Source organism: Haliotis cracherodii, unplaced genomic scaffold, assembly GCF_022045235.1.
Source record: "Haliotis cracherodii isolate W230 unplaced genomic scaffold, xgHalCrac1.p SCAF_20, whole genome shotgun sequence".
In the NCBI taxonomy this organism is placed as follows: domain Eukaryota; kingdom Metazoa; phylum Mollusca; class Gastropoda; order Lepetellida; family Haliotidae; genus Haliotis; species Haliotis cracherodii.
Genome location: NW_027266276.1, coordinates 11,225,500 through 11,297,588, shown reverse-complemented (window position 1 = coordinate 11,297,588; position 72,089 = coordinate 11,225,500). Strand labels below are relative to the sequence as shown.

At 40.5% G+C, this 72,089-nt stretch overlaps 4 protein-coding genes across 4 annotated transcripts in view; 1 reads left to right on the top strand and 3 right to left on the bottom strand.

Moving 5' to 3' along the window:
• Nucleotides 1–105, bottom strand: part of LOC139470493 (toll-like receptor 4) — a 5,285-nt gene extending 5,180 nt beyond the window's left edge. Inside the window, exon 1 of the mRNA XM_071252899.1 lies at nucleotides 44–105. Coding sequence (XP_071109000.1) covers nucleotides 44–67 — 24 coding nt within the window. The 5' untranslated portion in view covers nucleotides 68–105. The remainder of the gene's footprint in view (nucleotides 1–43) is intronic.
• Nucleotides 106–8,003: 7,898 nt separating this feature from the next.
• Nucleotides 8,004–23,803, bottom strand: LOC139470492 (toll-like receptor 4). The gene is made up of 5 exons (XM_071252898.1): nucleotides 23,551–23,803; nucleotides 23,086–23,238; nucleotides 21,941–21,957; nucleotides 9,986–10,301; nucleotides 8,004–8,905 (listed from the first exon to the last, which is right to left on the bottom strand). The coding sequence occupies exons 1-5, from the start codon at nucleotides 23,801–23,803 to the stop codon at nucleotides 8,004–8,006; spliced, it is 1,641 nt and encodes a 546-aa protein (XP_071108999.1).
• A 36,873-nt stretch (nucleotides 23,804–60,676) lies between these two features.
• On the bottom strand, nucleotides 60,677–62,656 carry LOC139470491 (uncharacterized). The gene is made up of 2 exons (XM_071252896.1): nucleotides 61,636–62,656; nucleotides 60,677–60,756 (listed from the first exon to the last, which is right to left on the bottom strand). Exons 1-2 carry the CDS (start codon nucleotides 62,654–62,656, stop codon nucleotides 60,677–60,679), a joined length of 1,101 nt encoding a protein of 366 aa, XP_071108997.1.
• A 25-nt stretch (nucleotides 62,657–62,681) lies between these two features.
• On the top strand, nucleotides 62,682–64,913 carry LOC139470490 (uncharacterized). Its single transcript, XM_071252895.1, has one exon. It carries the CDS (start codon nucleotides 62,682–62,684, stop codon nucleotides 64,911–64,913), a length of 2,232 nt encoding a protein of 743 aa, XP_071108996.1.
• The last annotated feature ends 7,176 nt before the right edge of the window (nucleotides 64,914–72,089 follow it).

The window sequence follows — 72,089 nt, the reverse complement described above, 5'->3', positions numbered from 1 at the left end:
AATTATGCAAATCAAAATCAACCATAAACCACTATATACTGACCGAAATAAGGCCGCCAAACATCATCTGTTCCTGTGCTTTCCCCCGCTGTCTCTCCTTGCCCCTGGTTAGATCAGAATGGCTGCGAACTCAATTACTTGTACCTATTTAACTACAAACCTTTGTAAACCTGAAAGTGTGCAAAACACTTCAGTGCACGTAACTCCCTGTAATTAAATTGATTCGATGAGGATGCTTGCTTGCTAGGCAAATAAAAACTTCCTGAATTGTACAACGGCGGTAAGAGCAGATATGAGCAGAGAGGGAGATCGAGCGCAAGTTGTTATTGTCTGAAATATAGTTTGTGTCAATAGTCAGACTATTTGGTGTGTGTTTACTCACATTGTTGTGTACTTTATGCCACTCACTCAAAAAGGAATTGCCATTACAGGGAGGAAAGGAAAGTTTGGTATATTTGATCTACGTTGAATATTTTCCTAACCTTCCTCATCATAAAGTTCAACTGAGTCTGTGTCCCATGTTAACAGGCGATGATATGAGTCCCCTACCACCAGCTCTTTCCAACACGTGAAATAAGTTTGTAGACCCATTCTAACCGGGGTTCCACAATGTTACAAACCCTTAATTTTTTTTTTAATCGCCGTGAAGATCCGGGGTAGAATAGGTCTTCAGCAACCCATGCTTGCTGTAAGAGGCGACTATGCTTGTCATGAGAGGCCTCTGGCGGGATCGGGTGGTCAGGCTCGCTGACTTGGTTGATGCATGTCATCGATCCCAATTGCGTGTATTGATGCTCATGGTTAAATCACTGGATTGCCTGGTCCAGACTCGATTATTTACAGACTGCCCTGATATAGCTGGAATATTGCTGAGTGCGGCATCAAACAACCAACCAACCAACCTTATGTTTTGTGAAAATTGTGTGATTGACGATTGCAACCGGTAGAGCAGGACATGCTTACCCTTTTAGCAAACTCATGGTGTTAACAGTGATTTTCAGTGATCCATTCATATAATTTAACATGAGAAACTTCTCGAATGATCAATCCTGCCATGTGTATTTCCAACAACCAAGGGATGTAACTCTAAATTTCACTCACTGAAACAACACTACTCATCATTTTTCCAGGGCTTCATACATATCGCCGTCACTGACTTATAGCAATTTGAATTCCCACATGACAAGAGATATAATATACCTTGCTTTGCACTCTCGAGGAATACTGGCTCTTTGATTCAAGTACTATATGAAAAGTTAATACAATGTTTTGCCCTCGGCTCTCAGTGAAGACACAGGTGACAAAATCGGTGCCTGGACCCTTCTCATTACTGTATTCATAAAAGTCGAGAAGACTTCCACAGACAGAATGTGGATACTAAAATGGCTAGATTTCCCCGAGGAATAATGCTTACACGACGCTTACACGAATGACTCTTGTACAAACCCGCGTGTTCATGTTCAGTCAAATCTCGTTAATCCGGGTACCTCTGTCCTAAAGAACGACCTTGTTATGGGTAGTATTTTAAAACGACAATTAACGTTAATCTGGACATTTGGTTACCTGGGAGATTTCACTGGAAACTGTACTGCCCAGATTAAAGAGATTTCATGTAATGATGTTTTGAGAAAAGTTGACATGGACACCATTCTGACTCATATTTTCAAATTAATGTTTTAGAGACACTGTTATACCTACAACTATGAGCTAGTTGAGTTTACAATACAAAAATAAATACAAAGAGGCAAAATCCAGTAATTCCAACCCAACGAACGAAAAAGTCCTAGATAGAAACAGACAATAGATCCATGAATGTGTATATTCATAATCAGGAAAAATAGATAAATGCTGAAGGGCGCCCAATTGTGCAAGTTGCCACATTTTTCTCGTCAGAATTGTGTCCCTTGGTCGTGTCAGGATCTTTTGGTTTAGTTGTTTAGAAGGTCAAATAAATGTTGGAGCTATTTGACAAAAAGCGACTGTGCAGAGTTGCGTTCCGTAGCGAGCAATGGTGTCTCCCGCCCCCGTCTTCATATTGACAAAAGCGGCGTAATACCGTATTCATTCATTCATTCATTCATTCAGTGAGTGAGTTAGGTTTAACGCCACTTCTTAAAGCATGACAACTTAATGTGAAAGTGCGCCCGAAGTGATACAGGTCGTGAAAATACGGGGTAGAATAGGTCTTCAGCAAACCATGCTTGCTGTAAGAGGCGACTATGCTTGTTGTAAGAGGCGACTAACGGGATCGGGTGGTCAGGCTCGCTGACTTGGTTGATGCATGTCATCGATCCCAATTGCATTGATCGATGCTCATGGTATTAATCACTGGATTGCCTGGTCCACACTCGATTATTTACAGACTGCCCTCATATAGCTGGAATATTGCTGAGTGCGGCGTCAAACAACCAATCAACCAACCTTATTTTCGTTGAGGATGTCCAGGTGTGCTAATAGATAAGCCTTTGTCTATGCGTCTAGGTATTTATTGTAATTAGCTACTCGTATTAGTTGCAATAAAAATTTGTTGTAGGCAAAGAATAAATATGCGAAAATGAAGAGGAATTACTGACATAAAATGTAGCCACAGGTAATTACTGATATTAACCATTAAATAAGGAAATAATTGTACGCACTGGAATCAACGCACAGCAGCTAAAACTAGCATAGTACAACAGGGAAGTAACAACTTGAAAACCCAGAGTACATAGAGGCGTTCACCCTTTCTTCAGTTGTCATGTCTGATAAAAGTTCCTGTAACCACATACCTACAAATGTACATGGGGAAGTAACACGCAACAGCATTCCTGAAGCGAAATTTACTAATATGGCGCCACTTTTGCGCCACCTGTACCAACTTTTGTGGCACTATCGCGATACTTTCAGGGCACTTTCGCGCCACTTTTGCGCCATTTCTGAGTCACTTTTGCGATACTTTCAGGGCACTATCGCGCCACTTTCATGCCACTATTGCGCCATTTCTGAGTCACTTTCGCGCCACTTTCACGCCACTATTGCACCATTTCTGAGTCACTTTCGCGATACTTTCAGCGCATTATCGCGTCACTTTTGCGCCATTTCTGAGTCACTTTCGCGATACTTTCAGGGCACTATCGCACCATTTCTGAGTCACTTTTGCGATACTTTCATGCCACTATCGCGCCACTTTCATGCCACTATTGCGCCATTTCTGAGTCACTTTCGCGCCACTTTCACGCCACTATTGCACCATTTCTGAGTCACTTTCGCGCCACTATTGCGCCATTTCTGAGTCACTTTCGCGATACTTTCAGGGCACTTTCACGCCACTTTCACGCTACTATTGCACCATTTCTGAGTCACTTTCGCGATACTTTCAGGGCACTTTCGCGTCACTTTTGCGCCATTTCTGAGTCACTTTCGCGATACTTTCAGGGCACTATGTCGAAACTATGTCGCGATAGAGGGGTAGGAACTTTGGAAATGTAGTGTACTTCCAGTTAAAGTGGAACCCTGAAACATATGTTTCTCTTCGTCTCAGCGTTTGGAACTTAGCGTTTGATTTGTCATACAAATGGACTAATATTCAAAAGATTAGTTTTTTTGTAGTCCCATATAGTAATCAACTGTCAGCCTCAAAGTCACCAAGATGTCTATGGGCCCATGGGCATGCCACTTTTGCTGTCACCATTTCATGGCAGTCTTTTAGGTATAATAGGCCGGATGTAATTATTCCGATACCCAAAAGAGTGGATTCATGTCAGTGTAAGGGGATTCTTATAGTCTTTCATTTTCTCTTTTCTTTTATCTTTATCAGTGTCGTATGTTGTTGCATTTTTATATAATGCTACGTGTCGACCTCCCAACTGAAACGATAAGTTAACCCAAAATATGCATGTAAAAGAATTCAGCGTGAAACCAACAAACAACAAAGAAATGGTGTACAATTAATACTTGTATTATACAATCACCAAGGTTTACAAATCAATGCAAATTACTGCTCAGCAGTTACAATGGCAGTACACAATAGAGCGGAAGTACAAACTTCAATGGCAGTATAACTATATAATAGCAGTGCTAATAATATTCACCTAACAGAAACAGTGGTCAAGCTTCCCAAAGGGGCCTTAGATGAATATCCAGGTTCAAAAGTATGGTCTTCACACAACCGCTGGTCTTGATGTAATGCGAGATGTAATGTGATATGAGAGAGGTACATGTATGCACTTGCCATCTTTTATATATACTCAACAAAAAAAGTTCCTGTGACACCAATATTTTAGTGTATTTTTCAAACAAGTAAAGTTTGGTTTTCAATATGTACATGTATGGAATAAAGTCACAAAAACTGCTACAGAAAAGCATGCAATCCATGCAAAAGTCTTTTATGGAAGCCCCATGCATTTCACTACCCAAGAATGGGTATATAAACATGTGCGTTAACGGGATTCCATATGCATTGTTTAGCATCGTGCTGACAACCACTCAACAACAAAATTACGCAATTATTCAACATTACGAAATGCTACGCCTGTCCGAAAATGAGCGTCTGTCACGCGTAACCAATAATCGAAAAGACAACTGGATTCGAACAACACACCTACGAAATCGATTCCAGCCAGCAACAGTGACTGCAAGAAGCATCCCTGGCATTCGACGAATATCTTGTCAAACCGTACGTCGTCGCTTCAGATATGCAGGGACTGTCGCCAGAAGACCCGCCAGATGTCCCATTTTGACAGGAAACCACCGTCAAGCACGTCTACAGTTGTGCAGACAGCGTCTACGCTGGACTGCCATGCAGTGGGGAAAAGTTCTATTCATTGACGAGTCTCATTTCCACCTCAGCCACAGCGATGGACGGATTCGAGTGTACCGCCGGTAAATTAAACCATTTGAAGGCTAACAAGAGTCTTTTATCTGTTGCAAACCGAAATTGTTTCAGATTTCGTAAAAAAACATAACTCTGCATCAAATCTTATTCATTGTCACAGGAACTTTTGTTGTTCAGTATATTACAAATCACTTCTGGAAGATTCTATACAGTGCTCGATTAGCTTAGCCATACTAAAACATTCTAGATTACACTCGACTCCAAAAGGCATCTAAATATACAAATGTAGTAACACCACTGCTTACATTAGATAGTAATACATTCCTGTCAACTAGGTATTGTTAAAACACAGTGCAATGAATCTCAGCAGAGACAATATGATACACTTACAACATTGTTTGAGAATACATTCCACTATCATATAGAAATGATACTAATATAAGTACTTTTTTATAGTGTCTGCCTAATAGCGATACAACATTTTAACCCACGTCAATGGGTCAGTGTACACTCGAATGTTAATCTTAACTCCGTGGGGACTACAAATATATTGCTATATACACCACTGCCTAATGTTAAAAGCGATATACGAGTATACCTGCCTCATTGCGAATAAGAAAGCCCAATTGTTACAAGATAAGCAAGGAACATCCGGGCACGTGGAAACACGGACCTACTCCTTTCCTTATTGTTGGGAGAAACAAACAGCACAATAAGAAAATAAAGTTTCCTTTTCAGATATTGAATAGATGAATACAATTATAAACCACATGCAAACCAATGCGAAAAGAACACACAGGCATTTAATGTTTAAGAAAGCAATAACGTTGTCGTGCAGTATATAACCGCAATGAAAGTGGTACTCATTATTTACAAAATGAATGGATTCGGGTTAAATTGATAACATAATGTTTTTACCGATAGGAGTGAGTGAGTGAGTGAGTCGGGTTTCAGAAGTTTATCCCTTTAATGAAACTCACGAGGAAAGATAACGGGGATTCAACCCCGAGATTGCCTAATGAACGTAGCACTACACAGCAAATATAGGCGCTTTCGACGAGTGGGCCGCCTGTGAATTTATAGTTATCAGTAGTCAATCACACACGTGTAACTTAAAGGTATACAGTTTTACTTACTTACAAACATGAACAAGATCTTGATAAACTTACAGGATTAAGAGTTAGTGCGATGATTTTAAAACACCTTTGCACAATATTTCTGTTGTGTCATGGTCGTTCACACCAATATCATGTTTATGGAGGTAACAGATCAAGGATTGGGACAAATCTGTGATTATAAGTACTTACATATAGTGCCTACCTCACAGCTCGACAACATTATGACCCTGCACTGGGCAGCGTACACTCGAATTTCATTCTCAACTCCCCGGGACAGCCTGTGAGCTAATGCAAGATGGCCGGGATTTAAACGCCTGCAACACCCACACATAAACCTGATCATTGGAATATTAGTTAAAAGATACTTACTAAATACTGTTCATACAAAAAGTCTGATAAAGGACAAATTTTATTTACAATGTCCGGCCTCGTTAGCCCATAATACTAAATACAATAAGACTAATAATAATGTGCGCAGCAACATTCCTTTAAAAATAGAACGTAGCAACATTTGTTACATACATATGTATCTTTTTTTGTTATATGTTTCTTTTTAAATACGTTCCTAGCCCTTCAATATGTTTGACATGTTCCGAAGATATTAACTGACAGTGGGATAGATATAGAAGTATGTTTCAATAAACTTTTTCGAGTAACTGCAATAAAAGGACAATCACGAAGGAAGTGATATTTATCTTCTACAAGTTGCAAATTGCACCTTCTACAAATGAATGAATTGATATCCAATGAAGGAAGATAGCGACATTGTTGAAGTTTCTATTTGTGTGACAAACAGCGAAAGTTACATATCATTCGGTTAAGATTCTTCCCATCACTAAGATGGAATACATGTTTCAGGTTCAAGAATTGTTCTATAACAGTAGCATTTAGATACGTTGAGTTAGTAGAAACTTTAATTTGGCATGGCAAAATTGGAACTGTACAAACATTACAAACAAAATGATGAATATAACGTATAATAAACTCAGTGTGAAATTGTAACTTTCTGATTTTGGATACACAAGTTATTTTACTATATTCATCAAATACTTTCAGCATGTCATAACACGCACGTGGATATCGTTTTCGATCAATAGATACAAATCTACACCACTACTTGATGCAACGTGTAAAATAGTTTACACACAAATAATGCTTTCCAACCTCTCCAAGCACAGTAGTATTTGAAACTGTTTTAGATACACAAAAATAACATTTAAAAAACGTCTAAACTCGAGACCTCAGAATTTGGAGCCGTACAATAAAATAGGAACTACATGTACCTTAGTATGAAAGATATTGACAACTGTGTGGAATAGTAATGATTGATATCTTTTAAGTAGAGAATACATCCTGCCTTTCTTGTATGTATAGATCATGTTAATTTCCAACATTATCTTTCGATCTTCTTTTTTTCAACAAATTCAACATGTGACCACACTGATTAGGTTTTGGGTGATCTGGCAACCTTAAATCACACCAAACAGAAAGGTGATCAGCTTCTGCCTCGAAAGTACAAGTAAATTTTTAACCATATTAAACATGATAGTAAACGCTGTAACATAGTCAACTATATTCGTGTCCCCATTACTGATACAAGAAAACATCCATTCTAAAAGCCTGGGGGGCCGAACGTAACACGTGGCCTTAATACCTTACAATGCAATTCCCCGCGCCGTGAAGATCCGGGTTAGAATAGGCCTTCAGCAACCCATGCTTCTTGGAAGAGGGGACTATCAGGAACAGACGGTCAGGCTCGCTGACTTAGTTGATGCATGTCATCGTATCCCAGTTGATTGCATGGATCGATGATCATGACATCAGTCACTGAATCGTTTGATCAAGACTCGATTATTTACAGACCGTCGTCATATAGCTGGAGTATTGCTGAGTGCGGCGTTAAACAACAAACAAACAAACAATGGAATTCCCTTTCTGCAAACATCAGCAAGATAATATTTTTAATTAGGTTCTCGCATAACAAACAATTTATTCAAACATTATTCTGAGCTGTGTTTTTGTAACCCTAGACGTTATGAATTGGATGTTCGATGGCTGCAACCTTTCAGTTCTCATTCCAACGGTTGAGCTGTTTTGACAGATTCCACAAGGTTCTGCCAAAACGCATCTCTTCCATACACATCTGTATTGTATTCCAGATAGGAGTTGTTGGAGAGAAGCACAGCCATTTCTCTAGGCATGTCTTTCACGGGAACATGTTGATACATCAGAATCAACAGATTGTCCTGTCTACGGTTCACTCTTGACTGTAAGGCAATATGATACTCAAAGACACACCAGTCACTTTTCAGGAAGGCTGGAGAAAGAACAATCAAGGTCTTCCTACTCTTGTCAATGGCGTTGACTATGTTGGAAGCAATGGCCTCCCCTGGTAGAAAGTCACGGTGGTGGATACACATTCGTAGTCCTGCCTTGGTTTCAAGTTCAGGAATCATTTCCTGAATGACAATGTGTCTGTCAGATTCAGCATAGGAGACAAAGACATCATATTGATACTGGAGCACTTCCTCAACTGGATGTTGTCTCCAGAACCTTCTTCTACCAATGTAGTACATGTACCTAATACTCCAGCGGTGACGATAACCTAGGGCAATGCAAATGATCAAGACAATACATACACAAGAGGATGCCGTGACAATTCCCAAAGCAGCATTAGCACGACTACATTCAGATGTAAGTTCCTCCACAATCTGATGAAGTTTTGTCATTGAGATACTGGAACCATTATCATACTCGCAGGCCATTTCTGACAGTCCACTAAACTTGTTTTGATTGGCGTTCATCCACCTAAGGAAGTCCAGTGCTCTGCAAGAACACTGTATCGGGTTGCCACGAAGACTTACAGTCACATTTGGAAACTTGTCAAGTTCGTTGGTGGTATCCGTCGATAATCGCTGCAGCTTGTTATTTGAGAGGTCAAGATAGTAAAGGAATGGCATTGGTTTCAGTGTAGCTTCAAAATGTTGGAGAAAATTACTGTGGATTTTTAAGATTTCAACACTCTTTAACCCGTTAAAGGTATTTTTTTGTAGGAAAGTGATTACATTTTCAGAAATGTCCAACTGTTTTACATGATGGAGACGGTGAAACATGTTTCCCTTACTGTCACTTTGAATTCTATTACTTAGGAAATTGTTTGACAAGTTAAGATGCATAATCGAGTTGTTGACAGGGAACACGTCAGAGCCAATGTCTTTAAGAATGTTGTATGAAAGGTCAAGGTACTCAAGATCCTCTACCCCTTCCAGATGACTTATTAATACCGCCATCAAATTGTTCCTCAGAACGACCCGTTTTAAATTGTTCTTTGACAGGCTAATATCTTGCCATTGCCCTGAAACATAGCAGTTCTCTGCTATGATAGTGTGTAATTTGGGCGGCATTGGTATAGGTACTGAAATGGAATTATCAAGTAGGAAACGTGTTAGAGGCCAAAGGTTCATTAGTGAGACATCTATTATCTCCAGAGATTTAAGGTTTTTAATCTCCAAAAGCTGGAAACTAAAAACAAATCGGTTTGCTCTTGCAGAGACAAGTTTCAATGTTTGGGGCAAAGAAGAAATTGATTCAGGTTCAAACGTCATGATGCCATTACCATCTATAAAAAGTTCTTCTAGGTTCGTGGTATTGAGGTACTGAAAGTCAAGTCTCTGCACTTTGTGACATCCCAAGAATGGATATAAGTAATTGAGCTTCAACACCTTTATTGCCGAACCTCCAAGTCCAAAGAAAGCCTTAGAAAAGTTTCTAAATCCCAGATTTTGGTTCTGTGAAACATCAAGAGTGTGAAGACCCTTCACTGGACTAAAAGTCAGATGTTCAGCGTCAACTATTCCACAGCTAGATAAGTTAACATATATCAGGAAGGGGACACTTGAGAAAGTAGAATTTCGTAGTATTTGCATGTTACAAAATCCATTGCTACCAGAAAGTGTTAGGTTACTAAGATTCTTAAGTTTACGAAATCCTTGTCCAAAATCATAATGCGAACCATCCATGTGTAATGACTGAAGTGAAGTTAAACTGGACAGACTGGCGTCCGGGTAAGGGGATCCTTTGCTGTTGTTATTAATGCTGAGCTTCAACAAGCTGCTCAGAGGATTAAAGAGTGTTGGTGGTAAGGTGTCATTGTCGTAGTTTAAATAATTTGATTCAAGATTGAGACTTTCAAGCTCAGACAACTCATAGAAGGAATTTGCATTGAGATACTTTAGGTCGTTGAAAGATAGATCCAGCACCTTCAAAAAAGAGACATTTACAAAGGCTTGGTTGGGTAGTTTGAGTTTGTTGTGACTCAGCAAGAGGGTTGTGGTGTTCCTTGGTAGGCATGTTGGTACGTTTTGCAAGCCCTGGTGTGTGCAATTAGCTAGGGTACCACCATGATTAGGATCAGTGGATAGAATGCAGCATCCCCTTCCTGGTGATGTCACGTTCAGAATAGTGTTGTGTGACAAGGAAGCTGACACCGTGAGGCAAATCTGAAATTACAGGTTTCAAGAAGGTTTAAAACAATGTGCATGTATCGCTGAAAAATGACAGTGAACAGAACTATGTCATAATTAAATGCATAGCTGCACCCTAGTTACGTGCAGCTTTTTTCAATGCACGAGCGGCGTATATTGGTCAAGTTAACAATTTATTTCTTTATAATTCGATAAAGCCGTACGCCCCAGGCAATGCCGCCCTCGTGGAACTCATAGCTAAAGAGCATTCCACTGTTCTCGAAAATGAAGTAGTTATGCCTTTCCCCCTCTCATTGGAACACAAAACTATTGCCTTTTCATTTGGACTCCATCACAAAAATGGCAGTGTGTGTGTGGTGTTTTGGGGGAACATATATCTCAAGTTTTACATTTTCATTAACAAGATATTTCAGGCAACAGCCCATACAACTTTCTTGGGACTGTGTGCTCGTGGCACTGTGAGATTATCTTTCATCTATTTATTTTTGGGATACAGTCTGATATACTAGTGTGATAAGTTATAAAATATGTTTTGAATCATATATAAACTGACGGCCAAAAGAAACGTTACCAACGATATTTCTAGGATAAAATATGACCAACACAATTTGGAGCAGCAATAACAATAATTGTATTGTAGAAATTCATCATTCAGAACAGTAGAATGCGAATTTACTAATTCAACAACAAAGTCCTTGACCTCCAACAGGGACATTTCTTTACAAGGGGCCATTCGTCCAGTATTCGATCAACAACATTGGTTACAACTTTAAGGTGACGACGGTCCAGACCGTTCAATACGGGATATGACCTCCATGAGCGGCAATGCATCTTCGAATGCGGCGTCTAACTTAGTAGACAAGCGTCCTCACATCGACTGCAGGTATCCATTCCTCACGGAGGGGAACGATCAATGCTTGTCTCATGAAGGGAGGATGTTGACGTTTCCGAAGACGACGCCCCAGCTGGTCCCAGAGATGTTCTATGGGTGACAGATCTGGTGATCGAGCTGGCCACGGCAGGACAGTCACGTTGTTGGCGTTGAGGAAGTCTCTAGTAATACGGGCTTTATGGGGTGTGACGTTATCTTGTTGGAACACCGTCTGTTGTTGACGCTGGATAATGTAAGATATTGTCAATGTAGCCGTTGTGCTGGCAGATTGCCTTCGATGATGACAAGTTCCGTCTTCTCGTCCCCGCAAATGCCGCCCCAGACCATCACACTTCCGCCCCCGTAAGGTTCTACCTCCAGGACACAACAAGGAGCCGTACGTACACCACGTCGTCGATTCGCGTACGCCCATCAGGTTTGAAGAGTTGGAACCTGCTCTCGTCACCATTCCCTTTGTCGCCGCCATTCCCTTTGTTGCCATCGCTGAGTTTGCCTGCACCACGTCAATCTGGCACGTCGATGTTGGCAGCTGATGACGTCACAGTAAGAAATCTGTTCCTCAGATGAAGTACCCGTAAAAAGCGGTCATCCTGCGGGGTCGTGACCTTTGGTCTGCCACTCAGTGGTCTGTCTGCGGTTCTGCCAGTCTGTCGGAGACGTGCGACCAGTCTGGTAATGGTCATCTTGGAGCAGTTGATGCTGTCAACCGCTCTCTGTGTCGGTCCCATCTGCAGCATACCTATGGCTCTCTCCCTCTGGACAGCGGTCAGTCTTGGCATGTTCGTTGGTGTTAATCATCGCAACCAATGATAGGGAACAGATCCGTGCGTAATTTATACCCGGAAATTGCACGATAATTTGGAAAAGAATGTTTTAAAAAATTGCTGAAAAGCACTAATATCTCCCAAAATCCGCAAAGCACGTGCAAAGAACGACAGAGAACACGAAGGCTGTATTCGTGAGATGTGTTCTTTACTGTTTTTGAACAGGTTGGCATCTTTGTTTCAAAGTGGCAAATCAGTTAATGTTGGTAACGTTTCTTTTGGCCCTCAGTTTATATAAATATGATGCTAAGAAAGAATTGTATTCAGCGAGGATTCATATAATGCGGAATTGAACGACAGACATGCAGACCACATGGGAATATTGTTTTAAGGCACCAAAATTCAAATCAACATTTTATCCTAGCACGTGACAATGTTAATTCGCTCAAGTGAGCTATTATGTTGTATCAGGCTCAAAGTGGAACGGCCAATAGGCACACCAGTGTGCTGGGAATAAAAGTACAAACACGTTCCCTTTATGTTGAACAATATTCTGACATGCATGTCATACATGTACAGATCCTGAAAACGTTCAAAATTTCTCTCATTTCAAGTCTTAATAGTATCAGCATGTCGATGCTTTGCAAATCAAATCAGAATAATCTGAAATGCAATTAAGTTCATGTTCTAATTCTAAATTTTTCTTATCTTCACTTTCATGTATTTTCCTAAAATACCAAAAAAAAGCGACAAACCCCATTCCATATGCATAAGAAATCTCTGCTGAAAGCATAGTCGATTATATGAGTGAGTGAGTTAAAATTAAAGGTCGCATCGGCCTTTTTTCAGCCTTGTAGCGACGAGACGAAGTTCATATAGTCACAGTTGAGTTATTTATGCAAAGTTATATTTTAAAACAATTTATGAAACATATTTGATCATACTATATTTGGAAACAATTTATGAAACATATTTGAGCATAACAATATAATATATACAGTTATAAAACATGGGCTATGCCAAAGCTAGGCCACCTCGCTGGGGATTATGGGGAGTTACAGGACCTCTGCTTCCTGCATGATACCCCATGATTACATGGTTACATGATTCAATATTGATCTTTATGTGCAGGATGGTGTCACTACCCCCAGAACACAGTACATTCACTATGCGGGGCATTCAAACGAAGCCACTTTTCGTTCTTACTATATCATGAACATGTGTTTATATATCAATATATTATTTTCAATATTTTCAATACATTTTAACATTCCAACGTCCACGTCATCAACGCTTGGGTATTTTCAACTCGGGTACCTTCGGTAGGGCAGGGCATGCTTATCTTTCTCGCGAATTCCTGGTGTCATCAAGTCCACTTGTTTTCTGTGGTTCATTCATATAATTTTCACAGCTATCTGGACCTTTGCACCTGTTTAAGTGGATAATCTGGCTCTGTTAGTATTTTGCATTGACAATTTATGTACACTTCAAATATAGAGGTCAACCTCATCATGATATTGACATCTTGACGATGTGACTAAAATACTGCCGATGTGAAATTAAATTTTAACTCACTCACTCAGATTAATTGAAAAATGTAATACAACAGGACACTGTTAAACGCTTCCTGTACTTTTCCTCAAACGAACACACACACGTACATGCACGTCGCTATATAAGTGCAATAATCTTGGACGCGACGTTAAACCCCATTTCACCTCACCTCTCCTATATACGGTGCCTATTTAACATACAGAAAACTACGGTTATAACAAACTAAAAGTAGTAGTCCCTTTGAGTTCGTTATAACCGTAATTCGTTATAAGCATATATACAGCATAACTACAGCAAATAGTCGGGACTAAAAAGTTAGTTCGTTATATACCTCAGTTCGTTATAAACGTGTTCGTTATAACCGTAGTTTATTGTATACCACACGACTGTTTATGTACACATAAGTCGCTGAAAGAAGTGGTTTAACTTGCTAATTATCAATAGGTATTTACCTATGATCATCATTTTCAACTAGACGATCGTAATGGTAAATGGAATATAAATGTACAATGTCCAGATCTCGAGATTTGTACACAACGTTAAGGTGACATCCAGTGATATACAGTAAATTACGGTTATAACGAACTCAAGGGGACTCCTAATTTTAGTTCGTTATAACCGTAGTTCGTTATAAGCATATATACAGCATAACTATAGCAAATAGTCGGGACCAAAAAAGTAACTTCGTTATATCCGTCAGTTTGTTATAAGCGTGTTCGTTTTAACCGTACTTTACTGTAAGTCATCCCTCTTGTCATACAGTCATGTGGAGAGTGTTTTGTCACACTGAATCTTTATGCATAGATCTACAATGTAAATATGAAACAGATTAGGTTTCATACCACTCGCCTCTGGCAACTTGTTGTGCTAGGAAGCCGGGAGGATTGCAAAGCTCCGTGAATGTAATCCGATAGTATATTTCTGATGCAACAGGACACCAGCAAGTAAGTATGCACCCCAAACAACCCAGGTCACCATGCCCCGACGATCTCGAAACAAATATCTATCGTGTGACGGGACACACACTATAAGACCTTTTGTTATTTTCTATGTACGTTGGAAAGCACAGCTAGACAGATAAGTTAAAATCTGTTTTGAAACCAACTGTCTGGTAATGGTCATCTTGGAGCAGTTGATGCTGTTGTCAACCGCTCTCTGCGTCGGTCCCATCTGCAGCATACCTATGGCTCTCTCCCTCTGGACAGCGGTCAGTCTTGGCATGTTCGTTGGTGTTAATCATCGCAACCAATGATAGGGAACAGATCCGTGCGTAATTTATACCCGGAAATTGCACGATAATTTGGGAAAGAATGTTTTAGAAAATTGCTGAAAAACACCAATATCTCCCAAAATCCGTAAAGCACGTGCAAAGAACGACAGAGAACACGAAGGCTGTATTCGTGAGATGTGTTCTTTACTGTTTTTGAACAGGTTGGCATCTTTGTTTCAAAGTGGCAAATCAGTTAATGTTGGTGCTGGGAACAAAAGTACAAACACGTTCCCTTTATGTTGAACAATATTCTGACATGCATGTCATACATGTACAGATCCTGAAAACGTTCAAAACATCTCTCATTTCAAGTCTTAATAGTATCAGCATGTCGATGTTTTGCAAATCAAATCAGAATAATCTGAAATGCAATTAAGTTCATGTTCTAATTCTAAATTTTCCTTATCTTCAGTTTCATTTATTTTCCTAAAATACCAAAAAAGCGACAAACCCCATTCCATATGCATAAGAAATCTCTGCTGAAAGCATAGTCGATTATATGAGTGAGTGAGTTAAAATTTAACGTCGCATCGGCATTATTTCACCCATATAGCGACGAGACGAAGTTCATATAGTCACAGTTGAGTTATTTATGCAAAGTTATATTTTAAAACAATTTATGAAACATATTTGATCATACTATATTTGGAAACAATTTATGAAACATATTTGAGCATAACAATATAATATATACAGTTTTAAAACATGGGCTATAGGCCACCAGTGACCAAAGCTAGGCACCTCGCTGGGGATCATGGGGAGTTACAGTGCCTCTGCTTCCTGCATGATACCCCATGATTACATGGTTACATGATTCAATATTGATCTTTATGTGCAGGATGGTGTCACTACCCCCAGAACACAGTACATTCACATTTATAGAACTGAAGTCCCCGAGCTGAGAAGCATTGATCAATTATACCGAGACAACTACAGGAGACATGTCTGATCAGAAATATTAAAACTGCACCCCACCCCCATCCCCATCCTCACCCCCACCCCCACCCCCACCCCCACCCCCTCTGGTAAACATATACATATTTCTTAAACGTTTCTTTCTTTACTTAAAAGCAGGAGAATATCTGCACTCGTAGCAGCAGACGTAAAACAAGGACTGGTCGGCTCGGAGTCAGTATACTGTGCCTGAGTGGGATATGCATGTATCTGCGGCATGGTATCTCAGTGAGCTAAAACAAGGACTGGTCGGCTCGGAGTCAGTATACTGTGCCTGAGTGGGATATGCATGTATCTGCGGCATGGTATCTCAGTGAGCTAGCACTTTAAATCGGCATCAGTCCGGACTAGTACAAGCGGCCACACAAACACACGTACATGCACCCATTTCATAATAAAAAACCCATTTCACCTCACCTCTCCTATATACGGTGCCTATTTAACATACAGTAAAACGAACTAAAATTAGTAGTCCCTTTGAGTTCGTTATAACCGTAATTCGTTAGAAGCATATATACAGCATAACTAGAGCAAATAGTTGGGACTAAAAAGTTAGTTCGTTATATCCGTCAGTTCCTTATAAACGTGTTCGTTATAACCGTAGTTTATTGTATACCACACGACTGTTTATGTACACGTGAATGTAATCCGATATTTTATTTCTGATGCAACAGGACACCAGCAAGTAAGTACAGTAAAGTACGGTTATAACGAACTCAAGGGGACTCCTAATTTTAGTTCGTTATAACCGTAGTTCGTTATAAGCATATATACAGCATAACTACAGCAAATAGAATGGACCAAAAAAGTAAGTTCGTTATATCCGCCAGTTCGTTATAAGCGTGTTCGTTATAACCGTACTTTACTGTATGCACCCAAAACAACCCAGGTCACCATGCCCCGACGATCTCGAAACAAATATCTATCGAGTGACAGGACACACACTATAAGATCTTAGGTTACTTTCTATGTACGTTGGAAAGCACAGCTACACACAAAATAAGTTAAAATCTGTTTTGAAACCAACTGCATAGTGTGCATATATGTGCATGCTGATGATAAATAGGTTGGGTGCATGTACTTACTGTGATTGCGGAGATGATGTAGATATTCAGAGACATCATTATCAGTGTGCCTTGCTGGGATCGCGAGGAGAAGGTACAGCTATCCGTACAGCAGCCCCAACCAGGCAACCTCAATACACAAATACCCAGTTTAACAATGACGTCGTTGAAGAGAGATTGTAGAGAGAAAGGTGAGACTACTTGACCTTGTGGCATGAGAGGGTATGAGAAAATGTATAAAAGAGTGGAAAAACGCTATGAAGTAGAACCGCATGCTTTGAAATCATTTGCATTGCATATCAAGCGTGAAACATACATGCAGATAAAAAATCAAATTTCATCTGTCTAGACAGCAAAGTTGCTTCAAACACTATGTAGCTTGCGTGAGACTTCCCTTCATGATCTGCGTTTGTGATGTGGTAGTCATACCAACTATCGTCGTATCTTGAAAACACAATTCCGCTGGTATGCAGACGAGGACGCGAGGTTACATATATCACATATCATACAATTATATAACAATGGTGTAAGACGCATCTGTCGAAAAAGGCATGGGACACGGGTGGCTCAGTTTTCTATGGCGCCACAATCACTTGTGCAGGGCACGCCAGAAACCTATGATTGTGGGTTCGAATCCCGATTCGCCCCGACTTGTTTCTATGTTTATCAGCACCATGCCCATCCTCGTGGGTTTCACCAAAGTGGTAAACGTCTAGTTATTTTTTCCATCACATGAAAAGGGGCGGTCCGGTAGCCTAGTGGTTAAAGCGTTCGCTCGTCACGCCGCAGGCCCGGGTTCGATTCCCGACATAGGTGCAATGTATACTGAGTCAAATTAAAAACTTCACAGTTTTAAAAGTACAGTAAACTACGGTTATAACAGCTCAAGGGTACGCCTAATTTTAGCTCGTTATAACCGTAGTTCGTTATAAGCATATATACAGCATAACTACAGAAAATAGACGGGACCAAAAAAAGTAAGTTCGTTATATCCGTCAGTTCGTTATAAGCGTGTTCGTTATAACCGTACTTTACTGTAATCCCATATATGATAAACAACGGACAAATGTATCAGAGAAGGTATTTTTTAATCATTAATGTCCAAAGAAGGATTTTAATTAACGGTGGTAACCATAATTTGTTCCAACCACCAACGGTATTCGGTAATAACGTCAACAGTTTAAATCATAAGTCCCAAGCACGAGAATCTGATGGCACGCAAGTTCAGTAGCGTGTATGGCCACCATGTGCGTTGACAACTGCCACACAACGCTTCCGCATGGACCTTGTGATGCTTGTGAACACATGATTGGGAAGACGACGCCATTGTTGCTGCAAAATGGTGTCAAGATCTTGCAAATTCTGTGGTTGGTTCTGGAGAGTGCGCAGATTTCTGCCAAGAGCATCCCAGACGTGTTCGATGGGATTGAGTTCGGGAGACCTTGACGGCCAGTCCATGACGTTGACTCCCGCATTCTGAAGGAAATTGCTTGTCAAAATTGCTGTGTGGGGTCTGGCATTGTCGTTTTAGAAGATCAAACCGGGTCCATGTGCTGCCATAAAAGGCAGAAGTTCTGGTGCCAGTACCTGGTCGCGATAAGCAGCAGCGTTGAGGTCGCAACGGATGACAAGAAGCCTGGAACGTGCATTGCCACAGAAAGCACCCCACACCATGACACTTCCGCCTCGAAACCTGTCAACATCCTGCACACAACACTGGGCGTAACGTTCATGACGGCGCCTCCACACCCTCGCCCTACCAACAGCAAATCGAAGATTAAATCGGGATTCATCACTGAAGACGACTTGATTCCAATTCCTCTGAGTCCATTTCCTCTAAATGTCGCTGTGCCCACAATTGACGTTGACGTCTGTGTAATTGAGTCAGAATCGGCCCGCAGTATGGCCGCTGTGCTTGAAGGTGAGCAGTTCTCAGACGGTTTCGAACAGTTTGCGCACTCAGTCTACCCCTAAACAGTTCATTTCTGGTTGATGTAGCCGTCAAAAATCGGTTACGGAGGTGACGTAAGACAATCTGACGATCCTCTGCATGTGACGTCACACGTTGTCGACCTGGCCGAGGGCGATCAGCGGTGGTACCCGTTTGCTGTAGACGCGTCTGTAAATCATAAACAGTCCGTCGACTACAACCCATCGTCCTTGCGACTTCAGCTACGGACGTTCCCGTCTGCAACATGCCGATGGCACGTTCACGTTGCACATTTGAAAGGCGTGGCATGACAAATGGCCGTAAAGACTTTTGTTTTATTGTGTTTTTCTCTTTTTGTTAATGACTGCTAACAAGTATGGCTCAAAACACGTGCGGTATTATGGCCACGCGACCAGTTGAACGTAAAAAAACACTTTTGCCACTATAGTGCACATGATTTTGATCGATTCACCTGCTCAAGAACGGGTGTTATCTGAAGACAATACGTGGCCATTACTGTTTAAATACACAATAGATTTTTTTCAAGATTCTTTATTTCAGTATTGGAGGCCTCGTGGCCCAGAGTACAATACATTTATATCTAACTTATTAGTGGATCTCACACAGTTGATTTACAATGTTTCCATAATATGTGACGTAATACATACTACATAATTATGTTTGTTTGTTTCTTGTGTTTTTCAAATTTCTCTTTAGGTACAAAGCAAGACCTTTGATTGTTGAATGTGTTGTAGAGGACATTAATTCAATTAATTTTTGACGAGAAGGATGTTTATGGTAATACTGTGGAATAAATGTGTTTCTACTTTGCTTATAGTATGAACAGACTAGTACAAAATGGTACTCGTCCTCTACAACTAATTCATCACACTGGTCACAGTATAGCATCAGCTGATCAACATTTGTTTTCGCATTATTTTTACTATAACGCAGTTTTTGTATTTTCAAACTATGCGAAAGAGTGCGGAACTTAGCTAATACACAGATCAAGTCTTTATCTAAAACACCCGATGTGATATACATCTCTGGCGCTAGTAATGACTTGTATGAATTATAATGTGACAGGAAATGTGAGCTGGTAATCTTTTGAAACCATTTCTGTATCTCCATATCTACACATCTCTGTTTAAACATAGTTATGAAACCCTTCGTGTTTCCACAATCCTGAGCAATCCAGACATAACCAAAACCTGTTTGAAATAACAACATCCTGACATGTGAAACCCAGTTCAAAGCCCCAATCGCATCGTGTGACTGTAACATTTTATAACAGGCATAGGGGTAACGCTTCGGATTCATACGAATAAGTCTACACGAATATTTTAGACACCTGCTAAAATAATTTATACATAAGTTATAACGGCCAACTTCGCCCAAAACGGCACTTGAAGACGCTTGTTTTCCCAGTTTCAAAAATCTTTTAAAATATAAACTTTGTACTCTTTCTATAGATCCTCTGTATGTATATCCCCAAATTTCACTGCCATAATATAGAATGGGTGCAATTTTTGAATCAAACAAAGCAACAATTGTCTTCAAAGATATATCTGGATAAGTTTTCATAAGTTGAAATAACGGAAAACATGACTTTCTAGCTTGTAATGAAATAGTCTCACAAGCTTTAGACCAGATTAACCTGGAAGAAAATATAATGCCCAGGTATTTATAATGTGAAGTTGCTTGCATTTCCATAGATTTATAAAACCATTTTTCCACTTTTTTTAGATACCCCCCGTTTCTGAAAACAATAATATTTGATTTTTCCATATTTACCTCCATTGCCCATTTTTTGCAAAATAATTCTAATATATCTAATTTTCTTTGCAATTCTATCACGGAGTCTGCAAGTAGGACAACATCATCTGCAAAGAGCAGCAGCTTAATTGTTTCAATAACTTCATTTACAAAAATGCCCCGGCATTCACTTGCCTCAATTTCAGACACTAATTGATTAATAAAAAGGATAAACAATAATGGGCTCAACATACAGCCCTGTCTTACACCACAAGAGGTGTTAAAAACATCCGATCTGCTATTACTTATCTTCACACATGCACAAACATTTTTATACATATTTTCAATAACTTTATACATTTTACCATGAACGCCTTTTTGGAGAAGTACAAACAATAGTTTCTTTCTATCAACAAAATCGAACGCCTTTCTAAAATCTATAAAGGCGGCATAAAAGCGATGTTTTGGTTTTCTTAAATACTTTTGACACAACGCCTGCAAAACAAAAATATTATCAGTTGTTGAATGATCCTCTCTAAATCCAGCTTGGGATTCCGATAACATCTCATTGATTTCAGCCCAGTATCTAAGTCTATGTTCAACAACAGAAGTAAATATTTTACCCATTATATTTAAGAGGGATATTCCTCTATAATTGTTAGGATTTGTTGACTCACCAGATTTATACAAAGGAATTATAAGGCCAATATTCCAGGCACAAGGGAAAGTCCCTGTCTTTAAAATGGCATTGAAAAGTATATTTAAGTATGGGACGATATTCATGCAATATTTATAAAACTCGGGTGGTATTCCATCCGATCCAGGCGCCTTACCTAATTTTAAAGTTTTCAATACTTGTTTTATTTCCTCATCTGTTATCATATCTGAAAGCACCTCAGTATCGTTACATTTCTCACAATTCAGAGGATCATGATGTCTGATAAAATCTGCCACAGATTTATCAAACTCATTATCAGAAACTTGTTCAGGATTTAAAAGTTCATGAAAGTAAGTAACCCATACAGACGGTGGCACCCCAGATTTTCGACTGCGGTACTGTAATAAACGTTTAACACTACTCCAGAAAGTTTGGCAGTTTTTATTTAGTAGGGCGGAATTTATGGACTCAATCGTTTTTTGCTTAAAACACTCTTGTTTTTCATGACATAATTTTCTAAAATTTCTTTTAGACTCAAGGTACAACCTCAAATTTAGGGGACTTTTTGTTGTTCGAAGAAGGTGCAAACGGTTGTATTTCAACTTCTTTAATACATTAACATTCATTATCGAACCACTGAGGTTGATTATGAACCTGAAATGCATCTGATTGTACTTTCCTTACTTTCTCAAAATGAGATCCTGCAACATAAAATAGATTTGTTAATTCATCTGCAGCTTCATCTATGTTCTCATTTACTAAGTTAGATAATTTCTGAATAATTGATTGTACTTTATCCGAAGAGAAATTGGCGTTAAATTGTTGTTTTCCACCTTCTTCCCAAATATATCTTGGGATACTTGTTGTGTGTACATTATCTTTGGGATACTGAGGGATTTGATTTGGACAATAACTAAAATGGCATGATATTGGTAAGTGATCACTCTCTGTACGACTATGCACAAACATGTGGGTAATATGATCAAATATAGTAGTTGATGCTATAAAATAGTCTATCAAGCTCATTCCATTAAAGCCGATAAACGTAAAACACCCCTCACTATCCCAAAGCTTTCTTCCATTAACTATATGGATACCCCAAAGTTTACAGATGTAAAGAAGTGATAAACCAAACTTCTTTATTTTTTCATCCTGAGAAGTTCTAGGCATACAGAATACATCAGAGCTATACATTTCCCCTAGATTCAGCAAATCTACATCTTCTTCACTTTCAATAATAAAATCATCCTGCTGTGCAACTCGAGCGTTCAAATCCCCAAATAGGAGTAGGTCTATGTCACTATCATGTTCGGACTTAATGGCAGCTATTTTATCATCAAGCTCTTCAATACCATTACCTTTAGGATTTTCATACAATGGGGAATTTTCTGGCAGTATATATATTCCTCCTAAAATAACTGGTTCTCTACAGCCTAATAAGCTTACAAACACACAGTTTTCCCATTCTGGGTGAATTCTCTTGAAGTAGTGAGCATATGTCTTTCTTATGTACAGTGCTACGCCACCAGAAAATCTACCAAATGTACTTATACGTTTTGCTGGGACAGGGAGACAGATATAATCATTAAACAGATAACGGATTTTATCAACGTTGTACACCATTGTTTCAATTAGGCAAAATATATCGAACCCTTCAAGAAAACTTTTAAAATTAGTATCATTTATTTTTGTTAGCAGTCCTTGAACGTTCCATGAACATATATGTAGGCAAGTTGACATATCTATGTGGCAACTACCAAAGCGGGAATCAGTGTCCACTATGGGTTTGTGGTCCAGACCACTGCCGAGTCCCTAAGTTTCCTGCTCACCCCCGGAGTGTCCCACCTTGTGGCTCATGGGTTGGTTCTCAAGCACCTCATGAAGCTCGTGGACTCCCTGTGCAGCTCTATATGTGCCAGCATTACGACCAGGGTGAGGAACTCGCCTGGTGGTACCCACTGGTTTCAGTGAACTGCCATCATCTGCCAGAACATATACTTGATCAGATATAACCAATTTGTCATATGTTAAGTATGCCCTTTTACCATCATTTCGGGCTTGAACCATGAACGGTATCAGCTCTGATCGAACATTTCTTATCCTCTCAGTGAGATCATTTACAACTCTCAACGATTTATCATCTCGGAGTTTGGTTTTGGCTGCATCCAAAACGCAACTTTTATCCTTAAAAAAGGTAAACTTAACGATGACAGGTTTAACTTTTGATTTAGTATTCAAGCGATGTGCTCGCTCAATTGAATACTTATCTACGTCTTTCACCCCAAGCTTCTCACTCATGAAGTCACGGGCTAACTTCTCTGTGTCGTCCCACGACTCGCCGGCCACGCCCTCAAGACCATGTATTATGATGTTGTTCCTTCTGCTCTGGGCTTCGTATCTGTCAAACTTTACTTCAAGCCTCTCAAGTTTAGTCTTAAGTTCCTTATTTTCTTCTTTCAAACGAATTTGTTCGTCCATGAACTCTTCCCTGAAACTCTCAAACCTTGAGTTTAAAGACTGTATTTCCTTCTTAATGTCTCTGAACATAGAAACAATGTCGCCTTGCTCGTCATTATCGCTGTCAACACTCGTGTGATAAGGGAGTCTCGTTTGCTTTTCAGTTGGTCCCTTCTGACTACGTACTCGTGGGCCAGGATTCAGTTCTATGTCACAACATAGTTGCAATAGTCTTGGTACATGTGGTTTACTACAAAAAGTTAGTTCATTGCACATGGTCTGATTTGATTTCGTTTGCAATACACCCACTGTCGACAGACAACTGGCCTTAACACCATGTTGAGACATCCGGCAATTCAGGAAAATACACAAGTTCAGAATAAGCAACAATTGAATCTGTCTAGAAATAAATCCACCATTCAAAATCAACGAACTGTTTGTCACCGGTGGTTTTCGACTCCTTGGTACGAACGAGCCGACCCGAGCCCTCCAACACTGAATAGAGATACTCATGCTCTTTTTGCACGAGCTTTCCGTGACAGCCGGCAGTACGACACTCACTCACATTTTATCAACATCGTAAAATTGTGCATACAAGGCTTCAGTTTACACAAATATTACTAACCTTTTTCAATAGCATGTGCTAAGACCACTATTTAACTCGTGTGAGTAATTTTCAAGTTGTTGTAAATGCTCTACGGCTGTATTTTGCTGAGACTTTACGGAGCCGATGTGATACGTGTCCTACCGGTGCAAGCTCCACACATTGAACAATAAGGGCCCACAATGATAACTGGTAAAAATGTTAAAACTTTAGGATTGGGAAGTTTTTAATTTGGTTCAGTATATTAAGCCGATTTCTGGTGTCCCCCGCCGTTATATTGCTGGACTATTGCTAAAAGCGGCGTAAAACCATACTCACTCACTCACCTGAAACAAAAGACGGAAACATACATGAATAGTAAAGGTCAAAATAGGAAAATCCTTCGGACGTCATTCTTGTCACTGATACGTCGAAATGTCTTCAACAAGCTTGTCATACCACGTTTTGAAAGCTTTACCGAGGCCTTGAATGTTGTACGCTTGGTAAAACAACTTCTGAGCAAGAGTCGTATGACGCTCTTTGAAATCTTAGTAGAAAGAGCATGCTCGATTGTACCTCAAATGTTGTGAAATGTAGATCCTAAGGGACTTGAGCTTCACGAATATTGCTCATCATAAAGGGAAAGTTGACAATTGGAAAGTCGAAGTCGTTCCTCTTTTCATACAGTCATGTACATGTGGAGAGTGTTTTGTCACTCTGAATCTGAATGCATAGGTCGAAACATGAAACAGTCGTGGCGCTCTCACTTGCCGCCTGTATTTCGTTGTTTTACGCCGCACTCAGCAATATTCCAGCTATATGACGGCGGTCTGTAAATAATCGAGTCTGGACCAGACAGTCTAGTGATTGATATCATAAGCATCAATCCACGCAATTGGGATCGATAACATGTGTGTGTGATCATGTACATGTTCATTGTAGTTATGTATATAGTAGTCAATTTGATTGAATGGGCGATAGTGTAGCGCGGCATCGACGATAATTATGACAACCTTACTTGTCCTCGATGTATTGATATCAGACAATGGATGACAGTTCGATAATAGATCTATGAATAGCCTTATCGTGGGAATGTACTGGTGTCATTTAGTCCCAGAAATACATGTATCGTTGTTAAAAAATATATATCTACAAAATTAAAATTTAATTCCTATAACAATGCATAATTTCAAGGCTACCACTGAGGCAGTCTAGACATGCCAAATCTTTCTAGACTTGAGTCTTTTTTTAAATGCACTGTCTTGGGTCTGTGAGACAGACTACAGTGTCAGTATCGCATGGGAAACTGACTAGTAGGGGGAATCACGATAGGGTCAGCCCCTGCCAGTGGCATCGGATATGTTACTGAGGGGTGTTAACAATGATGTAATAAAGGGGTTATTTTTCTTTCAAGTTTGCTGAATATAGAATTACCACCACACACATCGCCTGTTCATATGATATATGTTGTTAAGCGTCAACCTCAGCTCAAACAATTGGAATTGACGTATGTGGAAAGAAAGTGGTACTGAAAAATTGGGTGAACACGTGCAAAAATCGCAAAAAACACAACCACCCCTGGCGCTGAAACACGCCTGAAACAATTCACATGCTATGAAAAGGTTCAATTTTCATTTGCATGCCATCACATTCTTACAGCAAGTGAGTGAGTGAGTGAGTGAGTTTGTGAGTGAATGAGTGAGTTGGGTTTAACGTCGCTTTTAACAGTATTCCAGTTATATCACGGCGTGTCAGCTTAATGTGGGAGGAAAGCCCGAAGTGATGCAGGTCTCAGACGTTTACCACTTCGGTGAAACCCCCGAGCACGGGTATGGTGCTGACAAACCTAGAAACATAATCGGGGCGAACCGGGATTCGAACCCACAATCATAGGGTTCTGGCGTGCCAAAGGGACGCAACTCTGCACAGCGAATCGCGGCGCCTTAGACGACTGGGCCACCTTTGCCCCGTACAGCAAGTGAACAGCGAAAACATGCCACGACGGACGGAAGCCCAACGCAGCAAAGCCATCAGCCGGCTGCAAACAGGAGAATCATCTTCAGCAGTTTTCCCTCGTGGCACCAAGCATCATTACAAGACTGGACATTATCAGTCACATGGGACAACACGTGACCTTCCCAGATTACTACCAGAGCACAGGACAGATTCATACGGGGACGTCACAAAACCACCACGGCCACCTCTACAACTACGGACCGACCAGCATCATCGGCTACGACGTCAATGATGTCCAAATCATAGAGTATGGCCACAACTGCGATGGAGAAACGTTTGGTGTAGTGACGAGTATGCTTCGTCGTGCAGATGGTACAGGTGTCGCGGGAAACGTTATGCATAGAGTAAGTGGAAAGTGGAAAGACTTGGTGCTGGTAATGTGATGATGTTGGCAGAAATATCCTACACTGGTATCAAATGGAACAACGCTACACGCATGAGATTCTACGGTCACACGTCCTTCCCATTATGACAACGCACGACAGCTTTTGTCAGGAATCACAACGTCCTGCCATGGCTCTCCAGGCGTCCACATCTAAACCCAATCGAACATATATGGAACCACAGGACCACAAGAACCACAGAACGTCCGCCTGTTGGCACGAGCACTGCAGGTCGATTTTCACCTAAAAATGTGCCAATAGCCGTACTTAACCTTTCATCAGTCCCATTTAGATATATTTTTGTATCATCAGCATATTGTCCGTGTTTATGTTCCACATTATTCAGGCTGATACCTTTTATTGCTCTATTATCACGAATCATCATTCCCAAAGTTTCTGAAATGAGAAGGAATAGATATGGAGACAATGGGTCTCCTTGTCTACATCTCCTTTCGTTATAGAAGAATGAAGACAGGTGTCCATTTTGTATGATGCAAGATGAAGCATTATTTATAAGTATGTATATCCATTTTCTCATATTAGGTCCTAAGCCAAACTTTTCCAGTGTCAACATGGTAAATTGTTTTGAAACGGTATTAAAAGCTTTTTATAAGTCTATAAGTAATAGTAAACCAGGCTTATTTTGTAATTTTGTTTCAAACAAGATATAAAATAGTCGTATGATTTCGCTGATACATCTTCAAGGGATAAGGCTTTATATTAAGACAAGTCTGACAGCTTTGATTCACTTATAATCTGAAAATTTTCCATAATTTCCTCTTCTATTTGCTTTATCTTTTCCTCTAACGTTTTACTTTCTTCATTTTGGGTATAAGTGGCAAACATATTGATGTGCCTCTCACTTTCATCAAAAATGTTTCTGAAACAGTAGTATCACTGATTTTTAATTCTAAGTTTAGGCCTTCGGTTTACTCGCTTCATCTTTGGAATATTTACTATTTGAATATCCCAGCTTTGTTTCTTCTAGTGTTTCCTTCACTATATGGATATATTCATTGTTAAACAGTAAAGATGTATTCAACTTCCAGTAGCCACCACTTCTTTCTTTACTAAGCGTATTTGAAAAAGTTAACGTATACGGAATTGAGGAGTGATCAGAGTGTATCCTGGTAAATTTGAAGAATCATTAGTAGATTTGCAATGTCTTGTGAGACCAAAAGGAAGTCAAGTCTAGCTTGTTGTTTTGGGTTTTCTTCTACCATATGTTTTTTTTCATCTTGACTTTGTTCTCTCTAAATATCAATTAGATCAAAGCTTTATGCTTTTTCAAGTACAAACGTTCTTGCTTTGGGATTGTTGATATGCTTATAATTTTCCAAATTGACATCTGGATTGAGTACCAAGATAAAATCTTCGCATATTATCAGTGATTCGTTTTCAAATCCGTCAATATTATTGAAAAAAGTATAGAAAAAAGCAGGTTCATCTTGATTTGGGCCATAAATATTACTAGTCAGAGTTAACCCTATGCCTTTTATTGTGATACTTGCCATTAATATCTTGTTTAAATGTATGGATTTTTATTTCTAAAGTATTACAAAACAAAATGGTAACTCATCTTGCATTCATCTTGTAAGGCGCTATAATACTTTGTCCCCATTCAATTCTCCTTATTGTTTCGTCATCCTTTGAAATATGAATGTCTTGTTGACATATGATAGAAAATTACTTCTTTCGACAAAGGTTCATCACTTCTTTACGTTTTCTTTTATCTGCTAGGCGCATGTAATTTGCTGATACTATTCTGAATTTGTCACCCACATTCAGTGTTTTTTCAAAATAAGCACTAATATTGTTGTCAAGGTTGTTATCTACTAGTATATCATACATTGATTCATCACCTACTGGGACCGCCTCCGTGGTCTAGTGGTAGAACATCCGCCCGGAGAGCGGAAGGTCCGGGGTGCGATACCCTGTCGCGTCATACCAAAAGACGTTAAAAGATGGTACTTGGTACCTGTCTGGCGCTCGGCATTAAGGGGCTAAAACAAGGACAGGTCGGCTCGGAGTCAGTCTGAGCGGGGTATTCATGTTAAACAGATGCATGGTATCTCAGTGGGCTAGCACTATAAATCGGCATCAGTCCGGACTAGTACAAGCAGCCAAACACACACACGTGCATGCACGTCGCTATATAAGTGCAATAATATTGGACGCGATGTTAAACCCCATTTCACCTCACCATCACCTACTGAATTGAATATTTTTAATGTTTGTGGGAAAAAGAGATTGTATGAAAACATACAATAATAAAAACAAAGTAGATATGGAAGCGTTTCCACAAGCTACAACAACCATTGGTATCCTAATTATAAATCAAACAGTATTACCATGGCCAGAATTGGATGTGTTAATATAGCCATCAACTGACCTGTCCTCAAACTAGCCCAAGGAAGGGACGTAACTCACGTGTGAACGTGGTTGATGTGAGAGAATAACACGTCAACACAAGGATATGTTTCTAATGGCATCATAAATCATACGTAGTTCTCAGATTTTATCTTCAGTCGAACAATTCACGAAAACTATTTGATCATACACCAATACAGGTACTCACTTGTCGGCATTATGGCTCACTGTTCCTTGCGGAGTGTACATATCACGTAATCTATACTACCGGTACACGTTATGGATAATTATAGCGCTACACGTCAAAATTCAATAACACTGATTCTACCTGACATACACCTATTTCAGTCGGTGTTGAGAGTCAACAGAGATACATAATCTCACGAACATGGACTTGTTAGTTTCATGTGCGCTATGTTTATAAAGTGGTAATTTACGAAAACATTTAGTCACATGACCTTCACGTGATTCTATAAATAGCAACTTCAGATCTAAGAGATAATACGAGTGTCACTGAACGTCATTCTATCATAGATTGATCAAAGTTACAACAGATGCAGACTTCACCGCACATCCCATTTGCTTTTTGAGTGAATCTTTAATATATGTTTTCATGTCATCGAACATGCTCACCGACATGGCTGTCGCTTGATTCTCCGGTGTCGGGGTAGTGTCGCTATCAGTCGACGGTTTTGACTTAGTTGATGTTTGATCCACTGAACTAACTTGCTGAACAGCTTGCTGAGATTCAGACTCACCTCTACCCCTGTGGCTTTGTCTTAGATTGGACATTTTTGTTCGGGAGGTTGTTACGGACGACCTGTGGCGATGAGCGCTACCCGTACTTTTCAAGTACAATGTACTTTATATATATATATATAGATATAATGGTACACAATAGATTTGAAGGTGATAGGAAAAATAATACAGTTAATTTGAATCTGAAGGGTATTATGTTTATTTGTTTCTTTGTACTAACGGGTGGGTACAAGGGAGGTCCGTACTGACGGGAGGGGACTAGGAAGGTCCTTACTGATGGGGTTGGGATCAGGGAGGTCCCAACTAACGGGTGGGTACTAAGGAGGCCCGTACTGACGGTAGGGGACAAGGAAGTCCGTACTGACGGGATGGGACTAGGGAGGTCCGTACTGACGAGAGGGGACTAGGGAGGTCCGTACTGACGAGAGGGGACTAGGGAGGTCCGTACTGACGAAATGGGACTAGGGAGGTCCGTACTGACGGAATGGGACTTGCTAGGTCCGTACTGACGAGAGGGGACAATTGAGGTGCATAATGACGGATGGGGACTAGGTAGGTCCGTACTGACCAATGGGGACTAGGGAGGTCCCTACTGACGGGATGGGACTTGGGAGGTCCGTGCTGACCAATGGGGACTAGGGAGGTCTGTACTGACGGTAGGGGACTAGGAAGGTCCGTACCGACCGATGGGGACTAGGGAGGTCCGTACTGTTGGGAGGGGACTAGGAAGGTCCGTACTGACCGATGGGGACTAGGGAGGTCCCTACTGACGGGATGGGACTTGGGAGGACCGTACTGACGGGAGGGGACTAGGGAGGTCCGTACTGACCGATGGGGACTAGGGAGGTCCGTACTGTCGGGAGGGGACTAGGAAGGTCCGTACTGACCGATGGGGACTAGGGAGGTCCGTACTGACGGGATGGGACTTGGGAGGACCGTACTGACCAATGGGGACTAGGGAGGTCCGTACTGATGGGAGGGGACTAGGGAGGTCCGTGCTGACCAATGGGGACTTGGGAGGTCTGTACTGACGGTAGGGGACTAGGAAGGTCCGTACTGACCGATGGGGACTAGGGAGGTCCGTCCTGATGGGAGGGGACTAGGAAGGTCCGTGCTGACCGATGGGGACTAGGGAGGTCCGTACTAACGGGAGGGGACTTGGGAGGTCCGTACTGACGGGAGGGGACTTGGTAGGTCCGTACTGACGGGTGGGTGCTAGGGAGGTCCTTACTGACGGTTAGGTACTAGGGGGTCCGTACTGACGGATTGGGACTAGGGAGGTCCGCACTGACGGGGTGAGCACTAGGGTTTCACACACGCCTAAGCTGTTTAAACTCTCACCGCAGTCAGGAAGCGGTACTTGTAAGGTGTGACCAAACCAAAGCCTCCGATCCTGCGATCTTCATTTACCTCCATGGACCAAACAGATGCTAATCTCTTTCATCTCATGAAACATTTCAAAACATCATTTGTGACCCACCAGGGGAAAAGAGAACTGATGGGTGCTGGGATACAATTGTTCTATGGCGTCATTAAGACGTTTGACGTCAACTTACTTCAGTAAAGATTGATATGTTTGATGTCATGTATCTCTGTAATAAATACGAATTGAAGCTTGTGAACTATTTTTTGTGTTCCGATCCGAAGATGCTGTAGTTTGAAGTAGTTATAATGATAAGTCAAAATGTGATTTTTCACTCATTAGGTTCCTTATCTCATGGTTGGTCAACATCAGTAACCCTCATGGGATGTTTATGTTCTACTTTTCTCATCGGACATAACTAATCATCTCCTCATCTCATAGTTCCCATTTCCCATTTTGATAATGCCCTTAAATAATCACCCATGATGAGGAGACGGCTTTAAGATGTCCGCGCAGCGTCTAAATCCTACTTTACAAGTCTTTTGGTCACTGAATGAGTGGCTATAGCAACTACACATATCCCTTAGGACCAGGAATGTCTTTTTTTAAACAAAGAAGCATCTCTACTGGTTAAATGTGAAAGGTGGATTATTAGCAGCTATTGGTACAGTGTCCCGGGGGAGGCATTTATATCACACCCCGTTTCTGTGGTGCTGTAGGTTGTAGACGGCAAATCGTGGATAAAAGGTAAGACTAGTCGGAAATTGCAATACTTAATTGAGGACATTTTACTAAAAATGTTGACGACCATCCGATTTTTCCGGTATAGTTTAACTGCATGTATAGCAATATGAAAGAAAGGGGTTGTCCTTTTGTGTAGTATATGCTAAAGGAACATTTGAATTTACTGCCATAGGACCGCAGTAGCAACGTTCATGTCGATTTATCATGTCAGTTTCATGGTTCCTGAACTGAAACAAACAATTTCTAATTATTTATAGAATGATAGACCTCTCAAGTATCGATACGTCAGTGCGGACCTCCCCAAACCCCTCCCGTCAGTACGGACCTCCCAAGTACCCATCTGTCAGTACGGACCTCCCTAGTACCTACCCGTCAGTACGGACCTCCCTAGTACCTACCCGTCAGTACGGACCTCCCTACTACCTACCCGTCAGTACAGACCTCACAAGTACCTACCTCTCAGTACGGACCTCCCTACTGCCTACCCGTCAGTACGGACCTCTCTAGCCTACACCCCATGAGCACGGACCTCCCTAGTCCCCTCCCGTCAAAACGGACCTCCCTAGTACCTACCGTCAGTACGGACCTCCCTTGTACCCTCCCGTCAGTAGGGACCTCACTAGTCCCCTCCCGTCAGTACGGACCTCCCTAGTGCCTACACGTCAGTACGGACCTCTCTAGCCCACACCCCATGAGTACAGACCTCCCTAGCCCCCATCCCGTCAGTACGGACCTCCCTAGTCCCCTCCCGTCAGTACGGACCTCCCAAGTGCCTACACGTCAGTACGGACCTCTCTAGCCCACACCCCATCAGTACGGACCTCCCTAGTCCCCTCCCGTCAGTACGGACCTCTCTAGCCCACACCCCATCAGTACGGACCTCCCTAGTCCCCTCTCGTCAGTACGGACCTCCCAAGTACCTACCCGTCAGTACAGACCTCCCAAGTACCTACCCGTCAGTACGGACCTCCCTAGTCCCCTCCCGTCAGTACGGACCTCTCTAGCCCAGACCCAATCAGTACGGACCTCCCTAGTGCTCACCCGTCAGTACGGAAATCCAAAGTCCCCTCCCGTCAGTACGGACCTCTCTCGCCCACACCCCATCAGCACTGACCTCCCTAGTCCCCTCCCGTCAAAACGGACCTCCCAAGTACCTACCCGTCAGTACGGACCTCCCAAGTACCTACCCGTCAGTCCGGACCTCCGTTGTCCCCTCCCGTCAGTACGGAGCTCCCAAGTACCACACCCGTCAGTACGGACCTCCCAAGTACCTACCCGTCAGTACGGACCTCCCTAGTGCCTACCCATCAGAACGGACCTCCCTATAGTACCTACCCGTCAGTACGGACCTCCCTAGTACCTACCCGTCAGTACGAACGTCCCAAGTACCTACCCGTCAGTACGGACCTCCCTAGTGCCTACCCATCAGAACGGACCTCCCTATAGTACCTACCCGTCAGTACGGACCTCCCTAGTACCTACCCGTCAGTACGGACATCCCTAGTACCTACACGTCAGTACGGACCTCTCTAGCCTACACCCCATCAGAACGGACCTCTATAGCACACACCCCATCAGAACGGACCTCCCTAGTCCCCTCCCGTCAGTACGGACCTCGCTAGTACCTACCCTTCAGTACGGACCTCCCAAGTCCCCACCCGTGAGTACGGACCTCCCTAGTCCCTACCCGTCAGTACGGACCTCCCAAGTACCTACCCGTCAGTACGGACATCCCAAGTACCCACCCGTCAGTACGGGCCTCCCTTGTCCCCTCCCGTCAGTACGGACCTCTCTAGCCTACACCCCATCAGTACGGACCTCTCTAGCCCACACCCTATCAGAACGGACCTCTCTAGTCCCCTCCCGTCAGTACGGACCTCCCCGGTACCTACCCGTCAGTACGGACCTCTCTAGCCCACACCCCATCAGAACGGACCTCCCTACTACCTACCCGTCAGTACGGATCTCCCTAGTGCCTACACGTCAGTACGGACCTCCCTAGTGCCTACCCGTCAGTACGGACCTATCTAGCCCACACCCCATCAGTACGGACCGCCCAAGTACCTACCCGTCAGTACCGACCTCCCTAGTCCCCTCCCGTCAGTACGGACCTCCCAAGTGCCCTCCCGTCAGTACGGACCTCCCTAGTCCCCTCCCGTCAGTACGGACCTCCCAAGTGCCTACACGTCAGTACGGACCTCTCTAGCCAACACCCCGTCAGTACGGACCTCCCTAGTACCTACCCGTCAATGGGGACCTCTCTAGCCCACACCCCGTCAGTACGGACCTCTCTAGCCCCCTCCCGTCAGTTAATATTAGCAACTTTTACAGTAAATAAAAACATAAAAAACATTTCAGACAGTGTGTTTGGTATTGCCTCACTTATATTCACACTTAGGATGTTTGAATATTTACTTCAAAAACATTATTTTTTAACGGAAACTGTTTTCTTAAATACTTCAAACGTCAACGTATTATAATATCCTGCAGGCGAGTGAATGGTGTAAATAACAGTTATAATATTTCAGTCTATTTATAACTACTGTTACTAGTTAACCCATATATTGCATCTAAGCGCGGACACACAAGTATAAGTTTGAAAACTTGAATTAACCTCCAGATTATTAGTTAACATTCTACCTTTTCGTTTAAACAAATTCAGTTCCAAGAATGTTCTTACATGTTCATCACTGGCTTCTACTGAAGGCTACATACGTTGTATCTTGGCTTGTTTGTTTGTTGTTCAACGCCGCGCTCAGCAATATACCAGCTGTATGACGGCGGTCTGTAAATAATCGAGTCTGGACCAGACAATCAAGTGATTGACAACATGAGCATCCATCCACGCAATTAGGATCGATGACATGCATCAACCAAGTCAGCGAGCCTGACCACCCGATCCCGTTAGTCGACTCTTACGACAAGCATAGTCGCCTTTTACGGCAAGCATTGGTTGCTGAAGACCTATTCTATCCCGGGGTCTTCACGGGCGATTGTATCTTGAAATTAGCGGAGTAGAATCTTTGTTCTTTATGGCGACTATTTGACATTTGTAAAATACAGTAAACTACGGTAATAACGAACTCAAAAGGACTACTAATTTTAGTTCCTTATAAATGTAATTCGTTATAAGCATATATACACTACTGCCTAGAAGTTCATTCCCCTTACACGCATGGGCAACGCGTTACGCAACCAGTGTGCATCGGGTTGCTCACGCGTGTGATACCCGTGTGCAACGCGTTGCACACGGGTGTGCACCCCGTCCGCCACTCGTGTGCAACGCGTGACGCACTCATTAGAGGGGGAACAAACTTTTGACCAAAGGAGGACCCGTCTTAAGCTGAACCTGGAGGTGGTAACAAGGAGAGAAAATTTTGTTATCCTGACGAAAAATGATAATGCACATGTATTTCCTAATGTCTCCTTTCTTTATGTGATTTTGTGGGAATAACATGAATACTGTTGTGATCAAATAGATGTGTTTTGTTTTATACGACCATTGCTTCTAAATCCGATGGTGTTAAGAGAATACATGGTCCTGGAACATGTTATTGCAATTGAAATGCTTTTATTGTGATTTGACATTAACCGTCTGTAGTACGACTTTCAGTGATAATATGTATGAGGTTTGGCGGCGCATTGTTTTTATTGGACCCTAATTACTTTATGATGACTTGGACTCTTTATCACAGCTCCATAGCCGTGAGGCTGGAAAAGAGCAGCATGTAATTAATGAGGGTGGGTTATATCATTGAGGATACACTTGAGGGAGAGAATACTAATTACCGTACTACAGGAAGAGACCTGTAGACGTGAGCGGGGTTGTGTTTTAGCTGGCCGTTCGATAATGGCCGCCAGGAGAAGTGAGCTTTGACTGCGTCATCTAAAATAAATAATAAGATACAGCAGTGTTATTTTCACGGTCTGTTGAATAAACTCCCAGTGCAACGGTCAATGTATCTTCTACTTGATCCTTGATACATCATTTTGGCATTCACAATATATAGTATTTCAACGTACAAAAGAGCACTGATCTAAAGCAATTCCGCGGGAGTAGTTGTTACCTGTGCATTACTGTATTTTCTCAGTGAGTACCCGGATGATATAGCAGAAATCTAGACTTGTTCGCGACCTGTGCTCGCCATTCGTAAGCGCATTTTTATTGAAAGTGGAAGGACATATGGTCACACTGATCAACAATTTGTGAAATGACTGAAATATTTAGATATTTAATAAATTGCGTGAGTGAATCATATTTTACACATTGACTGTAACATATACACGCTTACAAAAGAAAATATTTGTGAAAACAACGTCTATCGCGCATCGAAAAACTTCCCAACCAAACGGAAAGGAACAAGAATGATTCTGTTCAAAGCTGCAGCGAATGAATGAAAACAAAATGCAAATATCATTATTACAACCTACCAAAGCTATAATGTATCCGGGAATATCAACATAAAGGAACAATATCTATTGCGTCTGCAGCTGTACAAAAATACTTATTCGATGTCAAATGTCTATGTGAGAATCAAATACTTTAATAATAATTATTTGGAAACAATATTTGGAATATATATGAAATATATTAAAATATTTAAATATATCGTTTTTAAACGTTATTTAAATGTATCGAATATTATAACCCGTGTCTGTTTCTTAACTGATCACTTAGTTTGTTTCAATTGTTTCACATAGGTGCCAAGTTAGCTGAGAAAGCCCACGTGACAACTATTTTTATAATGTCCACGGTTCTTAAAAACATACATTGAGTTAGATAACAATGAACAACCAGTCAGTGTATTATCGGTTACCCTTTGAACAAAGTATGTTGTTTTTACATCTGTACTTCACGCGATGATATGAGTGTATTCCCTAGGTTTAGTAACCCTACCTTCACATGTAAACACTTACTTTTGACATATCCACTGTGCAAGATAACAGTAATTAATCAATCAACGTATTTCCTGTTGATCCTTTGATGTCTGGGAATGATCAGTTGATTTACAAAAAAAGTAAATCAACTGATCATACATCTCTTGCTGGGCTGCCACGTGCATAATTCACATTCCACCTCACTTCAATCCTGGATTTAGATTAAATAATTACCCCAGGTACAAGAAAGACCAAATTTGAACCTTTATCCGGTAATCTGAGTGGTGCTACAACTGAGTATACATAATATAAATTCATTAACTGAGCAGCATGTGAATTACGACAAATACAGAAGTGTAGGGTTATACCAGAAAATGTGGATGACAACAAGGGAGTAGTAATTGTATCATCCACGCAATCCGAAATCCGCAAATGCTTTCACTCAGGGATACTTTTTTTATTATCAAACTGTAACAATCAGGGGTATTTCCAAATAACGACATCCGATGAGCTTTCGCCGTTATTTGTCTGTTTGTTTAGGCTGAAGAAATTAATTACCATGCGCCCTTTGTTGAAATCTTCATAGATCACGGGTAACCAGTCAGTTTTCAAAAATGCGTAAGTTTATTTAGCTGTCCTTGCAGACTGGTAGCCCAGTCTCTTGTCACGCTCGGTTGCGTTAACGAGCAAATTGACTCACGGCAGCTAGTAAGCCCAAGCGGAAATCCAAAGGTCGTATTACCTGAAGAATCAACCTTCATTTGCGAAATATCTACTGCTCTTAAAATCAATATTTCTCCCAATACTAAAATTCAGAACTTTCTAACCAAGGATTACCAATTGAAACTGGTCGATGGCTGAACATTCCCAGGGAAGACAGCCAGTGTCCACTCTGTGATTCTATCGCTGTGGGAGATGAATTGCATTATTCATTCCGATGTGAAGCTTTACACCAACGGCGATATGAACTCTTAAATAAGCAATATCTTAAGTTTCCAAACATTTAAGAAAATTATGACCACTAACAGTGTAAGAAGTCTAAAAGGCCTATCTAAATTCCTTAACAATGTGTACAATACAATTGGTAAATTGTATTAGTATCCACGTATCCTATTTTTATTATTTTTGTTAAATTGTACATAATAAAAATTGTAGATAATTGTATGTCATGTTATTCTAAGAATAAAAGAGTTTGAGTTTGAGTTCGACACCCGAGAAGAAGCCAGAGATTAGTGCTCCTTTTTGAATAGTTTACAATCATGTGTTTTAGGGTTAGCTGTGTTGGCTTAAACGTATTTTTATTTCAAAAGAAATCTGGATCGGTAAACAAGCAAAACGTGCTTATGTAATACCTCTCCAGGTAACAACTTAACAACAGCTGGATATATATATATATAAGAGAGTGATGAACATCAACATACAAAATGCACAAATGAAATACACGAAGCCAGTACACTGAAGCAAGTGGTGTCTGTGAAATAAGGTAATGCAGTTTTCCTTTACTACATGCATAAAATTAAGCTACTCAAACCTTTTGCTTTTGACAATGATGTCATGAACTGATTTAAGAAGAGTAATGTTTGTAGAACTGCTTAACTACTGCCATGTAATATCATGTTTAGACCATACCCATGTGTGTAGAAATACACAGTGTTTCTGATATTATCGTATTTTTTAACAGTTATAGAAAAAGTGAATTGCATCTTCAAGGTGATATCCACAAGTGCAGTCTGGTATGTCTGATACATGTCGTCTAAACTTATCAGCGTTTAAGTCACTGCAGCCGAGCCTAAGGCGACAGTGGACAATTTGGCTTGATCTATGAAAATATTTAAAGTCAAAATTATTAATAATTGCATCAGAACGATTAATTAAGGATTTGATTTCTTTTAATGAGCGAGCATTAGTTACTTCATCGGATAGAGGGTTCCGCAGGTTGATCATATCCAGAAGAAATGATAATAAGCATAGGTCTGTGTTCTACATTTGATTGTTTGTATGTTGAATCTTTTTCTAAGGTTATATTTGCTGTTATCAGAGAATTGAATATACACTTTTCAAATATTTTGGCTAAGCAACTTGTGAGTGCTACAGGTCTATGATTTGGGCATTCATGTTCATCGCTGACACTGACACCGCATCAGCCCGGCAGTGGACTTGACACAGTTATTTGCGCACTGATTATATAACTCCTACAGACAGGTGGGGTGGTTGTTCAAAGCGAAACGGACGACCCCGTCTGTTATCTAATAAATGCTGTGCGGCGCCTTTGATCTTGCCTCCAACCAACAATTTTAGTAGATTATCTCTTTCTTTATTTTTCCGTCTCACGAGTTCAGTGGAAGTTAGTAATCACATTCTCTGAGTTCAATTTTTTTTATATCTTTCTTCACTTTTCCGTCTCACAACACCCCAGTGTCCTCAATGTATAAGTGTCCGTTGTATACATAACGAGGGAACACATTACTGATCTGTTCGTTCGCCTTCCCGGTCCCCAGTCCCTTACCCCTCCATTCGCCTTTCCGGTACTACTGGTAAATAGATTTTCGACTTCCCGGCCCGACACCCACCTTATAGTAGTAAACGACGATCAGGATGGCCTGGAAATAAACACAATTCTGTCTGCCCAGTGTATCCACAATTAACTAGAATGCTTCATATCTACAAATATATATATAGAAAATTGCAGTGTGGTTTATCATGTACAATGCTTTCTTACGCTTGGTGAGGCAGACTGAAATTGAACATTAGGATAACGTCAGCAGGGATAAAAGAGGTCATACCAAAGAACTTTATTTACTAGTGGAAAAATCAGACATTCCGATCAACCACTACAAGCCCCGGCCGGATCTCAAGGTTGACCAGATCAACACCCCAAAGGAATATCTCTACGCCAAACAAGGAGTCCCTTTCGTCATGGTGCACAAGAAGGGGGGACAGGACATCGAGTAAGACATCACAAACTACACAGACTTGTACCACTTCTTCCAGAGTAGTGGCGTACCGACCTCAAACCACTTCGTCGCCAATACCGCCGCCCTCCTTGCCAAGAGTCTCTACCAGAATCCCGACCCCCAGGATGAGAAGCTGACCAAGAGACTACTAGAAGGACTAAACTTAAATTTTTTTTTTTAAATTATTTTTATTTTTTTGGGGGGGTGTGTGGGGGGGGGGGGGGGGGGGGGGGTTTGCACTTCTTTATTTAATCATTACGCTTTTTTACCCTAATAGTATAAGTGCTTCCCCGTGTGCGAGATAGGCTAAAGTCGGAAAGCGCACGTTATATTATATCTCCGAGGTACCTATCTACCAGAACTTTATTCGCTGTTCTGGTCATACATAAATATATGTAAGTTACGTACATGGGGAGGCTAGATTATTTACAGCTTACAGCAATATAGTGCAAATATTATGTTCAATAAAAGAAAACGTTGATAGATCTATAACACACTTTTTGTACTTTTAAACAAACTGTGGACTTTTAAGACATTTTCGCTTATTGTAATAACATCTAGCTAACCAATCATGTCTATCTATGAGATCTACAAGCATAGTTGCTGTCAAACCTAAAAAACATATACAGGGAGGTAAGTTTTGACTTGCCAAGCACCTTAAGGTGAGTTTACTTTTTAACTGTCAAAAGCTATTGTCCCTTCAATACTAGTATAAGTCTGGAAGCTGTCTCTCGGACTGTTATGAGTTATGATATAACTGGGGAATGTTCAAATTAGTTACTGTCATTTAATCCAACGCTCTAACTGTCAACAGGATCATAGGTTTGGTTATATATCTCCTCCCTGTCTCTATGTCTTAAGTTGTTAATCGGTAACTGCGGTCAAAATGTATCAACTTATTCATCTATTGTTGCAAACTTGACTGATTTAAACATATCTTATTGATCATGAACTACTCAGTCAGTCAAGCACCTGTATCAGAAATGTAAAACCAGACATGTTTCATGTAGTCCCAATATCACTGAAAAATGCCGATGTAACGTGACATATAAATTTACTCACAGACAATATATTTTTCGTGAGAGTGAAGCACAATTTTATTAAAGTTTTATTAACAATTTCATAAACTATAATAATATTAATATTAAAATTCATCATCACTTGCCAAGTTTATGAAAATGTCCCCATTTGGGAGATGTCACATATAAACAAGGATTCGAACTAAATTTGATCGTCTTTGACACTGAGGTTTATCCCCACTTAGCAAACTGCAGAAGATTAACAGTGAGTGAGTGAGCATCGTTTCTATGTTTATACAAGAAAAGATGTCATGCCAAAAACGCTCACAGTAGTTAGTGAGTAAACTCACGACCTGTCATGACCTGGTTGAGTGACTTCCTCCAATCAACATGAAAGGATTACCCACAGAGAAAGAAAGGATTAAAGTCACCCATAAATCTTCTCCTAACGTAGTACTCCAACTTCTAAATGCCTCTCAAAGAAGGATTAAAATCCTAAAGATATCCTATCTACGTGGTATAGGTACTCACAACCTCTAATAATAAACTGTTACGTTTGGTATCCCCAGCAATACTCACCATGGTCATTGGGCAAATGTAAAAATCACAAACCCTAACGAGATTCTGTCAACATGGTCACACCCGGTGATTGTGAAGATCTCAAATTCTGTCAACTGTCAGACAGCATGGCTGTTCATATTCATTTACAACATCCTCTTATAATTAGTATAAAAGTGTCCCACACAAAACCTTCTTTTATTTATTCTTTCAAAATACAACACAGAAAGTGGGGTGTGGGGAAATGGGACATATTCCTACGTGAAATAATGAGACATTAGTAGTGGTGACGGCTATATCATAATTGTACTGTCTAAAGCATAAATTTGGCGAACGAAAAACGTTATATTTGCAATCAAATGGAATGACTCGTGTGGGCAAATGAATATGTTCGCAATCCACAAACAATCATTTTATTAATGGCGAACATTTACCAACCCGCGACAATCGTGTCAACACGGGGGTTCCCCTAGCAATAAACTCGCATCTAAATTCACTACTGTTCTACTGTCGGCTAGCCACAATGGCTAGACTGGACCCTAGTGGAATGGTTCATGCCATAAAAGTCTAGCAACCGAACACTAATTAAGATGGGCCGACCTTGTATTTACGGTCTGGTGAGCACAGCTCAATGGCCGCTCATTAACTCAAATTTCACATCTCACTGTTTTGTTTTATCTCACTATTCATTTGATAAATTTGTCAACTTCAACTGGAACCCGGTCCCGTGTGCAACCCGTTGAGCACCCGTGTCACATGCGTGTTACACGCGTTCTCAACGCGTGTTAGGGGAATGAACTTTTAGGCAGTAGTGTACAGTATAACTACAGAAAATAGTCCGGACTAAAAAGTTAGTTCGTTATATCCGTTAGTTCGTTATAAGCGTGTTCGTTATAACCGTAGTTCACTGTACTGGTATAGCAGGACATGCTGGTGTCATCACTGATTTTCGGCGATCCATTTATATTTTACTATTTTGCCCTTAAAGTTAAAAAGGAATATGTGTCTGCGGATAATAGAGACTGTTTATTGTTTAGTGTTGACGTTTTATATTTAAAAATATTTCCTTCTATTCATTAGGTCTCTGTGGCCGAATTAGGAGCCAGCGAAGAAACTGAATGATAATTTGTGAAATGCAAGTGAGGTTTGTATAAATTTACCCAAGTTAAAACATGTTACTGTAATGTTAGTTTTATGTAGTTTCAGCTGAGGGACTGTTTGTGACTGTATTTGTTTCTGGTCCAGACTTGATTATCTAAAGGTCGGCGTGATATAGCTTGAAAAGTACCGACTCCGCAGCGAAAACAACCCATACAAACAGCTTCCAACTCACCACTCCGAATTGTATGTAAACTACTAAAAACAACACCATACAAACAGATTCCAACTCACCACTCCGAATTGTACATAAACTCCTAAAAACACCACCACACAAACAGCTTCCAACTCACCACTCCGAATTGTATGTAAACTCCTAAAAACAACACCACACAAACAGCTTCCAACTCACCACTCCGAATTGTATGTAAACTCCTAAAAACAACACCACACAAACAGCTTCCAACTCACCACTCCGAATTGTATGTAAACTCCTAAAAACAACATCACACAAACAGCTTCCAACTCATAACTCCGAATTGTATGTAAACTCCTAAATAATGAAGGCATTACGTGAAAACCTTTTTAGACAAAGGATAAGCTTTCATAAATAGTCGTTACAAATGTACTTTTAATCTAAAAGACACTTAAAGGATTAGATAAAACCACATGAGACCAGCCATTTATTATGGTTAAAATAGAACCCGGCCAATGAAGGAGTAATAGATTACAACATTACTTAACCCAAAATAACACCATAAACCCAGATCAAAGCGGTTTCACTCCTGGCCGCTCAACCCTAGATAACCTCGCCCGACTAGAACAAGATATTAAGACAGGACAACTAAATAAACAATATACCACAGGCATCTTCTTAGACTTCTCTAAAGCTTTCGACATGGTATGGCACGATGGGCTAATACAAAAACTTAAAAAAATAGGACTCAAAGGTCAGATAATAAACTACATCCAGGACTTCCTAAACAATCGTAAAATAACCGTGTGTATAGACCAAACTCTATCGGACCAATGTCCCCTAGAAAATGGCACTCCACAGGGCAGTATCCTCAGCCCCACCCTCTTCAATATAATGATAAACGATCTATTCGAGGGTCTATCCCCTAAAGTAAACACATCAAAATTCGCTGATGATGGAGCCATCTGGATCCGCACTAAAAGCATGAAAATGGCCACAAATCTACTCCAAAAATCTCTTAATAAAATACAACAATGGGCTGACAAATGGGGCTTCTCCCTTAACTCAGAAAAAACAACAGGAATAGTATTCAAACATAAAAACATGAAACCCGCCTCCCCAATCCTCCAGCTAAACAACCAAACAATCAAATTTCAAAAACAAACCAAATTCTTAGGACTTATTTTCGATGAACATCTCACCTGGGATGCTCACATCCAAAACCTAACAACTAAATGCAGTAAAGACCTAAACACCCTAAGATGCCTAACTGGCTCTAACTGGGGAGCCTCCAAAGATACTCTCCTCTCTCTCTACATATCCCTAATTAGATCAAAACTAGACTACGGCTGCGCCATATACAACACCCTAAACAACTCTCTATCCAAAAAACTTGACTCAATACAATATCAGGCTCTCAAACTCATTACACGCACCCAACATGGCACCTCCTACACCTCACTTCAGGCCTTAACAGGAGAAATGCCACTAAGTCTACGCAGGGAACAGCTAAGCTTAAATTTCTGGGCCGCGTCCCAATCAAACCCTCTCATCCAAAACTTAATAAACCAAAACATCAGCCCTAAAAACCAAGCTCTAGCTCGTAAACACCCCTTACTTACCCCAATATCCCAAAGAATAACAAACTACCTAAATGAACACCAAATTAAAAATCTTAAACAAAACTGCAAACAATCAAATATCTTCAACCCTAAACTTAAAATACCCAAAATAGACACAACACTAGCTAGCCAAATAAATAAACAAACCGACCCAAACATAGCTAAAACTACCACACTAGCATACATACACAAAAATTGGCCAAATTGGTGTCACATTTACACGGACGGATCCTCAGATCCGACCTCCAAACACACGGGTTTCGGAGTCCATACCACACAACCAACTAAAACCACACAATCCTTCCGACTCCCAAATAACCAATCAATATTCACGGCCGAACTAATGGGCATGGCCTCAGCCCTCCACAATCAAGAATCCAAAAACAACCAAAAAATCCTAATACTTACTGACTCCCTAAGTGGACTACAAGCCCTCCAAAACAAAAATACCAAAAACCGACCTAAATTAATAAATCAAATACTTAAAAGCTCCAACGACCTAACAAAAGCAGGCAAACAAATAACCTTCTTGTGGATACCCGCCCACGTAGGAATATACGGTAATGAAAACGCCGATAAAGCAGCTAAACTATCCCTTAAAATCCCAGAAATAAGCTTAAACTTACCCATCTCAAAAACAGAAATTAAAAGTGTAAACAAACAAAAAATCACAAAAAAATGGCATAACCTATATCTAAACTCAAATAGCAAAATCAAAAGAGTGCTCAGCAAACCACTAACCAAACCAAAAATTCTCCATCCATCAAAAAAAATCGACAGAGTAATCACTAAACTCCAAACAGGACACACCAACCTAAATAACCACCTAAAAAATTTTAAAAAACACACTACAGGTAACTGCCCACACTGCAAACAACCAGAAACCCCAGAACACGCACTCATCCACTGCACACACTACCTAACACATCGAACCGCATTACAAACCACCCTCAATCTAAACAAGGCTCTCACTCTAGAAGCAATACTAAACCCACAAAATAAACTAGAAAACTTCAAGGCCTTAGGCATATTCTTAATAAAAACGGAACTAATAAAACGCATCTAAAACCATAATAACCTACCAAATCAAAATCACATAAACAAACAATCATCCACCATACCCAGCTCCCTTAGTTCTCCTCCCCAACCCCATCAGCATCTATTCCAAATCTCAAAATTCCCAAATTCTATATAAGCAGCCCCTAAAGCCCCCTCTTGGGTTGCACAGACCACCCTCGCCCCTTTCGGAAACACATTAAATGGCCTGGCCGGGCCCGTGTGCGAAATACGCATCAGTCGGAAAGCGCACGTTAAATCTCCAAAGTAAGTAAGTAAGAAGTAAGTGAAGGAGTAAACACCGGCCGTTAGCAGTAACACCAACTTCAGTAAAAAATTCCAAGATAAACTTAAAACAGAAAACAAACCCACAAAAGAACCAAACAATAACAATCTAGAAATAAATCAACCCTACACAATGGAGGAGCTCCTCTACGTAATCCAAAACAGGAGTTAGACCTAACTTCTTACCAAATAATTAAAAAACTCCCCCTAAAACTACTCCAGGCACTACTCAAACTATACAATCTCATCTACCTAAACGGACAGGTTCCTACTCCCTGGAAACAGGCCCTAGTCATACCAATCCCTAAACCTAATAAACCACCAGCTAATCAAGCTAACTCATATAGACCAATATCCCTAACTTCAAACTTATGTAAAGTAATGGAATCAATGGCTAAAAATAGATTACAACATTACTTAACCCAAAATAACATCATAAACCCAGATCAAAGCGGTTTCACTCCTGGCCGCTCAACCCTAGATAACCTCGCCCGACTAGAACAAGATATTAAGACAGGACAACTAAATAAACAATATACCACAGGCATCTTCTTAGACTTCTCTAAAGCTTTCGACATGGTATGGCACGATGGGCTAATACAAAAACTTAAAAAAATAGGACTCAAAGGTCAGATAATAAACTACCTCCAGGACTTCCTAAACAATCGTAAAATAACCGTGGGTATAGACCAAACTCTATCGGACCAATGTCCCCTAGAAAATGGTACTCCACAGGGCAGTATCCTCAGCCCCACCCTCTTCAATATAATGATAAACGATCTATTCGAGGGCCTATCCCCTAAAGTAAACACATCAAAATTCGCGGATGATGGAGCCATCTGGATCCGCACTAAAAGCATGAACATGGTCCAAAATTTACTCCAAAAATCTCTTAATAAAATACAACAATGGGCTGACAAATGGGGCTTCTCCCTTAACTCAGAAAAAACAACAGGAATAGTATTCAAACATAAAAACATGAAACCCGCCTCCCCAATCCTCCAGCTAAACAATCAAACAATCAAATTTCAAAAACAAACCAAATTCTTAGGACTTATTTTCGATGAACATCTCACCTGGGATGCTCACATCCAAAACCTAACAACTAAATGCAGTAAAGACCTAAACACCCTAAGATGCCTAACTGGCTCTAACTGGGGAGCATCCAAAGATACCCCCCTCTCTCTCTACATATCACTAATTAGATCAAAACTAGACTACGGCTGCGCCATATACAACACCCTAAACAACTCTCTATCTAAAAAACTTGACTCAATACAATATCAGGCTCTCAAACTAATTACGCGCACCCAACATGGCACCTCCTACACCTCACTTCAGGCCTTAACAGGAGAAATGCCACTAAGTCTACGCAGGGAACAGCTAAGCTTAAATTTCTGGGCCGCGTCCCAATCAAACCCTCTCATCCAAAACTTAATAAACCAAAACATCAGCCCCAAAAACCAAGCTCTAGCTCGTAAACATCCCTTACTTACCCCAATATCCCAAAGAATAACAAACTACCTAAATGAACACCAAATTAAAAATCTTAAACAAAACTGCAAACAATCAAATATCTTCACCCCTAAACTTAAAATACCCAAAATAGACACAACACTAGCTAGCCAAATAAAGAAACAAACCGACCCAAACATAGCTAAAACTACCACACTAGCATACATACACGAAAATTGGCCAAATTGGTGTCACATTTACACGGACGGATCCTCAAATCCGACCTCCAAACACACAGGTTTCGGAGTCCATACCACACAACCAACTAAAACCACACAATCCTTCCGACTCCCAAACAACCAATCAATATTCACGGCAGAACTAATGGGCATGGCCTCAGCCCTCCATAATCAAGAATAAAAAAAACACAAAAAAATCCTAATACTTACTGACTCCCTCAGTGGACTGCAAGCCCTCCAAAACAAAAATACCAAAAACCGACCTAAATTAATAAATCAAATACTTAAAAGCTCCAACGACCTAACTAAGGCAGGCAAACAAATAACCTTCTTGTGGATACCCGCCCACGTAGGAATATACGGTAATGAAAACGCCGATAAAGCAGCTAAACTATCCCTCAAAATCCCAGAAATAAGCTTAAACTTACCCATCTCAAAATCAGAAATTAAAAGTGTAAACAAGCCAAAAATCACAAAAAAATGGCATAACCTATATCTAAACTCAAATAGCCAAATCAAAAAAGTGCTCAGCAAACCACTAACCAAACCAAAAATTCTCCATCCATCCAAAAATATCGACAGAGTAATCACTAAACTCCAAACAGGACACACCAACCTAAATAACCACCTAAAAATTTTTAAAAAACACACTACAGGTAACTGCCCACACTGCAAACAACCAGAAATCCCAGAACACGCACTCATCCACTGCACACACTACCTAACACATCGAACCGCATTACAAACCACCCTCAATCTAAACAAGGCTCTAACTCTAGAAGAAATACTAAACCCACAAAATAAACTAGAAAACTTCAAGGCCTTAGGCGTATTCTTAATAAAAACGGAACTAATAAAACGCATCTAAAAACACAATAACCTACCAAATCAAAATCACATAAACAAACAAACATCCACCATACCCAGCTCCCTTAGTTCTCCTCCCCAATCCCATCGGCATCTATTCCAAATCTCAAAATTCCCAAATTCTATATAAGCAACCCCTAAAACCCCCCTCTTGGGTTGCACAGACCACCTTCGCCCCTTTCGGAAACACATTAAATGGCCTGGCCGGGCCCGTGTGCGAAATACGCATCAGTCGGAAAGCGCACTTTAAATCTCCAAAGTAAGCAAGTAAGAAGGAGTAAATGATCCCTGTGCGTATAGTGTTCCACGTGTAAGGTTGTGTCTGAACAGACTGATAGTTTAAACCTATTTTATTGACGAAACGTTATAGGATTGGAGTAAAGTTGGACTTACGAGATTCTCTCCTTATTGTTTGTTTGTTGTTTGACTCTGCAAGTGTGTGTCGAAGACGGGCGAGTTCACCTGTATTTGTCAACCAGGATTCATGGGGCCTGAGTGGGCACGGGTGGCCCAGTCGTCTAAGGCGCTGCGATTCGCTGTGCAGAGTTGCGTCCCTTGGGCACGCCAGAAACCTATGATTGTGGGTTCGAATCCCAGTTCGCCCCGATTATGTTTCTAGGTTTGTTAGCACCATACCCGTGCTCGTGGGTTTCACCGAAGTGGTAAACGTCTGAGACCTGCATCATTTCGGGCTTTCCTTCCACATTAAGCTGACACGCCGCGATATAACTGGAATAATGTTAAAATCGGCGTTAAACCCAACTCACTCACTCATGGGGCCTGAATGTGAAACAGGGAGCGTTATTTCGATTGTTTGTTTGTTTGTTTGTTGTATAACGCCTCGCTCAACAATATTCCAGCTATATGACTGTGGTCTGTATATAATCGATTTTGGAAAAGACATTCCAGTGATCGATATCATGAGCATCGACCCACGCAATTGAGATACGATGACATGCATCAACCAAGTCAGCGAGCCAGACCACATTGACATCAAAAGAATTAACAAATGTTTGGCTTCATAACTTTACCATCTAATATTAGTACATATGTACAGTGTTCAGTAAGCTGATATTCAGATGGAACAAAACATAAAGAGAAATAAGTTTTACGGTCAGTACATTTGAAATTGCGCGCATGCAAGTTCAACACATGTCAGAATCAAAGCCTAGATGTGTTTGTGTACATTGTTACCATTGTTACCATTGTTACCAACGCGTATTTGGTAGACAAGGCTGGGAACCCATGATGGCATATTATTTTACTGCGTCGAAAACAAAGTTTCCCCTTATTCACTACCATCAGTATATTTAGCGACCGCCTCCGTGGTCTAGTGGTAGAGCGTCCGCCCGGAGAGCGGAAGGTCCGGGGTTCGATCCCCGACCGCGTCATACCAAAAGACGTTAAAAGATTGTACTTGTTGTTACCCTGTCTGGCGCTCGGCATTAAGGTTCGAAAACAAGGACTGGTCGGCTCGGAGTCAGAATACTGTGTCTGAGTGGGGTATTCATGTTAAACTGCGGCATGGTATTTCAGTGAGCTAGCACTATAAATCGGCATCAGCCCTGACTAGTACAAGCAGCCACACAAACACACACACGTACATGCACGTCGCTATATAAGTGCAATAATCTTGGACGCGATGTTAAACCCCATTTCACCTCACTACCTCACCTCAGTATATTCAGCACTTTGATAGCCTCAGCAGTTGTAATTAAGCTGAGGGTGTGACTATCTAAAAACTACTAAATGACTAAATTTATAATGAAGAATGAAACAGTCGGTTTAGGGTGTCAGGAAGCAGGTGCGTTGAGAACGCGATCACAATATCACGCTGTAAGATCACATTTCCGTTTACGGTTACTCGGCATCTGTTACTTGATTGACTGCATATTACCTGTTCCCCACATACACGCTGTAGTGTGTTAAACCCCTCTATTACCTCCCTTTCACTGCCTCTGCCGCTTGATAAATCACAAGAATCTGAATTGAGGTGTAATCGCTCTGTATACTGTTGTATATTTTAACTTTCCTGCACGGCACCAATTCATGCTCTGTTTGTGATTGCTTTGTTAGTGAATGGGAAATACAGACATTGTTATTGTATTATTAATATTATTGTGCTATTAAATCCTATGATTAAGAGTAAAATATGTTGCGTTCATGAAGCGCCTCTTGTAGTAGAGAAAGTTCAGTTAAAAATTCTAGCGCGTAGTTTAGATAATTCGCTACTATGATTAGATGGAGACATTATATGTGGCTGCACTTTATTCGTGACTGCTCTCTGCGATATGTGTGGATTTTAGTGTCGTGTTGATGCCTCGAGCAAAATGTTTGTTATATATATATACACACACGCGCGCGCGCGCGATTTAAGTTAAATATATTTAAAATATTAAATTAATAAATGTTTGGACTTCAAGTACTTATATATACATATAGCCCTCTATGGTTTTAATGCCACCCTAGTTATAATGCCACCTAGCTGGTCATACTGTCACACTGGTTATAATGCCACCCTGGTTATACTGTCACACTGGTTATACTGTCACACTCGTTATAATGCCACCCTGGTTATACTGCCACCCTGGTTATAATGCCACCCTGGTTATAACGCCACTCTGGTCATACTGCCACCCTGGTTATACTGCCACCCTGGTTATAACGCCACCCTAGTTATAACGCCACCCTGCTTATACTGCCACCCTGGTTATACTGCCACCCTGGTTATAACGCCACCCTAGTTATAACGCCACCCTGCTTATACTGCCACCCTGGTTATACTGCCACCCTGGTTATAATGCCACCCTGGTTATAATGCCACGCTGGTTATACTGCATCCCTGGTTATACTGTCACACTGGTTATACTGCATCCCTGGTTAAAACGCCACCCTATTTATTCTGCCACACTGGTTATACTGCCACCCTGGTTATACTGCCACCCTGGTTATACTGCCACCCTAGTTATAATGCCACCCTGGTTATAATGCCACGCTGGTTATAATGCCACCCTGGTTATAATGCCACGTTGGTTATACTGCCACCCTTTTTTCACTGCCATCATGGTTATAATGCCACCCTGGTTACAATGCCACGCTGGTTATAATCCCACCCTGGTTATAATACCACCCTGGTCATAATTCTTCTAAGCTTCGATTGAATGGATGTGACATTGTTCTTATTAGATCTTGTTTTATATGATGTCAGTCAGGTCCATGCAGTCCATATGAGTAACATGTGCAAGTCAATGTCCTAGTATTTCAATTGTAGAGGTATTCTGGTTCCGGGTTCGAATCCATGATTCCTACCTGGTCTTGCTGATCAAAAGAAGGCCTTTCTCGTGACAGCAGTCAGTAGACATGTATGTCTTTCCCTCACATTACACCATAAGCCATTAGACAAACAACCCATCGCTCATTCACTTAACACTGGCAGGATAATATCGTACTTTCAGCTTCATTTCACCCTTGGGTTTCTGCCATCTTCACAGACGCCACAAACGCCGATGTCGCCAAGGCTGACGACGCTGACGCCAACGGACGCCATACAATTATGCCCTGACACAATTAAATTTAGACCTCAGACCTTGATCGAAGCGAGTCTCTTCAGTTCCAGTTTGACTGAAAAACCTGTGAATGAACGTCAATGACACTGTATGTGGGCAATATGTAACTTCATTAGGATGGCGTGTTTGTCCCAATTCCCAAACTATGTTATTATCGACAATCATTTTAACAACATTGGTCCTATGAGAGATTAATTTAAATTACTTTTTATATCAGCGACCCCAATACAGATCTTTTCAATTTTCTACCAATTGCACCTTGTATTATTCTCATGATTTGCCTACAACCTACAGCGACATAGAGACTGCTGGGGTGAGATGAAGAGTATCCCCGAGGAATGTGCTAATACCTGCTAATATTTCCATCTTTCACATTTAACTGGTAGAGATGCATCTTTGGTTTAAGAAGGCATTTCTTGTCCTGAGGGACAAACTGACCTTTGCTGTGACCGCTCATTGAGTGACCACAAGACTTGTAAAGTAGGATTACAGGCCGCGTGGACATCTTAAAGCCGTCTCTTTATCATGGGTGATTTTTAAGGGCATTATCAATATGGGAAATGTGAACTTGCAGATGAGGGGACAATTGCAGCGTCCGATGGGATCGGTAAAAAATAGTCCCCCGGGGATGGTTATTAAAATGTTTTAAAATTCGTCATTTGTTTTAATGGAATATCTGTGTGATGCTTGTAGACAGATTAAGGATCAGGGACGGGTTTCAGGTTTATCATCAGGCCCATATTGTCACCACTCTGGGAGAACAGATGCAGATTAAAACACTTTTCACTGTGACGGCTCAGCTAGGCAAGGAATGAACGTAAGAATACAACCAGGTTAAATTGAGGTCGGTTCCCAAAGGACATTTTCCGAAAGTAAAATTAGTTCAAGCGAATGTATGCACAGATATCATAAAATCTCATAAAATTACATTTAACAGTATGAGGAATGGGGTAGCTGTGGTGGTTCCCTGAAATGCGGAGACGAACAATTGCTTTTTTTACAACAAACTTTCTCAGGACATACACAGAGCAAATATTGTGAGTGTGTTAAACCTGGGGAAAAACATCTGTTTTCAAGTATTTTCGAAAAGAAATATCTATATTCCAAAAGTCCCAACACAAATGTGCACAGTCGGTATGATATACTTAATGAAAACAAAACACACATACATGTCCATACACCTTTCTTTTAACAATGATAGAAGTGACGATACTTACAACCGAATGAGAACATATTCGGACAAGAATCCTATGATCGTGGCTTTGAACAGTAGTTTCGCCCTGAATGCGATATTGTTTCGTCAGCGGCATCTATACTGATCGTAGATTTGTCCAAAGTGATCTAAAATCTAAATACCTTCGGTATTCTTTGACATGAAGTTGACAAGATAGAACTGTTCAAAACGACGTATAACCCAACTCACTCATTCATGGCAGACACATATCGTCATGACAACCTAAGAGCTTCTCAACAAATCTTCAAAGCTTCAAATGCAGTCATCATCATGATCATGGTCTAACGTAGGTTCGATACCTCTGGCGGACCAATCAGGATTCATGATTCTAAAATAGTTTTGGAATAGTTTGGTCTGTCAGAGGTATAAAACCGCCTCTGAATGAAGCAGCTGATTTGACAGCATGACTGGGGAAGCAAATATTTATACAAAAGTATTTCTTTCTCAATCTTTATAATTTTGAAATAACAATATGTACACTTAAAGGTTAAGCCTGAAGTGATGCAGGTTTCAGACGTTTACCACTTCGGTGAAACCCACGAGCACGGGTACGGTGCCGACAAATTTAGAAACATAATCGGGGCGAGGAAGGAATAGACATGAAGTAGAATGTCCTTGACATTACTTGCTCTGGGGTCAAGGCCAGTGAGTCAAGGACGCACGAACGTATTGCAGAACGATATTGAAACCAAAATAGGGTATATCAACAATCATTACAGTTTGGGATTTTGGGCAGACTCTTTATTCTATTTCACGTGTCGAGCATCGTCAGCATCAAGATTGGGTTGTACCCTTCCAGGAAGGACTGCTGCCAACTGGCAAGTAATTCTTTTTCACATTGCATTGTATTTGCTTTCCATTCTATCTATTCTTGTAAACCAGAGCACCACCAATTGTCTGAATTACACGATATATTGACTACGTAATATGAATTGATTCTTAGTGAATACAATTGTTTAATTCTACCATTCTGTCGTAATACACTCATTGTTACCCGACGCAAGTATTGACTCTTTCGATTCAATCCCAGGATTAACTCGTACCAGGAAATTGGAGGCTCGTCCGGGAGCGGACTTATTTGGAGTTTATATCGGAAGTTAACAATGTACAATAACAATGTTAATTATATGTCAACAGATAAAAGAAAATCCTCTATTAAGGTATGGTGGTTAAAGTATAAATCCTCCCAAGGCAGAATAAGTTATTTACAGACTCCGACATGAACCTTGGTGTCAAGGCTTGAAATCATCTTCCCGATAACCACGTGTCGATTCTCTTAAACATAGGTTCCTTAGCAACAAAATGTGTTAATATATACGAGATGAATTAATAGAATACAGGTATAGAATGTGTGTAGTCACAAACGGTTACGTTGTGCATGATTGAATATTATCAGAAGCGCATATTCGTAAGAAAAAAAATGATATTATCTGTCCATCTTTAGTTTGCACGGATGTTCATATACATGTATGTACATGACTGTACAAAGTACAAAAGAAACAGGAGCCAACAAATGCTGTACTGAAATCAAACCTGAAAAAAACCCTCTGGTATCTTCTGAAGCCAAAACACTTCAACCGTACAAGTACCTGGATACTCTAGCAATTGAGATTATGTTTAGGAGATAAACATGTATATGACTCAAATGACTGATCACATGTGTATTTAATAATGTCAATAAACATATCTTTATCGACATTGTCAATAATACACGTTATCAGTCATTTTCTCAAGCATTCAACTCTCGACGTGTCTACCACAGTTGGAATGCTATCACCTCCCCCGAAATGCGATGACATGATACAACGGATAACGTCACACGTGTCCGTGATAACTGAACAAGCCTGGTGAGCAAAATGTGGACAGAAACTACTAAATTGGAGTTGTTCTGATCAAATTTAATATTTAACTAAAGAGGTATCCATTTTGGTAAGTTGAATGACACGTTTTCCTCATTTGGAGTTCATAAGAAAAAAATATTTATATCAAATATTTAAGACACTTATGAAGAAATTCTTTTATGCAACGTGACTAGTCCAAAAATATCTTATTAAATCACCTTTAAGTCACAATTTGTAGAAAAACAATTTGATGCTCACAGGAAAACAGTCACTTGCATAGAAAGTCCTTAAATAGCACGACCAAAGATTTCATTGACCCGTGAAGGATAGAATAGGTCTTCAGCAACCCATACTTGCCGTTTAAGGCGACCATGCCGTAAGAGGCGACTAACGGGATCGGGTAGTCAGGCTCGCTGACTTGGTTGATGCATGTCATCGTATCCCAATTGCGTGGATCGATGCTCATGATGTCAATCACTGGATTGTCTGGTCCAGACTCGATTATCTACAGACCGCCGTCATATAGCTGGAATATTGCTGAGTGCGGTGTTAAACAACAACCAAGAAATCTCAAGCAATAATGTATTGTCAATGACTTTCATTGACTGAAGCAATGACATCAGAGTCATGATGCTGGATGGGGATAATCAATGAAATGAAATTGATAAGTACATCACGACACTGCAGCACTACTTAAAGCATTGAATAAACTACTACCGCTGTGATGTATTAAATTTAGCCGTTATTCTGCAGACAGGTTAGTGAGTGAGTTGGTTTTACACCGCTTTTAACAGAATTCCAGTTTTATCACGTGTCAGCTTAATGTGGGAGGAAAGCCCGAAGTGATGCAGGTCTCAGACGTTTACCACTTCGGTGAAACCCACGAGCACGGGTATGGGGCTGACAAACCTAGAAACATAATCGGGTCGAACCGGGATTCGAACCAACAATCATAGGTTTCTGGCGTGCCCAAGGGACGCAACTCTGCACAGCGAATCGCGGCGCCTTAGACGACTGGGCCACCCGTGCCCCCTCTGCAGACAGGTCATCATGGATTACAGAATCCGTGGGAACGGTAAGCATTACTTTGCAGCCTCTGAAGCAACTCTAACCCTTTGAGATAACGTAACTTATGAAATCTCTGCCAAACACAGTGTGGTTCGTACTATTCCGGCTACATCTTGAACATATGGTTATGAATCACTATCATACAGTGATGATACAGTTGTTTCCTTCCCTGACGGTGGCACAGAAACATTTGATACAAGTTAAGATTGGGTATATCATCGGACATCTTTTTTTGTGACTGATGCTTCAAGTTTAGAAATGTCCTCAACATGTCTACCATAAAACACGTTGAGCTTTACTGAGACCATGAATTTTGTAATCTTGATCAAGCAACTTCTGAGCAAGAGTTGCATGATGCTCTTTGAAATCTTGGTAGAAAGACCATGGTCGATTTTACCTCCAAGTTGTGAAATGTAGACACCAAGGGCAGGAGCTGCTGGAATACTGCTCGAAATAATGGGAAAGTTGTATTGGAATTTGGAATGTAAGCCATGGTTTAATTTTACTTCCGAAAGGTACACGTGAATCAAATGATCGCGAATGAAATATATTTCGACTAAACTGGATGACTTGAAACAAATCTCTTCTGTCAGCTTGATATACAACAGCCTTTAACTCATCCTCGATAATCAAGTGTGTTATATTTTCACTCTATTCACTCTGAAACGCGTTTAGCACCCCGTGACATAATGAGGTGTAACATGTAATTAACTGTAATGGCAAATATGATTATGACAAGAATGGTGTTCCATCGTATGGATGTGACGTCAGAACTCATCGTGACATGCGCAAACAGCACACCTTTCATACATTCTCCAAAAGGCAGTATGTTCAGGCATCACATTTGGTTATTTAAATTCACTGTCTTGAGAATGTTTAATAACTCCCTGTGAACAGGGCACGAAAGAAGAGATCAGAGGCGCAAAGATGGCAAATAATCGGAATGCTTTCCCCTGCAGGGTTGTCCTCCATTGGCTACACTGTATTCAGACGATTGGTGAGAAAACATGGTCAAACCAATGCTGTGAAGGACCTTCCATGGTCAAGACAACCTCATTTGACAGTGTTGGTGATTTCGTATTGTCAGGCGGTTGTTCTAACAGATCACATTCGTTTATCACATCTCACGGCACTTGTTTCAGTAGTCACACAAATATCTGGTGGTGCCGTTTTTCAGGTGTATATTATGAAAAATACCCTAGACCCATTTGCTACGATAGCTTCGTTTTGAAAGTGATATCACCATATATATCCCATCAGTAACTTCGCACAGATTTTCTCTTGTTTACCAGTGTTATTTGATTTGACGGCTTATTTTCGTATTTCGCATCGCGCTACAAGCGAAGCTGTGGAGGCGTCTAGGCAATTGCAAATAGAATGGAGATGTAATACCCTACATAATCGAGGATGCTGAAAATTCTGCACATCATCCCACTCATCATGTCAGTGAAAAGTGACCATTAGTTCCTTTCGAAAGAATCCAGTTTCAGTCGTTAACGCTGGTTCCGTTAATTGTAAATGTTTGCCACAGTTCTGCGTTTTTTTCAGAAGGTGCGAATTTCTAATTGCCCCCTCTCCATTTCGAGCTGTTTCTGTAACCCATCATTTATTGTATCTCATACATTATTGGCATTTTATGTTTCATAGCAATAAACAATAATTATTGAAAAGTGTCTCCTTTTTAACCTGACTGTGATACGGAAGTTGTGTTAACGCTGGAACTAATTTATTCACTTGATTCACTTGATTCTGACTTCATTCTGCCTCTGCTGAGTGAGTGAGTATGGTTTTACGCCGCTTTTAGCAATATTCCAGCAATATCATCTCCCCGGGGTCCCTAGAAACGGGCTTCACACATTGTACCCATGTCGGGAATAGAACCCGGGTCTTCGGCGTGACGAGCGAACGCTTTAACCACTAGGCTACCCGACCGCCCCTACTGACTCTGAATCAGAGATAATCCTTGGCCACGTCACTTAGAAGGACAATGCTTGTTAATGGGAGAGAGTATTAGCAAAGTCCCTGGGGATATTTGTAAAGAGATGAACAGTCTCAATGTCTCTCGTCGCCAGTCAGAAGGCACACAACATGGTAAATTAAGAGCACGATCAGCTTTGAGGGAGGAACTGGAGTGTGTGTGTGTGTGTGTGTGTGTGTGTGTGTGTGTGTGTGTGTGTGTGTGTGTGTGTGTGTGTGTGTGTTAGACACTAAAAAACTGACCTATTAGGCATATACCTATCAGACATTACCCTGCTGGATAACAACCATCAAATATGGACCTGTCAGAAATATGTCAATCAAATATTGACCCGTTAGCCATATGCCTATTGTACATTAACCTGTTAGGCACACACGTATAACCATCAAACATATGCATTGACCTGTAGGACATACACCATCAAACATTGACCTGTTAGATATATACCATCAAACATTGACCTGTTAGACATGTACCTATCAAACACTGACCTGTTAGACATGTACCTATCAAACACTGACCTGTTGTATTGGACATGTGCATGTACCTGTCAAACACTGACCTGTTGGACATGTACCCATCAAACACTGACCTGTTAGACATGTACCTTTCAAACACTGACCTGTTAGACCAGTACCTATCAAGCACTGACCTATTAGACCTGTACCCATCAAACACTGACCTGTTAGACCTGTACCTATTGTCATAGTTGTAAAATTGGTCATGTTTTCCTCAATATTTATGTAATAGTTAACTGTGGTAATAGTCTTTATTGTGTTATATTAAATTAAATGTAAGGTGCTGTTTTCAATCAGTCTCACATGTGAAGGTCGCAGCTATCTAGAAAATTACATAACATCCTTGGAGCATGGTCAGTATTATCTATCTGTACGTGTCTCAGCCTCTATCGCAATGAGCGCTTGTCACACGTTTGCTGATACCTCCAACTCATATCAATATTTTCGGACTACTTCATCAATTATTATTCAACTTATGTGGACATCACTTGGTCAAACTTCTTAGGCAAGCCTTAATCCCTATTCTCGGCGCACGAACTCAAATTTTCTTATCAAGCTGATAATTGAACATGCAGTAAATTCGTGACCATTCAAGGTGTCTAGAGTATATATACTGGCTAGCCCCGGGGGTACCTCACTGTCGAGAAATCCCCAATAAAGGAGCTGGCCATAGACACTTTGTTTGGTTTCTTTGAAGGTAAGTCATGTTCACCTTACTATTTCTCTAAAGTTATAAGTTAAATTGTTTTATAATTTGTATCGTACATGGAGCAATATTACCAGCTGTAAAGGTGTTTAATCTTATGTTATTGACCGTGTATAAGTGCAAATATATTAAGTGAGTTGTATCTATTTAACGGACTTATCTGTCAAATGTACGTGCGTTAGGTTTAGACAAAACTATCGTTTAAGTATTAACTCCACAGTATAGCATATATTGAATATCAAACATGTTCCGAGTCGGAAATAAGATGTTAACATTCGGGTGTCGTGGTAGCAAGCTGTGTATTTTATCTGCTTATTGATATTTTAGTGTGATTCAGTTATTTTGTATATGTGAAAATGTCGCGTAAATGCAGACGAACTATTTCACTTTGATCAGACCTTTTATATCACACGAGGTATGTACATATCTTTTAATGTAAGGATTCTATGATGAACCATACATTGCATGTATTACTTGTTCATAAACAGAATCCAGACTGTTTTAAATAATTTTTATATGAGTTATTTGATGGATCTAGCCTGGCAGAAAACGTTAATTTCTGTAGCTAATATATGATGTATTCACATCACACATATTTATGCTAATAGCACAACTAAGCCAGAGCTAAAATCAGTAATAATATCCATGTAATCATTCAGCTAATCTGTTCGCGATGTACAAATAAGATAGGTAACTCTCTTGTATTTACATAGGTCTGAGCATATTACATTTGTAACACAGCTTCAGCAAACATGTCTACATTACGAGCAATGCCTAAAATTATACATATATCCATACATTATACCATTAACAAATGTCCATTCACATTACTGAATGCAGCTGACTAACATTATCGACAGAAATATATTTAGGTATAGCTAGTTGTAAGATACAATATTGAGAGAAATACAAAACATATTATTGAAATATGACCACTATATATAATTATGGGTTAATTATAGTGATTTTAAGACTATGACAATTCCCGTTTTTTAACCATAACCACTGGTGAATGCCATTCAGAGGAACTTGGCCTAATAATGTTAGCATCTAACATTTCTTTGATCTGCCTGGAGCATTCTTTACGAATTTCAGCACTCTGACGGTAGAAGGGAAGTCGGACTGGCCTGGCCTCACCTGTCTCTATCTTGTGTTGATGTAAGTGTGTTTGACCTAGTTCAGACCGGTTGTGTGCAAAGACAGATTTTTGTGTTTGTAGGAAAGAGAGTAGCTGTTGTTTCTGTTCAGGTGTAAGATCAGATTTATCTAAATCAAATGAGAGATTAAATGTTGATGTATTTTGTGAATGTTCGGATGAATGTTCCTTCACCTGATGTGACCTATTGTTGATGTGACCTGATATGTTTGCATTGGTTTGATGTGACAAGTTGTGGTTATGACCTGAAGATAAGGCATTGATATGATGTGATGTAGGCTTTATGTGACCTAAAGGTGTGGAAGTGCTCTGTCTAAACCTATGGTTGTTGAAACCTGAGTTGCCACTGACCTGACGTGACCTATGGTTGATGTTCCTTGAGGAGTTATGATTGACCCGATGTGAACTAAGGTCGATGGGACCTGAGGAAGTATGTTTGACCTGATGTTCCCTATGGTTGATGTGAACTGAGGAGTGAGGGTTGACCTGATGTGACCCATGTGTACTGTGAGGGGATGGAGCTGGATTGACCTGAAATGAAAATGACCTAAGGTCAGGGTCAGGAGTCTACTTCTGAGGCGGTGGCGGTGGCAAGTACTCTTTTGGTATTTAGATGTACTGGTGAATCACTGGGATTTAAAAATCTCATGTATACCGCTTTCTTGGAATTGGTTACAAGGCATCTACCACCTTGAAGTTTGGTTTTGGACAGTTCTGCTACTGGCTCAAGTAGGAGAATGGAGCCTGGTCTACAACGTGAAATATGGACCGGGATATCTACTTGACAACGCGAGGGGATTGAAACAGACTTCCTGCACCTAGCATATCCTGCACTGGTTTCCACTAGAACTACTGAAATAAGACCTTCATGGATATACAGACATTTGCGGGCAAGACAAACTGTTGCTTTGTTCGAGTCCAGAAAGTCCATGCCTAAGATAAGGGAGTGATGGAGGGAAGAGAAGACATGGAAGGTTTGAGACAGACAGATATGGCCAATATTGACATCTAATAATATGCTACCTAGCACTTTGTGAATTTCGCCCCCTACGCCTACAATTTCTGTTAAATGGGAGTCTGACAAATGTTTTTCATTGTAGCCTACTTTATGAAGGAAGCGCATGCTCACACAGCTGATAGAGGCCCCTGTGTCAGCAAGTGCTGTTGTCTTCACTTGCTGCACCCTTACAAGGACTGTGTTCTTGAGTAAGGGAGCCGCAAGTGAGACCAACGGTTTCTTATGCCTGACCTCAGTGAACTGAGAATCAGGCGCGAGTCCCTATTGCCTAGGAGCTCTATTCTGTGAATTATGAGCTCTCATGCAAACATTGGAATGATGTCCTACCCTGTTACAGTATGAGCAAATTGTTTGAAAGTGTGGGCATGCAGAACGATTTGAGCAATACATACCACAACCAAGACATCTCTGCTGGAGGAATGGAGGGGGTGTGAAGCGGGGTCGTTGTTGATGCTGTTCATACTGGCTGTAGCGGCGCTGTTGTTGGGCCTGGTGGAATGGAGGTGGTAGTTGATTAGACAGCCGTGGTCGTTGCCGTTGACAGGACTCATGTGGCTGATATCTCGGTTGTTGCTGTTGCTGTTGCTGTTGCTGTTGATATGAGGCCTGGGGAGCTGGAGAAGCAGCCTGGACTGCTGGGGCCTCAGTCTTCGAGATAAGGGTTGCAACCAGACTGGAGAGGTGGTCAACTTTTGCCATCATGTTGACCTCTGATGACTGCACGCTTACCAGTGATTTCTGGGCAAGCTCTGCCTGGTGACGGACCTCCTGTAGATTGGTGGGCTCTTTGTTGTATACCCACTGACCAATGTTGGATCGAAGGCCATTTACAGCTACGGCCACAATGACAGATGCCGGCAGCTTCAGGTGGATGGTTGCTGTCTCGACCCGGGTGATGAAGGTGTTGATGGATTCCTCCTGTTCCTGGGCCAACTGTAATAGACTGACATCAAAGGCTGCTGATTTCATAAATCTTTTGGTGAAGGCTTCTTTCACCTTAGTTATATCTAGTCTGTCACCCTCAGGGAGATTTTGATACCACAGCTTGGCTGCACCCTCTAGATAAAATGGTATGAGTTGACATTTCTCCACATCATTATAAGAGAAGAAATTTGAAAAATTAACAAAGTCATCCCACCACGTTTGGGCATTCTCAGTTCCTGAAAACTGTGGCAGTTTGATGTGCGGCATGGGTGTTGACATCTGGCTGATGGAGGGTATAGATGAAGATGTTGATGTAGATGGGGAGGCTGCTGTTGTTGAAGAGATTGATGTAGTTGTAGCGGGTGACACAAGGATCGGCGTAGATGGTGACTGCGAGACTGGAGCTTGATGAAGCAAACTGGTCAGGAGGGACCTTGGCTCAGGCCTGCGCAGCTTCTCTCGGTAGTTTGAAGGGGTGTATCCGGTCATCTAGAATTTAGGTCCACCATTTATGATGGTTAAAATCCCAGCAGTACCAGGCATCCCCACAAGGAGCGGCTGCCATCAGGGCAATAGTACATGTGCTCTCCTCAATCAAATACAAATGCATTTGAATGTTATTAAAACGAAATGTGTTTCACAACTAACTGAAACACGACAACAACTAATGCAATTAATTCCTGAATCAAAAACTCCTTCATCAACCCGTACAAAGCGTGCTGTTCTAAGTTTTGTTGGTTCCTTATCAAAAACATTGTTTGGAACAGCCACAACAAATGATGTTAATATTTTAGCCCAACATATAAATGCCCTCACCAAACAGGATATTAATGTTGCACATACTCTACAACAGCACTCAGAACATTTGTCCTCCTTTATGAAGCTAGTTGATACCAGATTTAAAAATGCTATCAAAGGTGTAAAAGCAAATCATGAGGCCATCCGTTTTACAGCCCGTGCTATGGAGCAAAATGTTAAATCCATTCAATCCACATTTGTTACATTAACTTCTCTCTTGATAGATCAGATACAGAAAGCATATATTGTTAAACACCAACTGGAGGAACTTAAATTAGGTATTCTTGATCTCGCCAAGAATAAATTATCACCCCTTCTTATTCCTCCACAAATCTTGCAACAAACAATTCATCATCTCAGTACCCTTCTCTCAAAAAAATATCCAAGCTTTAGACTTTTGCAAACAACACCTGCCTTCTACTACTCTAATGCCAAATTCATATATGCTCGTGCTAAATCCTACGTTTTTATTTCTATAAAGTTTCCAATTTCCTCTATCATTCACTCCCTCCAATTGTATAAAATTATCTCCCTGCCTCTTCCTATCAATGGTACATCTCCTCATACAACTCAACTGTTGGATATGCCTGATTATCTTGCACTTTCTCAGGAAACTCAACATTATATTAACTTGGATAGTTCCACTTTAGCTTCATGCAATGGGGATGAAAATATCCTGCTCTGTCCTTTTCATATAGCTCTTCAATCGTTTACTAAACCTTCCTGTCCTCTGGCATTATTCCAAAATGACAAAATTGCAGTTAAAACGCTCTGTGATTTCCGTTACATAACTAAGCCTCAACCTCCCCAGCTCATTCCTGTTGATGCCTCTCATGTTCTTGTCTATCGCATTCCCTTTCTGAAACTTCACTGTCCTAATAGTCATCGTATGATTCCTGGTTGTACATTTTGTGTGATCGTCGCTCCTTGTTACTGTTCACTGTCGACTGAGGAATTCTTCTATCCAGCATCCTTTGGGTCCTGTGATAACACTACCAAACACATCACCCATCTGTATCCTGTCAACCTGGCTCTGCTTCAACATTTCTTTGATTCATCTGTCCTCTCTACCATTGCTGGAGATACCCATTTTAAGACAAATGTTAACTTTACCATTCCAAATTTTAACATATATTCACATGAATATTCAACTATTTTGGCTAACGGCAATAAAGCTCATCTTAGTTTGAAGCTCATTGCAGAAAGTGCAAAGAAAGATGACACTATTTTCAAAACAATTGCAGAACCCCTTATAGATGGCCAAATTCCCATTCAAACTTCCTGGCTTGACACTAGTTCTGTTCTTGCTGTCACAGCTGCTGTTGTCTCAGGTGTCGTCATTATACTGGTTTGTTGTATGTTCTTCAAAATCCGCACACTCTCAGCAGCGCTTACACTTGTAACCTGTGTTGGCCCTGTTAAAGCTGTGTTACCTCCTGCTCTTAATTATAATGATCACACTCCACCCAATTCAGGTACAGCTAGCTTTGTCCTTACTGATCTTGCTGACTACCATGTTTCTATTCTCCTAGGCCTTATAACCTTAGCTATTGCTTCTATCCTTCTTCTTTTTCTCTATCAACAGCGTTCAGGTCCTCGGAATGGTCTAGTTCTTGAACTCACATCAGGTTCTGAATGTGTGGCAATCCCAGTCATATCTCTGACACTCTGTCCTTCTTACTGGGATATTCAATCACCCTTAACTGTGGAAAACCTCCACATTGCTGGTTACTTCTTTCCCACCCTCTCTGTTAACTGGCCAGGCTTCATTGTAACTAACCAGCTTACTAAAACCTCCATCACTATTCCCAATACCATTAGGATTTCGTACTTCAATGCTCGTCAACTCCAAAAGATCTTCAAGCAACCTTTCAGCGCCTACCTCCTACTTGTCCACAATAATTTGTATACGATTCTTGAACCACCTACCTCAGTGCAATCATTTTAGTGTGTGGCCAGCAATATGTGAGCAATGCATCATGTATTATTTGTTTCAGCTAGTGTATTCATATTTCATGATTGATATTGTGTTTTGTTTATTTGATTGATTGTCATATTGTGTACGTTCTCAATCTTTAAGCTTTTGAGGACAAAAGCTCCACGACGCCCAGGGGTATTGTCATAGTTGTAAAATTGGTCATGTTTTCCTCAATATTTATGTAATAGTTAACTGTGGTAATAGTCTTTATTGTGTTATATTAAATTAAATGTAAGGTGCTGTTTTCAATCAGTCTCACATGTGAAGGTCGCAGCTATCTAGAAAATTACATAACATCCTTGGAGCATGGTCAGTATTATCTATCTGTACGTGTCTCAGCCTCTATTGCAATGAGCGCTTGTCACACGTTTGCTGATACGTCCAACTCATATCAATATTTGCGGACTACTTCATCAATTATTATTCAACTTATGTGGACATCACTTGGTCAAACTTCCTAGGCAAGCCTTAATCCCTATTCTCGGCGCACGAACTCAAATTTTCTTATCAAGCTGATAATTGAACATGCAGTAAATTCGTGACCATTCAAGGTGTCTAGAGTATATATACTGGCTAGCCCCGGGGGTACCTCACTGTCGAGAAATCCCCAATAAAGGAGCTGGCCATAGACACTTTGTTTTGGTTTCTTTGAAGGTAAGTCATGTTCACCTTACTATTTCTCTAAAGTTATAAGTTAAATTGTTTTATAATTTGTATCGTACATGGAGCAATATTATCAGCTGTAAAGGTGTTTAATCTTATGTTATTGACCGTGTATAAGTGCAAATATATTAAGTGAGTTGTATCTATTTAACGGACTTATCTGTCAAATGTACGTGCGTTAGGTTTAAACAAAACTATCGTTTAAGTATTAACTCCACAGTATAGCATATATTGAATATCAAACATGTTCCGAGTCGGAAATAAGATGTTAACATTCGGGTGTCGTGGTAGCAAGCTGTGTATTTTATCTGCGTGTTGATATTTTAGTGTGATTCAGTTATTTTGTATATGTGAAAATGTCGCGTAAATGCAGACGAACTATTTCACTTTGATCAGACCTTTTATATCACACGAGGTATGTACATATCTTTTAATGTAAGGATTCTATGATGAACCATACATTGCATGTATTACTTGTTCATAAACAGAATCCAGACTGTTTTAAATAATTTTTATATGAGTTATTTGATGGATCTAGCCTGGCAGAAAACGTTAATTTCTGTAGCTAATATATGATGTATTCACATCACACATATTTATGCTAATAGCACAACTAAGCCAGAGCTAAAATCAGTAATAATATCCATGTAATCATTTAGCTAATCTGTTAGCGATGTACAAATAAGATAGGTAACTCTCTTGTATTTACATAGGTCTGAGCATAATACATTTGTAACACAGCTTCAGCAAACATGTCTACATTACGAGCAATGCCTAAAATTATACATATATCCATATATTATACCATTCAGTAATGTGAATGGACATTTTTTAATGGGCCCGTTAACTCAGTGTATGTGGATGCTATCAGATATAGTTTGTTTGTTCCGGTAGTTTAGATGAATTATAGATATGGCCTTCAAGTATAACATATACCAGCATAAAACAATGAATGATATTTGCTCAGAAGTACAGCCAACGCATGGTGTTATTTATATTTAAATCTGCGTCCATTCGATACCGATATTGGGTTTAACTAGGTTTATACGTAAATAAGACATACCTTATGGCAGTCCCATTTAGCAAGGCGTAATCATAATTAGGAGTGGCTGAAAATAAGTATCACATAAGATCATGTAAGCTTTGTTCACAGGTATCTTTGTAGATCGACTTTAATATTGTTATTTGTAATTGGTTGTTTTATCACTTAGCCCATGATACATTTGTATATCATGACATTTACACTCTTATATATAATCGTTGTTTAATATCACGCACTATTGTGATAACTGCTTTTTTTATAGAAACTGTAAATGTTCTATATGACTTTGTACTTTATATGTAAAAATATTTCTTATTTTAAATGTGAAATGACTGTCGAGAAATCCCCAATAAAGGAGCTGGCCATAGACACTTTGTTTGGTTTCTTTGAAGGTGGTGCCCGATCCCGAGCTAATTCCCCAAGGCTAATTCTAGATATTGTGACGGTTTGAATACGAAAGTGGCAAACCATCATACTATCAAGCACTGACCTGTTGGACATGTACCTATCAAACACTGACCTGTTAGACATGTACTAATCAATCGATGGCTTGTGGGGTGAGCACGTTCCTTATATTCCCTTCTGACTGTGAATGTTTAAATTTTATTTACTATTTCAATATTTATGTGTCTTTCTGGTTTAAATTTGTATTGCTGAAATTTCAAAATTGTCGAACTTTGATTGCGATTTTTTAAAAAAGAATCAATTCATCAGTTTGTATTTGCAAAAGCTTTTAATGTCCATGTTTAACGCAATGTCTGTTTTTCGTAACTAAATATATGTTGCTCATTCAAACCCGTCCGATTAATTTTCACAGAATTGTGTTTAAAAGTGCGCTCGCAGAATCTGTAAACATAAAACGTCAACGCCAGAGATTAATGGCTCTCGATTGTCTGCCGAACAGATTCCATTTGGCGTAAAACACAAAACAGTGAGGACAATTATGGGAACCAATTTCCATAGCGTCACACTGCTATGTGTGTTAATTGGATTAAATCTGTATAACAAGGAAGAAACAACTCCTTTACTCGAAGTTTTCGTCCTATCAAATATGTGTCGAGTCATCCGATGTTCAAAACAACCGGTCAGCTAAATCCTTGACCGGGCATAAAGTTACTTCACTTGTAAGCAGCAAAATAATAAATAAAGCGACTGAACCCTTTCCATATCCAATAGAAGTATCTGCATAAAGCAGTGTTGATAGTATGGTTCCGACTATATCATGAGCATGTGTTTATGCATCACTATCAAATGACATGGTGTTCGCGAAAAGGTTAAGCGTGTCCTGCCCCACCGGTGGCACCCGTCACAAACACATGCAAAGGCAAAACACATGGGTACATGCATATAGTGCAGGTCAAAATAGGGATTTGCATCGGACAACATTTCTGTTAGTTATGCGTCAAATTTGGAAATGTCCTCCACATGTCGGTCATAAAACGCTTTGAAAGCATTACTGAGGCTTTGAATGTTGTCAACTTCAATGCAAGAGTCGTATGACGCTCTTTGAAATCTTGTTAGCAAGAGCATGCTCGATTGTATCTCAAAAGTTGTGAAATGTAAAAAACCAAAGGCTGGAGCTGCTGGAATATTGCTCGACATGAAGGGAAAGTTGACTACTGGAAAGTTGATGCCATCCCTCTTGTCATACAGTCTTGTGGAGAGTGTATAGTCATGAGAGTTTTTATTCATCGATCTAAATATGATACAGATTCAGAAGTAATTCAAGAAGTACTTCAGATTCAAAAGTAATTCAATGTTAACATATCGTTTCCAGTTTCATCAAAATCAGTAAAGGCGCTAGCGTGAGTATGGATTGTCTGGTCCAGATTCGATTGGTTACAGGTCGCCGTCGTATGGCAGGTGTATTGCTGGGTATGGCGTGGGGCAACTATCAAACACTTACTTTGGTCAACTTCTGCCAGTGGCCGGTGCTAACGGGGGAGCAGGACATGGGTCTCACTGATTTTCAGTGATCCATTCATGTAATTTTGATCACCATTACGTCTTTTGGAATCTGTTTCGACAGAAAATCAATCATAATTCTCCGGCGTTGACGTTCTACATAGACCTAAAAACGTCATATCGAGAAGGCCAAGGTCGAGTTACCAAGTCTTCATCTTACATACAACTGAATGACTTAGGCATAAAACCGTGCTTAGTTTCATACGTCATTCATAGATCACTGGCCACATAAACCAAACTGCAAACTGATCTTCAGCATTATTCAAACCGTATATCTGTTTTACGACGGTTGATACCACGACAGGGTTTCACACGTGGCGTCCATCTTTGGAAATCGAACCAAGGCCTTCGACGTGAAGCATTAACCACTTGGCTACCCAACAGCTCTTGTACAAGCTAACACTACTGTAAGGAAAAGCCAATGTGACCTACCATCCTTAGAACATGTTCATTGGTACAGTTGTACTTTAGATGAACAAATAAAAAACACTATCCAGGATCTAATTGTAACACGTCAGTGATAAATACCTGACCATGAGTTCAAAGTGGTATCCCCTTGCTTTGAACATACGTATCACCAACGACACATGTTATGAGAACAGCCCCTTCTTCAACGTAAACAAAGCAAAGCTGGTAAGATTGATAAAACATAAATTCTTTATTCCGTGCACTAACGCTATAATGCTGCTGGATCCAAGGCTTGTTTTGCTTTCATCGCGTCAAGTGGAAGAATCCTGCGGATATTTAATTGGCTATTAGTGTATTCCGTCGTTTCTTGATGTTGCAATGATGCACATGGGGGTGGGGATGGGGGTGGGGGTGGGGGTGGGGGTGGGAACATAAAATCCTTCTCGGTGTCCTTTTGACACTGGATAGAAATATAGTGCTGATGTAGCAGTTTTACTACGCATATTATTTGTTTGTTTGTTTGTTGCACTAAGCAATATTCCAGATATATGGAGGTGGTTTGTAAATAATCGTGTCTGGATAAGACAATCCCGTGATTGACATCATGAACATCCATCCACGCAATTAGGATTCGATGACATGCATTGACCAAGTCAGCGAGCCTGACCACCCGATGCCGTTAGTCGCCTCTTACGACAAGCATTGTTGCCATTTACGGCAAGTATGGGTTGCTAAAGACATATTCAACCCCGAATCTTCACGGGTCTCTACACATATAAGGAAAACCTGAGTGATGGTGTAAGGAAACAATTTCATTACAAATGGGACGGTGTAGGTAGCCTCCTTGACAACTACCGGGAGGTTAACAAGTGATTACAATGTACCTGGAAATGCAATATCTTCAATTGACGTTTAAGACACTGTCGTATCAGTGGAGACGAGTTGACGTGGATTCTAACAAGGCCTTCCATTTTCTACATTCATCCAATGCGACATTAAGATACAGAGGCTTGTTTGATAAAGATATTACGAATGTACCGAAAGAGTAAAGTTGAAATTCACAAGAACAAAATTCATGTAACAAGGGCAACAGAAATTATTATACCTCTCAGGTGATTTTATCGTATGTTTGTTTTTCAAATGAAAATATCTTCAGTTAGCGATATTGCATTTTCACAAAAATGAACTGTACTGGGCCTCAGTTAAAACGTTTTAACATAAAAAAAAAATATCTATTAATACTCAAGTGTTGATAGGCATCTAAGACTGAGAATCAATAAATTTCTTTTTTCGACAAAAAAAACATTGTAAGGGCCATGTGGTTGCAAATGTATTCATTACACCAGTCTTCATTGAAAATATCTATTTTTACACATCAACAGATTACTTTTTGCAAACTGTTGCAGGAAGATGTGATGATTAAATAGACTCAATCAAATTGAACAACAGTACTTTCAATTTTAATTTACATGAAAAAATCTGGGTATAGTTTCTTTTGCCCTACAGTTTATATACAGTGTGGCGGAGGTACTGGCTATCCTTTCCCCGCGTGTGCTCGTGGATACTCCCCCAGTACTTGAATACAAATGTATACCAAACTGATTCTTTCAGTTGCATGGTTTCACTCTAATGTGCATTGAGTGTGCAAACTGTGCATATGGTACAGCATTTTAGCGTTGCTTTTAACAGTAATTAAGCTATAGCATTTGTGTAAGTTTCTGTTGGGAAATAGCCAAAGACGACGCCAATTGCAACGGTTGGCCATTCTGAAAATACTAAAGTATCTAAACAAGATATGATCTAAACCAACAATAAGCGGATCCTGGTAGCTAAGTTCTATATCTGTGTCTGTGTCTGTCTGTGTCTTCCTGTGTCTATTTGTATGAGTGTCTGTTTATGTCTGAATCCGTTTGCGTCTACCTGTATCTGTCTGGCTCTGTGCTCCTGTTTATCTGTCTCTTGGTGTGTGTCTGCGTCTTCCTGTGTCTTCCTGTGTCTTTTTGTATGAGTGTCTGTTTATGTCTGAATCCGTTTGTGTCTACCTGTATCTGTCTGGCTGCGTGCTCCTGTTTATCTGTCTCTTGGTGTGTGTCTGCGTCTGCCTGTGTCTATTTGTATGAGTGTCTGTTTATGTCTGAATCCGTTTGTGTCTACCTGTACATGTTTGCATGTGTGTTTCTGTTTATCTGTATCTTGGTGTGTGTCTGCGTCTGCCTGTGCATGCCTGTGTCATTTGTTTACGTTTAACAAACACTGTTCCCTAGATTGGAAAGCATAAACATATTCCCTTTTCCGCACTGGGTGACCCAACAATTACAGTCCCAATATATCAGCAGTAATACCCCTCTCCTAACTGGCATATGCAATGCAAATTCTTCCTTTATCGATATCCAAAATGACAATAAATTCAGACACCCATGTATGTCGTTATGACTTCAAAAAAAAAATATATCACCTAGTCTGCATGACCGGATCTAGTTATTCACATTGCTGAAATATATAGCAGATTTCAACCACTCTATGCAACCCAGGTCATCATAACGGAATTGACGTGCTCTGAGAGGACAGCCGTGAAATGGTTAACGGCAGACAACCGTGAAATAGTCCTAGGTAACCGATAGAGGGAGAAATTACCGCCAGAAAAATCTGATCTGTAAGCAGAGATATGACGCCTGAGACAACACAGACAGGGTCGTCTACGCCGATGTACCAGTGTCTACATATATGTTTACCAATTATTATAGAACCCAGGGAACCCCGTTTAAGACGTATTTACATTGCAAGAAATATAGTCTGATGTCGATGCATGAGTTACTGGTGCCGGTGTCGCGATGGGTCAAGTTGATAGCCATCACAATGTCAAGCAAGTCGGGGTTTAGTATAGTATTTGAAAGAGTAGTATTTGATTTGTTGTCATGTTGATGAACAACCCGTCTCTGAAGTTAGACGCTGTTTAAATCAAGTCGTTGACCTTAAACGTTAGAAACGTGTGTTCAACGATTGCGTGAACGTATGTCTGAACATAACGGTGTTCCAAAGGTGCAAGGATCGTGGAAGTTTACCCGTCA

Bases quoted from the DNA above. Each gene is read 5' to 3' on its own strand.
- LOC139470492 (XM_071252898.1), bottom strand. From the start codon at position 23,803: ATGTTCAGAGACATTAAGAAGGAAATACAGTCTTTAAACTCAAGGTTT. The intron at 23,239-23,550 runs GTGAGAAGCTTG...ATGTTCTGGCAG, and splicing joins GTTAGCCCGTGACTTCATGA to ATGATGGCAGTTCACTGAAA. The intron at 8,906-9,985 runs GTCTGTCCAGTT...AACATTTTGAAG, and splicing joins ATCCCCTTACCCGGACGCCA to CTACACTGAAACCAATGCCA.
- LOC139470491 (XM_071252896.1), bottom strand. From the start codon at position 62,656: ATGACCGGATACACCCCTTCAAACTACCGAGAGAAGCTGCGCAGGCCT. The intron at 60,757-61,635 runs GTATGTATTGCT...TTTTCATTTCAG, and splicing joins GCAGAGATGTCTTGGTTGTG to GTCAATCCAGCTCCATCCCC.
- LOC139470490 (XM_071252895.1), top strand. From the start codon at position 62,682: ATGGTTAAAATCCCAGCAGTACCAGGCATCCCCACAAGGAGCGGCTGC.